This window comes from Mesoplodon bidens (genome assembly GCF_964165515.1).
Source record: "Mesoplodon bidens genome assembly, chromosome: 2".
Lineage (NCBI taxonomy): Eukaryota > Metazoa > Chordata > Mammalia > Artiodactyla > Ziphiidae > Mesoplodon > Mesoplodon bidens.
This window is the reverse complement of record NC_138177.1, coordinates 180332863-180404589: the sequence shown is the minus strand read 5'-3', so window position 1 is coordinate 180404589 and position 71727 is coordinate 180332863. Positions and strand designations below refer to the sequence as shown.

At 46.3% G+C, this 71727-nt stretch overlaps 2 protein-coding genes across 2 annotated transcripts in view; one reads left to right on the top strand and one right to left on the bottom strand.

Moving 5' to 3' along the window:
* The window catches only part of ENO1 (enolase 1), a 14296-nt gene extending 10380 nt beyond the window's left edge, over nucleotides 1–3916 (bottom strand). The window contains exons 1-2 of the mRNA XM_081224152.1: nucleotides 3773–3916; nucleotides 1272–1365 (exon numbers count right to left, since the gene is read on the bottom strand). Of these exons, the coding sequence (XP_081080278.1) occupies nucleotides 1272–1356 (85 nt within the window). The 5' untranslated portion in view covers nucleotides 1357–1365; nucleotides 3773–3916. The remainder of the gene's footprint in view (nucleotides 1–1271; nucleotides 1366–3772) is intronic.
* A 45813-nt stretch (nucleotides 3917–49729) lies between these two features.
* CA6 (carbonic anhydrase 6) lies at nucleotides 49730–71452 on the top strand (the record flags this gene model as incomplete). Its single annotated transcript, XM_081224967.1, has 8 exons — nucleotides 49730–49808; nucleotides 51985–52164; nucleotides 58432–58580; nucleotides 59229–59321; nucleotides 63536–63605; nucleotides 66850–67007; nucleotides 69967–70090; nucleotides 71146–71452. The coding sequence occupies 8 exons, from the start codon at nucleotides 49730–49732 to the stop codon at nucleotides 71262–71264; spliced, it is 972 nt and encodes a 323-aa protein (XP_081081093.1). The 3' UTR covers nucleotides 71265–71452.
* Between the last annotated feature and the right edge of the window lie 275 nt (nucleotides 71453–71727).

Below are 71727 nucleotides of genomic sequence, written 5' to 3'. Positions count from 1 at the left end.
GTAGGCAGGAATGCTCTGTGCCTTCCACTCAATTTTGCTGTGAACCCAAAACTGGTCTAAAAAATAAATTGTAAGAAAGAAAGAAGTGATGAAAGGTTCTTAACAAATTTATGACTTCCTGGTTTTTTTTTTTCTTTTCTTAAAAGGATTAAGACACATAAGAGAAAGTTCCATTCATTTAAATGTCATAAGACATGAAGTTTAGTCATTTTAAAGAGTTTCAAAGAAAATTCCCCCTCCCAACAATCTTCTAGTGTCTTGGGCCTTTTTTCGTTGTTCAAAGGCTATTAATTTCCAAGTGGAAAGTTCCACTCTGACTAAGTGTGCCAGTTTCATAAGCTGAAAGGAAATTCTCGCCATCTTCTGAGAACACACAGCATTTGCCACAAGGCACATGCCCAGAAGGAATCGTGTTCTGAGGGCACCCCAACAGTAACCAAAGGCAGACTCCTGCCCAGTGAATCTCGACTCGAGGGGCCTTCATTTTCTGGGCAAGGGAGGACAGGAAGGGAAGGGTTCCACAGCCAGGCCTGTGATTCAGACCATGACTCAGCTCTGACTGGCAGGTCTGTGCTCAGCACCTCTGGGTGATTCTGCCTGAAGCTCCTTTTCCAATTTCAACCATTTAGAAAACAGCTGAGACATTGCTGGAGGTAATGCAGGGCTAGGGAAGCACTAGATTTTCTTAAAGTAAAAGAAAAATGGGGGAGCTTTTAAGGGTTCCCATTCTATTCTTTTCTCATGTGGGCAAATTATTCCTAAGGGGACTTACAGCCAGGTAAAAATATGAGCCTCTGGAATGTTCCAACACCCCAAAGTAAAAACTGTCCCGGATCCTCTGTCTAAGAGTGATTTCTAGAAACGGAGATAAGAGCGCTATATATACCCTTGTAGTCCCCTAATCTCTTTCCTTTTCAAGGAAGAAAGATCCATCCTATCACACCGTATCTACGTATTTGTTCACAGCAAGCTGTGAAGCAAACTAGTGATAGGCCCTTTTAGGGACAAGGTTATCACATTACTTCCACCTCACTGACCTAGCAGCCAACCTGTGTTCTGCTCTACGTACCAAGAAGCACCAAGACAAGGACCTCTTGCCTTAAAACCCTCCCAACCTTCCCCCAGTGGGGAACCACAGCCTACCAGCATGTGCAGACCAGAAAGAAAGGCTTTTACCATAACAGATGTTTTCTTGCCTAAGGTTCTGTCATTTGAAGTTTTAAAAAATGGAGTGTGGTGCTAGGGACTTTAGAAAAAATGGTGGCCCATACCTTTTGAGGTGTAGAGATCAACCTCAACAGTGGGATTCCCACGAGAGTCGAAGATCTCTCTGGCGTGGATCTTGAGGATAGACATGGTGAATTTCTGTGGGGAAGCACAGTCCATAATTTCCATAAACCATAATGCAGCCTCAACTCATTATGCAAGGGGTCACTTCTGAGGATCCCTAGACTAGAAAGAGTCTGCATAAACTAAAAACTGCATGTAGGAAGGCTGACTGGAGTGGGAGAAAATGCCTGCTGGAGAGCACTGGGAATTGTTCCTAAAAAGTAGGTAGGGTTAGCTCTGCAAGGCCCTAGTAGTTCAGGTCTTGTCCTACAGGCAAAGAAAGCCCGGCGGCGCGTGCTGGCGGGCAAGGTTCACACGTTGATGGCGTGCAGAGTGCCTGAAGAGGAGAAAGTCTGAAACTGGCTGTAATTAATTACCAACAAGGGCAGGCACGGGGCCATGGGAAAGGGACCAAATCAGGGCCAAGGGGACATGAAGGCCACAGGCAAACCCATCTAGGATTAAAATAAAAAACCGGGGCGGGGGGTGGTGACCAGGAGGAAAATCGGGTTTGTAGTGGAACAGTGAATTAAAAGTTGGGAACACAGTTCATCAAGTAAAACCTGAGGTAGCAGGAGAATGCTCAACCGGTCGATGTTGGATAATCAGTTAGAAATTCTGAGTTTGGAGGCCAGGAATGAGCTCCTTGGTCTATGTGCTGTGATCTTTGCCAATTTCTGAGCCTTTCAAGCCTCACAGTATTTGGGTCTTTAGCAAGACAGGGCACACAAATAACATTATCTAGTCAGTGTTGTTTTCAATGGGCATTTCACCCTATTTAAAAAACTTAATTATGAAATGTCGTGATCTGTAACTAGAGAAAGGATTCTATCTTTGAGCACCAGGATACGCCAACGGAAGCGCTTTCCTTTGAAAACACCTTGAGAAAAAAGGGGAGGGGGGGTTTTGTAGCTACAGAGAACAAATATCAAGAGCTCAAAGAAAGCCCCTTTCTTGCTTTTTCCCCCCCCAGGCTCTCCAAGGAACAACAGAATTGAACAACTTGTAGGAGAGGAACCAAATCAGTGTTTGGAAGCCATTATCTAGCTGGGCTCCTCTCCATTATCTTCTCTGGAATGTTCTGAAGCAGCAAATGGCATCTTTTTAAGTTTCAAAATTAGATACTGAAGTCACTTCTGTGGCTTTGTTTTTTCTTTGTAACAATGGAGTTTTATTCATTAGCCAATAAAAAGGTATCTAGTTTTTATCTCAAAAAGGCAAATTTGTTTAAAATCTTTTAATTTTAAAATTTTAGTTAACTTTGAGTTTTGGTTAAATCATATACCCGTGTAACACTGACCACCCCAAAAAAGTCCCCAGAGGCCATTTCCAGTCCCTGCTCCCCCTGCATCCCCATGCCACCACCGATTTACTTCACAGATTTTAGATGCACTTTTAAGCACATGTTCATTACACTTCCTCATCATACAGTTGTAAGATTTCATTTCTGGTTTTATTTTAGTGATATAAGACAAGGCAGTCGACTGATTTCACGATGTGAAAATAAAATTCAACGTATCTTGAAATTACATAGAAAAACTTTTCTCCGAAAATGCAGGGAGCACAGGCAGGGCGGAAGATGGGTCTGACTAGGAGCCTGCACAGCCTTTTATGTGCCTGGACTCAAGCCCGGACCAGGGGCAGCACGAGCACACCGGGCAGCCGGGGCCTAGGTGTGCCCCGGAAGCAGGTCAACCGGCTGCCCACACCGGCCAGGGGGAAGACCACATTGCAGAGGAAGCAGCGAACAGGAAATTTCCTTAAAGTACATCCTTTTTATGTCAGATCAGGGGCCGATTGTTGGTGGCCAGCCCGGGGAGCAGGGAGCGCCTCGTGCCCGACTTGGGCGAGGTCGCCTGCAGGGCTTCCAATGACCCCACGACTCTGCTGCAGTCCCCTCCAGATCAAGTGCCTTCTGAAGGCAGATCAGTCCCTGCTCATTCCGGAGCAGCGACGAGCTGGACACTCAGGCGCCAGGCCGAGGGCCACCGGCGGGAGGCAGGGGCGCGGGGCCAGGGGTGGGGTGGGCTGCAGCTTCCCGGGCATCTCTCCTTTTCCGGCCCCCTTTCTCCATTCTCGGAAGGGCCTGGCTTTAATGAGCACGCGGGTTAGGCCTGGAGTGCTCGCCAAACCTTCCATCCTCACCGCCTGCTGTCCTGGTGACCGCGTGTTCTACCTCTAACCTCCCGGGACAGTGACGCGGCCCGGGGTTAACTAGTAATCACAGGCTGAGCTGCACCTTCTCCTCCGGAGAAACCGGGCGCCGCGCCCCCGCCTCGGGCCGCGACGCTGGCCCGGGGAGGCCGCTCGCGCGCGCCGACCCGCCCCTTCCCCGCCGAACCCCCGGGCACGCCGTCTGAGGGTCAGGAGCGCCCGCGGGCCCGGGGCACCCAAGCGCCGCCTGCCCGGGCGCTTGCTCGGCAGCCCTTCCTTGAGTCCTCACCCGGCCGCCTGAGGTCGCCGCACGAGAGAGAAGCAGAGGGTGCTGAGGACACCGAGGGAGAGCTTTAAGCCTCAAGGTCCGGACGTTCCAAGTACCGCGAGCTCGTCTCCGCTCCGTCGGCCTGGACTTCCTGCCCAGCTCGAGGGGACCCCGCCCACTTCCCGCCCCTCAAGCCCACCCCCTCCGCGCTGCCTCGCCATTGGCCCGGCGCGCCGTCACTCGGGCCCTCGCCTCCGAGGGAAGGGTGAGACTGCGGGCGTCGGGAACTGGAAGAGGGGGCGACGTCCCGGGGAGTTGGGGCGGGGTCGGGTTGGACGCCCCAACTCCCTCGCGGCTATGTGTGGATGCGGGCGAGCCCCCGTCCCCCTTCGCTCCCGCCCGCCGCTGGGACCCGCGGCTGAGCCGAGTCTGTGGCGCCGGGGGCCCCGGGGGAGGGGAGGGGCGGGGCGGCGCGGCCGGCATGAAGGCTCGGGGCTCCGTCACGTACTCCGAGTCCCGCACGCACGCCGCGTCGCCCCGGCGCCGCACGTCCGGCCCACGACCTTGGTGACGACCTTCGCGGCCCGCCCTTCCCGGCAGCCCCACCCGTCGCCCCGCAGCGCGGTGCCGGAGACCCCGGCGGCCTGGAGACGTTGGCGGCCGCGCGCCCGGACCCCGCTCCCGGGCCGCGGAGTCGCGAGCCCGGCCAAGTGTGCCCACCCGCCCCTGCGCCCTGTGCGCCCGGCAGCCCGCCAAGGTGACCCGGTCCCTTTGTCCTTGCGTCGGTCACACAGGAGTTATTAGGCCAAGAGCCGAAAGGATGTTCGTTTTCCCTTAATTACAGCTAATACTTTTTGGGCGCTTCCTACGTGCCAGGCACTCCACGTGCGTGCCCAGGGTTTGTTCATTCTTCGGCTCTTGTTTATGTTGGATCTTGAAAGTAAGCTTCTGTACCTCCCTTTCCCATACACGTGAACCATACTTGTACTGATTTGGGAATGGAATTTCACACAGACTCGGGGAATTTCTCAAAGTTCAGAACAGGTAATATTCCAGAGTAGTCTGACAAATGAAAAACAGGCAAGAGTGGGTGCAGTTATTTTCCCCTTCTGATGAAGAAAGAACTGATACCGTTTCAAATCAGTTCTGCTGCACATCTCCCCCCGACCCCGCAACACACACTCAAGGGAGGGCTTCGTTTTCTGATAGAGTTATTTTTGTATTTTCTTTTTTTTTTTTTTTCTTTTTGTGGTTCGCGGGCCTCTCACTGTTGTGGCCTCTCCCCTTGCGGAGCAAGGCTCCGGACGCACAGGCTCAGCGGCCATGGCTCACGGGCCCAGCCGCTCCGCGGCATGTGGGATCTTCCCGGACCGGGGCACGAACCCACGTCCCCTGCATCGGCAGGCGGACTCTCAACCACTGCGCCACCAGGGAATCCCTATTTTTGTATTTTCTTAGTGCTCCTCTTGGTCTGTAAGTCTGAGAGCTAAAACAATGTCGTTCATCTCCATACTTAACGCATTGCCTTGCACGGAGAGATTCGAGTGTATATTTGATTTTAATTATTATTTTTTCTGGTCAGCTGCAAAAACTGCTTTTATTCCTTAATTCCTAGCCTTGGGTAAAGCTGAAGGCCTATTGAGTCCACTGTATTTGTTTTCCATTGACTAAGAAGAAAGAACTTTAGGATTAAATTCAGCAAAAAATCAACAAGGAAATTGTAAAATGTTTCCTAAAGAATTATGTGAATTTTGCCAGCAGAGTTTGTGATTTCCCCAGCAATACACTGGTGTTTCAGACTGCTTAAGACCAAGATCCCAGCCCCATGACTCAGCAGCTAAATCAACAGCCACCATCTCCTAAACCTTAAGAACTCAACAGAAATCAGACACTTAGAGCTCTTATTTTCAGAGCAATTCTAAGGTGTGGCCCTGAAAGGGCTCCAGAACAATCTCTTTCATTTTATGTTAAAATGGTTAGAGAGATAAAGATAGAAAGACATGGCTCTTATAACGGGTTTCTGGCCACAACCAGTGATTCCTAGCAGGAAATCAGATGTAGAACATGATCTCAGACCGCTGCTGTTGCAAGATTCTTGGAGGCCACAGACAGTGTTCTGAGCCAGCACTTTGACCTCAAACTGTAGCTCAACCGTTAATGAGATGTGCCCTCAGATCCTTTCCAAAATCCACAAGCTGCCAAATGCCCTGCCTGTCTCCACAGCTCCTGAGGCTTTGCTAGCAGGCTGTGGGACTCGTGTGTGCCTTCAGTCCAGTGCAGGGGCATTTACCTTGTTACAGGCATTTAGTTGACAGTATGCTTATTGAACAGTTTTAGTGCAGTGGCACACCAAAGGCTGGTGGGCAGGGAGGGGAAACATGTGTGCAAGGCTATTATCAGAAGACCACACTGCGGGTAGTGCCTGCATGACCTTTGCAGGGGGACATCAGAATTGAGGGAAGATGAATCTTCAGCAGCCTGTGACCCACCTGGATTACTGATTGTATCTGTGGTCTGCGCACCCCTGGTTGAAAACTGCTGGTCGGTGGAAAAAGTGACATACCTCTTTTGGAAGGCAGGTCTTTAGACAGATAGGAAACTTATGGGTTGGAGAAGCAGCCCAAGGGAGATCAGATGAGTGAGGAAGGCCCTCAGGGGATCTAGATGGATCGCCCCTCCCCTTAACAGACTAGGAAGTTTTTGTGTTTGTTTACCACTGAGGACAAAGAATGTCGCCTGCCTTATCAGTAAACAAAGGATGTTACAGCCATCAAGTCATCAGCCACTGCAGCCACCTCCAGCACTTTGTGGGGATTCAGGATGGAGAAGAACAAGAGACTGGCCCTAGATAGTTAAGGTGCATCTCAAAGCAATAATTTCATTTAGCCCGGATTCTTGTATCTTCCCATACACAGAAAAGTACTAAATTCATTAATTTGAGATGTCCGGTTTTTCTGTACTTAGCAGTAATCTCTTGCTGTTCAACTACCTGGGTCTTTTTTTTGCAAAAACTTCTGTATATCCTGGTTCCTCCCATACCTCTTTGGAATAGTCCCTCAGAGCTATCTGAGAGGCTGTATCCTGTGCTTAAGCCCTCGGTAAGTCCACTGAATAAAACATAATCCTCAACTTTTAGATTGTGCATTTTTCCCCATTCTACACCACTAAGTATTTAACATATACCAAAGACTGCATAAAGTATATCTGATGTAAAAAAGAATAAACGGAAGTGTACCCAACTTGCCAGCTTAAGAAGTGGATACTGGCAGTGCCATTCACGTGCCCTGTGTATTCTTCCCTGGCCCCAGAGGTAACCACTGTCCTATATTTTGTGTTTATTTTCCCCTCACTTTTCTTTGTGGTTTTTAAATATTTTTTGAACTTTATATAAATGGCATCATACTGTTTCTAGCCTTTGCTACAATTTTTTTTTGCTCAGCTTGACATTTGTGAGCTGTAGATGGTTTGTTTCAGTGCTGAATAGTATTCCATTGTGTGACTATCACACGTTTTCCTGTCAATATACATTTGAGTTTCCCAGTTCTTTTTTTCTTGTTAATATCAACACTGCAGCTATGAGTTTTGTTGCAGATGTCTCCTGAGTGCAGGTACAAGAAAGAGTTTCTCTAGGGCAAATACCTAGGACACACATCTGGACATGGAATTCCTGGGTCATGGGTATAAGCATCTTCAACTCTGTTTTCCAGAGTATTCGTATCTTTATGTACTTCCACCAGCAGTGAATACGAGTTCTGACCTAGATGTAAAAAAGTAAAATTCAGCTCTTCCTTTGCAATTCTTTTCTAGAAATTTTATTGATTTTTTTTTCCGCACGACATGTAGGATCTCAGTTCCCGGACTGGGGATCGAACCTGTGCCCCCTGCAGTGGAAGCGCGGAGTCTTAATCACTGGACCGCCAGGGAAGTCCCTACTGATTTTCAATTTAACATCCTTTCCAAGTCCTTTGCTTAAGGAAACCCTCGTGCCCTCTGTGTAAGTTACAGTCAGCATTCTACCCTTATGATGGCTTTGAGGGCACCTCTTAGGGCTCCCTGCTGTCAACAGCCCCTCACAAAGTCAGCTGTAGAAGTAGGGACCGGGCAAGGCAGACGCTGGGGAGGCAGAAGGGAGAGCACAGTATGGTTTTTAAACAAAGTCATCGCTAAGAGGGCATTTATCAGGGGTGCCCACATGAGGGGAGTAAAGAGCAGAGGGATTAAAGAAAGAAACCCCAGGAGTCTCAGGGAAACCAGGGGCTTCCCGGAGGATCTAATGAAGAGGGGGCAAATGGGGACTGAGAGGGCTCTGCACCAGCAAGAGAAAATCTCAGGGAAGAGTTGCTGTCCTGCATCAAAAAGCTCTGCGTGGGGCTTCCCTGGTGGTGCAGTGGTTGAGAGTCCACCTGCTGATGCAGGGGACACAGGTTCGTGCCCCGGTCCGGGAAGATCTCACGTGCCGTGGAGTGGCTGGGCCCGTGAGCCATGGCCGCTGAGCCTGTGCGTCCGGAGCCTGTGCTCCACAACGGGAGAGGCCACGACAGTGAGAGGCCCACGTACCGCAAAAAAAAAAAAAAAAAAAAGCTCTGCGTGGATCCTCTGTGCCTCAGCTCCTTAATTTCTGAAATGGGTGTGAAAAGACCACCCTCAGGAGGCAGTTTTGAGCCGCAACAGGCTTCTTACCATCAGTTTGGAAATCATTGCTTACAGCTGGAATGGAGGCCTGCAAGGCACTGATATCTCTAAATAGCAGCTGCATTTGGCCCCCTTCCCCAGCAGTTTCCCTTTTCATCTCTATCTGTCCCCATCCTGTTTTTTTCACAGTTCTTAAGGTTGTCTCTTGAAGGGAGGCCCAGGGCAGCTGCAGCCCGGGGGCCAAGAAACCCCAATCTGCAGTCACCAGGCTGGCAGCCCTCCTAGAGGCTGGAGCACCAAACCCTCGGATGGCCCGCTCCAAAAATGCCAGTCGCTGTGAAGGAAAGAGAAGTCCTGTAATAGGGAAGACTCCATATTAGATCTGTTTCTTTTACTTTAACCCTTGTATTCTATTGCTTTTGCTTTGCGTTAAGAGTGTTGCCTACAGCGCATTCCCTGGCGGTCCAGTGGTTAGGACTCTGCGCTTGGCGCTTTCACTTCTGGGGCCCAGTTTCAATCCCTGGTCCGGGAACTAAGATTCTGCAAGCCTCGTGGTGTAGCAAAAAAAAAAAAAAAAGAAAAAAAAAGAAAAGAAAAAGAATGTTGCCTATAGCCTGAAATATACAGGATAGTTCATTTTCAAGGCTTTGACCTTTAAGGGTATAACACTTTCCCATTTATAGAGACATTAAAAGTTGCAAAACAGAGAATAACATTTATCTTGTTGGAGGTTTACAGGAACATCGTGACCTGACCTACGTGGACAGCTAGGAGAGCAAAGGAGTCTGACACCAAGAAGTCTGAAACAGCCAACCATGCCCCTCCCTCACCTGGCCTTTAAAAATGCTTTGCTGAAACCCTTTGGGAGTTCCGGGTTTTGGGGGCATGAGCCACCTGTCTCCTTGCATGACCCTGCAGTAGACCTTTCTCTGTTCCAAACTCTGACGTTTCGGTATTGCTTGGCCTCTGCGCTGGGCACACAAACTTGCTTTCCGTAAGAGTCTGAGGATGCAGTGTGTGAACTCCAGATGGAAAAACAGGAGCCAAGTTCTTCCTTCAGAAGTAAGTGGCCCCTTGTGATTCGCTGAGAGTAGGGTTTCCACGGAGGCTTTGCATGGCTGGCCTGATAATGAGAAATTCCTCCCTTCTCCTATCAGTGACTGATCAGTGACTGAGGCCATGTTATCTGCCAGGTGTAACTCATTCAATCGTGCTTCCTGTGGCCATCTCTGCTTTTCAAGGCACAGAGAGGTGAGCTGAGCTGCCCAAGCCTGAAGCTAGTGAATGGAGGCGTGGGGTTGGGGGTCGGGGGTGGGGAACCAACCCAAGCAGCCTGGCTCCCCAGGCCCCGCCCCCAACCATTCAGCATCCTGCTCTTCCGAGATGAAGTTCCTTTTGACCTTGGATTTGGATGAGATGCCACGACACGAAACTTAGCCCAAAGAGCCCTCCCTGAATTTGCACCTCTAAGCCGTGATTATAACCATACACGGAATTTATTTTTTTATTTTTATTTTTTGCGGTACGTGGGCCTCTCACTGTCGTGGCCTCTCCCGTTGCGGAGCACAGGCTCCGGACGTGCAGGCTCAGCAGCCATGGCTCACGGGCCTAGTTGCTCCGCGGCATGTGGGATCCTCCCGGACCGGGACACGAACCCGCGTCCCCTGCATCGGCAGGAGGACCCTCAACCGCTGCGCCACCAGGGAAGCCCCATACACGGAACTTAACTGTAGCAGCATCAGGTTTTGAGAAGCAGGACTCAGGAAGGTTTCATGTCTGCTGGATACTGTGTTCTCTCTCAAATAAATGTGCAGCTGGAAGACGACAGCAGCCCACAGAATGGGAGTGGCAGCTACATTGTGTGGCAATTCGAGTTCCAATTACAAAATGTCCCCAACCCCACACTCGTGGTGGCATTTGCTGGCATTTCCTAAACAAAAGGGGAGAAACTGATTTTCTACAATCGTTGACAGTTCCCTTGAAGCGAGATCCCTGGTCCTCCTACATTGGAATTCCCTGACTGATCTGGTGTTTCATTTGTTTATTTCCTGGTGGCCAGGAAAGTGAGGAGGAGAGAGTGGATTTCAGCATAGCATTTGTCAGAATCCATCAAGATATTCTTGTGGCCAGAAGAGCCATGCAGACTGCAGCGCGGGGGAGGGGTTTAGACCTGGCTGCATGGGTCTCTTAAGGGGCTGATCTCAGGCTAAAGGCTCGCCCCTGGACGAGTGTGGTGAGGACACTCAGCTGTAAATTCACAGATCAGCAGAGCTGGGCGGGACAGCTTCCCTAGTGAAGGGCTGACTCAGGATTCACAGCAGAAGGGCCAAGCAAGGTGCCAGGCCGATGAAGTGCCCCCTTTTCAGGAGCTTATGAGTGCCTGCCACTTTCACAAAGCCTTTGGAAGGATTTCACAGACTGGGCAGTCCTTGGCCACCTCCACACAACTGACTGGACTGAGGATTAGCACCACATCTCTCTCTTTTTACAAGCAAGTCACATTGGATTTAAAGCCCACCTTAATCTAATATGACCTCATCTTAATTTGATTACATGCGCAAGGACCCTATTTCCAAAGATGGTCACATTCACAGGTTCCGGGTGGACATGAAGTTTTGGGGGACACTATTCAACCCAGTCCAGCCTCCCATCTTGCAGGGTATCTCCCTGCAGCCCCTCATCATTCAGCAGTCTAGCCCAGGGTTGACAAACCATGGCCCATGGGCCGAATCTGTTTTTGTAAATAAAGTTTTATTGGAATACAGTCACTCCCCTTTGTTTCCATATTGTCTATGGCTGCTTTCAAGCTACAGTGGCAAGGTGAGTAGTTGCAACAGACCATAAGGCTTGCAAAGCCTAACCTAACTCTTTTTCTTTTTAAATTAATTTCTATTAGAATATAGTTGATTTACAATGTTATGTTAGTTTCTGCTGTACAGCAAAGTGTATCAGTTATACATATACATATATCCACTCTATTTTAGATTCTATTCACATGTAAGTCATTAGAGAGTGTTGAATAGAGTTCTGTGCTATGCAGTAGGTTCTTATCAGGTTTGGGGTTTTTTTGGCCATGCCACATGGCATGTGGGATCTTAGTTCCCAGACCAGGGATCAAACCCATGCCCCTTGCAGTGGACATGCGAAGTCTTAACCACTGGACTGCCAGGGAAACCCCTTAGTTATCTATTTTATATATAGTAGTTTGTATATGTCAATCCCAATCTACCAATTTATCCTCCCCCCTTCCCCCCTTGGTAACCATAAGTTTGTTTTCTACATCTGTGACTCTACTTCTGTTTTGTAAATACGTTCATTTGTACCATTTTTTTTGTGTGTGTGGTACGTGGGCCTCTCACTGTTGTGGCCTCTCCCGTTGCAGAGCACACGCTCCGGAAGCGCAGACTCAGCGGCCATGGCTCACGGGCCTAACCGCTCCGCAGCATGTGGGATCTTCCCAGACCAGGGCTCAAACCCGTGTCCCCTGCATCGGCAGGCGGACTCTCAACCACTGCGCCACCAGGGAAGCCCTGTACCATTTTTTTAGATTCCACATATAAGCCATATCATGTATTTGTCTAAACCTAATCCTTATAGAGAAATTTTGTCCATCCCTTGGCTTTGTCTGTCCCAGCTTCTCTCATGGCAGCGGTAGCCCAAGAAGCATCCATCCAAGAGGACAAGACTCAGTGTGCAAGAGGTGATGGAGACGCCTCTTGCTGATGTCCTATTGGCCAAAGCGGGTCACATGATCAAGCCTAGCATGAGTGTGGGAGGGGCTACCCATGTGGATACCAAAAGGTTGGCTCATTGGGGCCACCAAGACCAGTCTTCCACAGGGGCAGGGCTGGAAACAGGAGGCCTGTCTAGGGGAGAGACCATGGTGGCTCCGTAGGAGCCTAGGGTGGTAGCAGTGGAGGTGTGAGAAGTGACTGGATTCCAGATATAGTTGCAAACAGAGCTGATGTTTTTTGCAGGTGGGCTGGATGTGAGCAAAGCACAGAATTCTTTATTTCTACCCCACCTACTTTTTTTTTTTTTTTGCGGTACGCGGGCCTCTCACTGTTGCGGCCTCTCCCGTTGCGGAGCACAGGCTCCGGACACGCAGGCTCAGCGGCCATGGCTCACGGGCCTAGCCGCTCCGCGGCATGTGGGATCCTCCCGGACCGGGACACAAACCCTTGTCCCCTGCATCGGCAGGCGAACTCTCAACCACTGCACCACGAGGGAAGCCCCTACCCCCACCTACTTTTAAAAAAGATCTAGGATTCCTCGAAGGAAGTTTGCAATAAAATCAGTACATACTAAATCAAGACTGGAAAAATAAGCACCAAGTATCAAGGGAGAGAAGCAAACATGCATAGGTGGGGCAAAACCCATGGGAGCAGGGCTGCCCTTGGGCCAGAGTGCACCTGTGTGGGGATAAGAAAAAACCACCTCTTCCTCGAGACATTTTGCTTCCATCTTAGGAGTTTACAGTTATAATAAAAATATCAAAATGTCAAAATAAGAAAGATGGCCATGATGGAAATGATGCCTCTTTAGAGGCACCCTTGGGTGTTGCATTCTGAGGGCATGTATGTGATGACACTGCTTTCGGATTTAGTTCACTGTAAGCATTGAGGGAGGGGGTGTGTGATTGGTCATCATAATAGTGTACATATTATAGAAGATTTGGAAAAGACTATGATGAGATTGCTTCCATTAAAGCCAGGAACGTAAAATTATAATCAATCTTTTTTTTTTTTGGTATAAGTAAAATATTTAAACTTAAAATAATGTGAGTTTTAATACACCTACTTTTCAATTTTTAAATATTTTTTTCAACCATTTTAAAGTTCTGAAAAAAATCAACTATTAAAAAAATACATAGGGGCTTCCCTGGTGGCGCAGTGGTTGAGAGTCCGCCTGCCGATGCAGGGGACACAGGTTCGTGCCCCGGTCCGGGAAGACCCCACATGCCGCGGAGTGGCTGGGCCCGTGAGCCATGGCCGCTAAGCCTGTGCGTCCGGAGCCTGTGCTCCGCAACGGGAGAGGCCACAACAGTGAGAGGCCCACATACCGCAAAAAAAAAAAAAAAAAAAAAAAAAAAAAACATAAAAATATACTGGGGGGGGGCGCCATACAACTTTCCTCTTGCTTCAGGTTCTCATTTAAAATTTTGATATTTTTGCTTCTTGTGGAATTTTGGTGTAAATGTTGATGTTTTAAATATGATTTCTCTCAATTCCTGAGGTTTTCAGCACCCTCTTGAATTTTTTTGCCCAAGGCGAGTGCCTCACTTGCCTCACCCTAATTCCTGGCCCAGGGTGATGTGGCTGCTAATATTTAATATTTAATAGAAGATGCCCTTCCAGTGTGAAGGTCAAGCTCTGGAGAAGGGTGCTGAGTTCTGAGTAACAAGCCCACATAGGACCTCTCTAGGGAGGTAGGATTGGGGGGTAGGTATGGAGGACCATACCCCCCTGTGGAGGAGTACAGACTTGGGGGGTCTTGAGAAGCAAACAAGAATTATTGAAGGATTGTTAGGCAGTAAAGGGCAGAAATTTAATTTTTCTGGCTCCAGAAATGAGGATGAGGACTACAGGGGGGCGGAGAGCTACCCAATTTAAGAGAAAATAGAAAGAAGGAATCTTTTCCAAAACGACACACAGTCCCTGCCACTGGAAATTGTTCAGGGAGAAAGTCTGGGGTCTGCAGTTGCTCGTGGGGTATATATATATGGTGAATTAAAATTACTTTACTTTCATTCCTTTTGAGATTTTTAGAGTATGTGAAACTTACTTTGGGATTAAAAAAAAACAAAGACAAACAAAACCCGAAGGCTGATGGCAATTAAAAAAAAAAAAGGCACACATCATAAAAACCACAAGAAATAGTTGAAAAAACAAGAAAACCAAGGCTGAGAATTAACATTCCAGTATCCTGCCTCTTCTTCCATTAATTGCAGATAGAGTTTTGGATCCGGGAAAGACAAAGATGATTCAGCAAAGACAAAGATGCTTCTGTTACTTTTCAATTAAAGTCTGGCCCATTTGGACACTGTCCCAGGCCTCGCTAATGTGATGCCAGGGTCCCTCTCTTGGTCCCATCCTAATGGGGTCTTTGGGCTCACACTGGACAGAGCCTTTTTTTGGGGGGGGCGGGGAAGAGAGCTTTTACTCCTGCCAGATCCACAGATACCAGCTCCTCAGGCAGGAGCTTACGTCTTGGCAGTGCTTCTTATACTGTAAGTCTGATTGATTCTCATTCCTCAGAGGAGTCAATATACTAAGTCCCATTTACTGCAAAGCAGTTTCTTAATCTGGGCAGGAGTCCCATGAACAAGCTGTTAGAGGTCCAAAGAATGCCCCAAACTGTGTACAAATGTGGTGTGTCTGCACATTTTCTGTGGCTAAGCGTTCTGCTTTAAATTCCTAAAGGGGTCCATGGCCCCCAAAGATTAAGAACCACTGCTCTGGGACTTCCCTGGTGGTGCAATAGTTAAGAATCTGCCTGCCAGTGCAGGGGACACAGGTTCGAGCCCCGGTCCAGGAAGATCCCACATGCTGCGGAGTAACTAAGCCTGCAAACCACAACTACTGAAGCCCGCGTGCCTCAACCACTGAAGCCCGCGTGCCTAGAGCCCGTGCTCCACAATAAGAGAAGCCACTGCAGTGAGAAGCCCATGCACCACAACGAAGAGTAGCCACCACTCGCTGCAACTAGAGAAAGCCCGCGCACAGCAACAAAGACCCAACGCAGCCAAAAATAAATAAATAAATGAATAAATTTATTAAAAACAAACAAACAAAAGAACCACTGCTCCAGAGGCTGCCCTGATTAATTCTGTCTTTGCATATCTGTATCACTGGAACAAATGAATTAACTTTTCTATAAATTCTGTAAAATGTTGCTGTACTCTCTGACCTCAGATCATAGTTTTCCCCTTTAAGCTCAGGAACTGTGTTACATGAGCTGCAGAGCTCTCCACACTCTCTGAAGGAACTCATTCATCTTCTCTCCTCTTCTACCAGCTTCTCAGGAGATGTCCTTGGAAACAGGAGGTGAGAGGCCCCTCATGTGTGCTTTCCTGGCTCCCAGTCCTTTCCTGTGCCAGGCAAGTGCTTGCTTGCACCTGTGTTGTGTGTTGGGTATGTGTCGGTACTAGGGTACATCAAAGTCTTTGATTCTGGCATTTTACTCTCCAGAAAAATAGTCAGAAGCTTAGCTCAGCATCTTATGGATGGAGAATTACCCCCTGCCAATTTAATTTGGAGAATCTATGATCAATATGTCAGAAGAATATAACCAAAAAGAAAAGAAAAAAAAGGCATGAATTTTTACCAGACAAATTGGTAGTTTTTACCTTTCAAAGAGTGTTTTATACCTTTTTTGAATGTGGGGTTCTCGCCCAATAAAAAAGTACATTTGTGTGTAGAGTCACGCAGAGTTTTGGGCTGTTCTTAAATGTAAGTAGGGGAGAGGGCACCCCCTTCTTGCTTGCTTTACGCATGAGCTATTCAGAAAAGTTTCTCCCACAGAGATATTTATTAAATACCTGCCACCCACCAGCTCAGTGCTGGGGATTCCAAGATGAGTCAAATACAGTTCCTGCCTTCAAGACACCTGGGCTGGCTGAGTGGACAAAAGCATACACAGCTGTGATGCAAAATTAAATGTTGATGGGGTCCGGGATATGGCCCTGTGGCATGAGAATTATTTTGAGCTGAAGGCATTTGAGAACAGGATTTTTTTTCTTCTGAACTCCCTTATCTGCCCAAGAGCAGAACCTCCCCAAAGAACTCAATTTTTCATAAATTCCCTCTCTGGGATAAACCAGGGAAGATTGGCTCCTGTTTAAATTGTTTGTTTTGGGCCCCATGTTGCAGTTTGCGGGATGTCAATTCCCTGACCAGGGATTGAACCCAGGCCATGGCAGTGAAAGCTCCACATCCTAACCACTAGGCCACCAGGGAACTCCCTTGGCTCTTTTAAACAGACATTGTCACAAAACTGTCCTATGTCCCATCTATTCTCCTAAGGGCCCTTCCCTCCCTTCCCTTCCCCTAGTAAGATGGTATATAAGCCTCCAATTCTAATCACCCCTAGTTACATTTTTCTGTGAACTCCTCTATATATGTGAATAAAAATCTTTTTTTTCTTGCTAATCTGTCTTTTGTCAGTTTTAATTTGCAGGACCCCAATGACAGAACCCAAGAGAGTACAGGAAAAGTTTTTCCTCCCTGACAATGTCATAACTGGGGAAGCAACACCTTTAGTTTCTGATTTGTGATGAAATATGCAGGCTACATACTCTAAAGTTACCGTGCTCTTCCTCTGCTTGTCCATGCTCATTCAACAAATACTTATTGAGGGCCTGCTATCTACCAGGAACTGGAGATAGAACAGAGAACAAGGCAAATTTCTTGCCCTCATGGTGCTTATACTCTGGTGCAGAAAACAGACAATAAGCCAGTAAATATATAGATTCTCAGTTGGTGGTAGATGCTACAGAGATCATTAAAACAGTTCTCAGGGGGAAAGGGACAGCTGTGTGTATGAATAGTTTATGATCCATACGAAAATTCTCAATATAAAATTCTAGCAGTTTATATCTTTAAAGAGGCTCCCTTTTTAAAAAAATTATTTATTTATTTATTTATTTAGGCTGTGCTGGGTCTTAGTTGTGGCACGCGGGATCTTTTAGTGGCAGCGTGCGGGCTTATTAGCTGCAGCATGCAAACTCTTAGTCGCAGCATGCGGGATCTAGTTCCCCGACCAGGGATCAAACCTGGGCCCCCTGCATTGGAAGTGCAGAGTCTTACCCACTGGACCACCAGGGAAGTCCCTTTAAAAAAAAAAAAAAAAAAAAAAAAAAGGGCAGAAAAGAAGCAGTTGAGTTTCTTGCTACTTGCTTTATAAACTAAAAAAGTACTCTATGCTGGTTATAAAAAATGTCAAAACAGAAATATGCTCCTTCCGTTTCCTCTTTATTTTGCTTCCCACTGTTAACAGTCTGGTGTGTGACCCTCCAGGTTTTTTTCTATGCACGTTCCAAGAAACATATACATATTCACATAGAGATGGTTACATACTTAAAAAAAAAAAACTAAAATGGAATAATGGTATATACATTCTGCAATTTGCTGTCCTCCCCACACTGTTATATCATGTGTATCTTTCCAAGAACACCACTGCCATTTATCTGTCCTTGCTCTTCTAAAGGCTACCTTGGATGTCATCGTTTAAATATCACTCAGGATTTAATTAGTGTCCCGCTGATGGACATTTAGGTTGTTCCCAAATTTTCACTCTTATGTGTAGGGCTATGACAAACATCCTGAGTCTGCAAGTGTTTCTGTAGGACAGATTTCTGGAATTTGCACTGCTGGGTCAAACAGTACGAATATATAACATTTTCATAGATATTGCTCAAGTGACCATACAAATTTCCATGGCCCCACTGCCAGCAAAAGAGAGCTCATGGGGCTTCCCTGGTGGCGCAGTGGTTGGGAGTCTGCCTGCTAGTGCAGGGGACACGGGTTCGAGCCCTGGTCTGGGAGGGTCCCACATGCCGCGGAGCGGCTGGGCCCGTGGGCCATGGCCACTGAGCCTGCGCGTCCGGAGCCTGTGCTCCGCAATGGGAGAGGCAGCAGCAGTGAGAGACCCGTGTCCGCGATGAAGAGTGGCCCCCGCTCGCCGCAACAAGAGAAAGCCCTCGCACAGAAACGAAGACCCAACACAGCCAAAAATAAATATAAATAAATAAATTTAAGAAAAACATTTAAAAAATTAAAAAAAAAAGAGAGCTCATGTCTCCATGTCTTTCCCAATATTTGATAATACCAATATTTTAATTTTTGCTAGTCTGTGAGGTGGAGGGCATTATCTTGCTTTAATTTGCATTTATGAGTTTAGGCTAAATTGAGCTTCCTTTCATGTTTATTCTTTTTTAAAAAAATTTATTTTACTTATTTATTTTTGGCTGTGTTGGGTCTTTGTTGCTGCTTGCGGGCTTTCTCTAGTTGTGATAAGCGGGGGCTAGTCTTCGTTGAGGTACGCGGGCTTCTCATCGCGGTGGCTTCTCTTGTTACGGAGCACGGACTCTAGGCGCGTGGGCTTCAGTAGTTGTGGCATGCGGGCTCAGTAGTTGTGGCTCGCAGGCTCTAGAACTCAGGCTCAGTAGTTGTGGCTCACGGGCTAGTTGCTCCACAGCATGTGGGATCTTCCCAACCCAGGGCTCAAACCCGTGTTCCCTGAGTTGGCAGGCAGATTCTTAACCACTGCGCCACCAGAGAAGCCCCCATGTTTATTCTTTAGCCCCTGCAGTCCTCTAAGCAGAAGGAGTGAGAGAGGGAGTAACGATATTTGAAACTTGCTTATCTGCTGGCTTCACCCAAGACAGCAGTTCTGTCTGGGCAAAGCCTTCCCTTTCTTAGGCTGGGACATTCCTTGGCACCTCAGTTGAGATTAGCTCAAAATGTAAAAAACTCAGTAGGAAGTAGAGATCATCTACACTTAAAAGTAAAAAACAAACAAAAAACTCCCAAAAACAAAAAATAAGGGCCACCAAATCACTAGATTACCATCAGTTGACACTACTAAACCTGCATACTTTTCATTTATTATTATTATTTTTTAAATTTTTATTTATTTATTTTTGGCTGCATTGGGTCTTCGTTGCTGTGCGTGGGCTTTCTCTAGTTGTGGCGAGCAGGGGCTACTCTTCGTTGCAGTTCACAGGCTTCTCATTGCGGTGGCTTCTCTTGTTGCGGAGCATGGGCTCTAGGCGCATGGGCTTCAGTAGTCGTGGCACGTGGGCTCAGTAGTTGTGGCTCGCGGGCTCTAGAATGCAAGCTCAGTAGTTGTGGCACATGGGCTTAGTTGCTCCGCGGCATGTGGGATCTTCCCGGACCAGGGCTCGAACCCGTGTCCCCTGCATTGGCAGGCAGATTCTTAACCACTGTGCCACCAGGGAAGTCCCTGCATACTTTTTAGAATCAGCTAGAATAATGTTATGTAAATTTCATACTTAAAAGAAACACCATAAGCCATCTATTAAGCCCATCATTAAAACTTTAAGCTTGTTATCTGTAAAGTTAGCTACTGATGGAGGTAGAGGCCAGTGTCCCCAGTAAGCCTTAGGGCAAGTAGAATTAGTGACAAATAGAGTATATGGTAAGACCCAGTAAGACCTTAGTAAATATTTATTGACTGGTATTACATGAAAAAAAATTTTCTTGTTTTCTGAAAGCAGTCTGAAGGTTGTGAACCATGGTCAGAACAAAAGGAGCAAAGCAAAAATATTAATATGCATAGTCACTGTGAAATATAATCTTTTAAAAAATAGCCTTTTTCCTTTTAAAAAGTGGTCAGAAATTTAGAAAATACAGATGAGTGAAAAGAAGCAAATTACACCCACTCATCATCCCATAAACAGTCCTATTAACAATTTGCATGTTGGTTTTTTTTTTCCTTAACAGCTTTATTCCATTGAGATAGAATTCACATAATAGAGAATTCACCCATTTAAAGTATTTGATTCAGTTTTTTTTTTTTAGTTTGTTCAAAGGGGGTGCAGTCACTACCATAATATAATTTTGGAATATTTTTGTCCTCCCTAAAAGAAACCCTTACCCATTAGCAGATAATTCCCATTTTCCCCAGTCCTAAGCAACCACTAATCTATTTTCTATCTCTGACAAAATTTGCCTGTTATGGATGTTTCATACACATGGCATCATACAATATATGACATTTTGTGTCTGACTTCTTTCACTTAACCATAATTTTTTCAAAGTTCATCCATGTTGTAGTATATGTCAAAACTTCATTTCTTTCTAATTGCCAACTAATAATCTACTGCATGGATATACCACATTTTATTTATCTGTTTAACAGTTGGTAGACATTTGGGTTGTTTCCACTTTTTGGCTACTGTGAGTAATGCTTGTATGACCATTCACATTCATGTTTCTGTGTGGACACGTTTTCATTTCTCTTGGGTGTAAACCTAGAAGTGAAATTCTTATGTCATATTCATCTTTTTTCCTTTGCTTACATACTGATATAGGGGTTCCCTCCCCCTACAAATGGACTCATTTTGAACATACTGTTAAGTAGCTTGCTTTTATTTTTTTACATTTAAAAACATACTCTGAAACACCTTTTCATATCATTAAGTACGCCCAAACTCTAATCTCAAAAACAAATGCATGTTTTGGGCAAAATACAACCTGTGTCTAGAAAATAATATTTAGGAGGTGGCATTGTAAGCAGCTCCCCAGAGGCCCCCACCCCAACTTTTCTGGGGGTATTTTGATGATAAAGCCAAACAAAACACAAACTGTCTGTTTTCATGGAGTGATGCATAATTTTAAAATATCAATAAAGCTCTAATAGAGAATCATAAGAATTCCTTATTGTTGGGAGTTTGGGCCATGTATTTCCACTTGGGGTTCCTTCCCCAACAAAGGCCCTGCAGGAGGGAGGGAGGCCATTTCTTCCGCAGGGAGAGGCTTGCTGTGTGGCTAGCAGGGGCCGGGAGTCCCCAGGGGGTTTCACACTGTCCTCAGCTCCTTTGTGACCCGCTGACCCTCCAAGTGTTCAGAGAACTCTGAACTGACACGCTTCCTGAGAAGGATTTTAGGGATTTTTCAATTCAATTTTCAAACATTTTGGGTATAAAAAGGACTAACACCAAATACAGAAAATGTACCTAAAATGAAATTCTGGGATTAAAAATGATGAGGGCTTCCCTGGTGGTGCAGTGGTTGAGAATCTGCCTGCCCATGCAGGGGACACGGGTTCAAGCCCTGGTCTGGGAGGATCCCACATGCCGCGGAGCTACTAGGCCCGTGCGCCACAACTACTGAGCCTGCGCATCTGGAGCCTGTGCTCCGCAATGAGAGGCCGCGATGGTGAGAGGCCCGCACACGGCAATGAAGACTGGCCCCCCGCTCGCTGCAACTAGAGAAAGCCCTCGCACAGAAACGAAGACGCAACGCAGCCAAAAATAAAAATAAATAAATTAATTAATTTTAAAAAAAGATTAAAAGTTAAAACGGTCCATTGGGACGCAATACAGGACACAGGAGGCTCGTACTTGAAATCCAGCGTGTCTGGTCATGTCCCAGACGAGGAGACAGAGGTGAGGCATGAAAAGAAAGAGCAGGAGCAGGAGAAAGGAGTTTGCGATTCAGCGGCACAGGCTACCTCTCTTGTTTTTCATCGTTTTGAGTAAATTTTGGATTAGACACAAAGTGATATTTTATTTTATTTATTTTTGGCTGTGTTGGGTTTTCGTCGCTGTGCACGGGCTTTCTATAGTTGCGGCAAGCGGGGGCTACTCTTCTAGGTACGCAGGCTCAGTAGTTATGGCTCACGGGCTCTAGAGCACAGGCTCAGTAGTTGTGGAGCATGGGCTTAGTTGCTCCGTGGCATGTGGGATCTTCCCGGACCAGGGCTCAAACCAGTGTCCCCTGCACGGGCAGGCGGATTCTTAACCACTGTACCACCAGGGAAGCCCCACAAAATAATATATATATATATATATATATGTATTTTAAATTTATTTATTTAATTTTATTTTTGGCTGCATTGGGTCTTTGTTGCTGCACGCAGGCTTTCTCTAGTGGCGGTGAGCGAGTGGGGGCTACTCTTCATTGCGGTGCACGGGCTTCTCATTGTGGTGGCTTCTGTTGTTGTGGAGCATGGGCTCTAGGCTTCAGTAGTTGCAGCACACGGGCTCAGTAGTTGTGGTTCTCGGGCTGTAGAGTGCAGGCTCAGTAGTTATGGCACACGGGCTTAGGTGCTCCACGGCATGTGGGATCTTCCTGGACCAGGGCTCGAACCCATGTCCCCTGCATTGGCAGGGGGATTCTTAATCACTGTGCCACCAGGGAAGTACCAAAATGATATTTTAAAGGTCAGTTATGCTACAAACAATAAATGCTGGAGAGGGTGTGGAGAAAAGGGAACCCTCCTACTCTGTTGGTGGAAATGTAAATTGGTGCAGCCACCATGGAGAACAGTATGGAGGTTCCCTAAGAAACTAAAAATAGAACTACCATATGACCCAGCAATCCCACTGCTGGGCATATATCTGGAGAAAAACATGGTTTGAAAAGATAAATGACCCCAATGTTCATTGCAGTGCTGTTTACAACAGCCAAGACATGGAAGCAACCTAAATGTCCGTTGACAGAGGAATGGATAAAGAAGATGTGGTACACATATATAATGGAATGTTACTCAGCCATAAAAAGGATGAAATAATGCCATTTGCAATGACGTGGATGGACCTGGTGATTATTGTACTAAGTGAAGTAAGTCAGGGAATGACATATAGCATATGATATCGCTTATATGCAGACTCTAAAAAAAAGATACAAATGAACTTATTTACAAAACAGAAACAGACTCACAGACTTAGAGAATGAACTTATGGTTACCACAGGGGAAAGTGGGTCGGGGGGAGAGATAGATTGGGAGTTTGGGATTGACATGCACACACTGCTATATTTAAAACAGATAACCAACAAGGACCTACTGTATAGCACAGGGAACTCTGCTCAATACTCTGTAATAACCTAAATGGGAAAAGAATTTGAAAAAGAATAGTTACATGTGTAAGTATAACTGAAACACCTGAAACTAACACAACATTGTTAATCAACTATGCTCCAATATAAAATTAAAATTAAAAAAAAAATAAAGGTCAATTATGGATGACGGAGATACACTGAACACCGGGACCACCGCCCACTGGAGAAAAAGAACATGGGGCTCTCTGTGAAGACCCCTGGTCCTTCGATTCCACCCACTCCTTGCCCTCCTCGGGGGAGCCCATGGTCCTGGACTGTGTTTATGATTCCCTTGCATTTCTTTGAAGTTATATTACACGTGCTCGTATCCCTACATAATAGACTGTATCATTTACATATCTTTGAACTTCATAGAAATGGAATTATACTCTGTTTTCCTCTCACTCTGTCACCCCCTTCCTGTCCCCCCACCCCCACCCCTGGCTTCCAGTATTTCATACCTGAGATTACTGCATGTGGTTCTAACCCATTCATTTTCACAACACAATAGGGCCCTACTGTAGGAATAATCCAGCTTTGTGTTTCCAGTCTACTGGTGACGGATATTTGAATGCTCCTTTTTCTATTTTATTGTATTTTATTTTTGGCCGTGCTGCGTGGCTTGTGGGATCTTAGTTCCCCCACCAGGGGTTGAACCTGCACCCTCGGCAGTGAAAGAGCGGAGTCCTAACCACTGGACCACCAGGGAAGTCCTGGGTGCCTCCGTTTGAGGCAACAGAACTTGGATGAACATTGAACATTCTTGCTCTTGGGGCCATGTGTTTGTCCTCTGATTTCTCACGACGGCAACCCCTCCCATTCTCAGCCTCATCACCTAGTCCTGTCCACCTGTACCCAGTTGTTGCGCCAGAGTGCTGGGTGAACCCACCTGAGTGAGTTTTCCAACCACCTTTATTGTATGTCTGGTTTCTACAGAGCTCTGCCCAGGCCTTTCCTAACTGGGGTCTGTGGGCAGCTGGGTTCTGGCCCCTTTGAACCACCCTTGGCTTAGTGATGGTTTTCCTTCTGTGAACTAGCTGATGCTTGTTGTCAGGGGATGAACCCCTGAGCCTGGGGCTCTCTGGTCCTGCCCCTACTTGGGACATACCTTATGACTTTCAGTACCTCAGTTTCCCTCTCTGCTAAATGGGGGAAGAAATACCTGTCCTGCCTAACTCAGAAGGTTGTCACAAAAAGGAACTGTTGAAAACTGGCTCCAAAAAATATCACCAACACAATCTGCTGAGAAGACCAAGTTGAGTTTATTGCTTACCAGGTAAGGAGTAATCCCACTTGGCAAAGTTTCCCCAGGGCCTCTGAAGGGGCAAGGCAAGGTCAGAATTGATTGAGAGCTGGAAGTGTGGCTTCAGGCAAATCGTTCAATGAGGAGACTTGATTAGGTCTGGGTAAGAATCATGACACGATGGTCCAGGATTTGTGGGAACGGTTAAGACGAGGATTTTGAAATAAGCCAAGAATTCGAGGGATGCAGAGAATCTTAGGGTGCAAACTGTCTGTTGGTGCTTTCCACTGAAGAGTTGATGGGTCTTTCGGCAATTTCTTGTGATGATCAAACCATTTTCCTGGACAGGAGACTCTGGGCAGCACAAAGACTTGCTCCGGAAGACGGGGGAAGAGTGAAGTCACCTTAATGCAGACATTCGGGTCTGGTTCTCAGTTGAGTGTTGGCGAAGATGGTTTCTGTTTCCCAAACCCAAGCATGGACTGGAAAGAATAAAGCTCTGTACAAAGTCAATGAATTAGTGATATTAATAAATATGTCTTTATAGAGAACAGGCTTGTGGGTGCCAAGGGGGAGGAGCAGTGGGGAAGGGACGCAGTGGGAATTTGGGGTCAGCAGATACAAACTGGTGTGTATAGAATGGAGAAACAACAAGGTCCTACTGTAGAGCATGGGGAACTATAGTCAGTACCCTGCGATAAACCATAATGGAAAAGAATATAAAAAAGAATGTATGTATATGTATAATTGAATCACTTTGTTGTACAGCAGAAATTAACACAACATTGTAAGTTAACTGTACTTTGATTAAAAAAAATATCTCTAGCTTTCTGGAAAGCACTGATGTCCAGATGTGGAGTGAGATGACCTTAGTTTGTACAACCCAGAAATACAGTACCTGGGGAGGTAGAATTCCAGGTTCAGGGCCAGGGAGCCTGAGGCTCAAGGATAAGGAAGCATGATGTCCCAGCCCCTGTACTCTGGTCACCCCTTGTGCTGTTTGGTAGGGTCAGGGGACATGTGGGGAGGTCTGCAACAACCTGTGTTTCTGTTCGTGGGGTTTCTTCCACCTGGGGTACCGACACTCTTCCTCTTTGGCTGGGTGATAAAAATGGCAGAACACCAAAGCCTCTTATGTTGCTTTAAATAGAGCCCGTACGGAGGACTTGTAAACCAACTACCGCTTCTTCCATCTTCACACTGCTCCTGACCCCCCAGACTGTGAACTGGGTTCTCCCTCCTCTGGGCTCCTTGCACCTGTGTATCCCACATCTAACACCGCCTGCTCGCAAGGTTGTCTCCCCCATCAGACAGGGAAGACCAGGCTGGGACTCCTCCTATTCACCGTCATGTCCCCACGTCCAACCCAAAGCAGATGCTCAATGTGTTTTCTTTGGATGGATGAAGTGCTTCTCCGTAGGGGATGTAGGATGCCATTTTCTAGCTTCCTGAGAACCCCTCTCTGAGTCTCAGATTACTCTCATTGTCCTCTTATTGTCTCAATACTGAGATTTGCTGGTGACCTTCTTCAGGAATCTACCTGCACCCGTGAGCATCTGAAGGAGAATGGGATCCAGGCTTTGCAGGCATCCAGATCCCCTTTCCAGTGGGGACTGGCTGTGGGGATTGCAGGAGACCCCTCCATCTTCCCGTGGCTCCAGCAGGATCTCTCTGGACTCCAGCAGGTACATGGATTAGTGGACCAGCCACATCTCTCCCCAGCCTCCTGGACCAAGAGGATGAACCCAGTTAGCAACTCAGCTCATCAGGCTGCCCGAGGCAGCATTAGCCAGGCATCCATGACATGCTGGGTTTGGCACCGGTCTGCTGTTTGGATAATGTTTTTCTCCTGTAATCAGCAATTGACAAAGCACTCTGGCTCCAAACACCATGTCAAAGAGGGCGCGTGGAGCAGGCTGAGAAAACTTCAGCTCCAGGCCGGGCTCAGTACCTCTCTGAATGGAGGGAGGGGTACTGATTTCTCTGAAGCTTGTGGACTGACCTTAGCGGGGGCATCAATAGAGGGTCTTTAGCTTCCCTACAATCTCCACCAGCATCTCCTCCAAGTCATCTCCCCAAACACGATCTAGATAAAAGTGTGCACGAGTGCAGTTTTAAGGCAAATCTTTGAGTCTCTCTTCTGACCCGGATGCTGTATTACCCAGAAATTCTGGAGCTCCTGTTCAGCTTGTGTCAGTGTCCTCTAGGCTGAAGTTCTGTTTCCTGGCTAAGTTTATCCAGCCAAGTTAGCAAGGATTCCAAAGAGATTGTATGTGGTAACATTCCTGTGTGATGGTGAAAATAATTTTTTTCTAAAGAAAAAGGATCTCACATGACTTCATCACAAAACTACCCATTTCTTTTACTGCCTTTAATACCCATCTCAGATGTTTTCTCTCTTTTCATCTCCTGGGACACTTAGTGCTTCCACAGTGTTAGACCACCAGGCATTTTATTATATATATCATTCACAGCTTTTCCATTTTGTAGCGGATTGTGTCACATTACTCCTCTCTGGAGGAAGGTATCCCAACTTAGCCCTTGGGATTACACAGACTAAGTTCAACTAAATACAGGCTCATGATACATGATTTCCAAACACATAAGGAAACCAGGCATTGTGAGTGAGAATCAGCAGAAACTATGAACAACAGACTTAGCTTCCCTAAGATTTCAGATTGTGGAGCAGTCAGATACAAAACACTAAATAATGGTATGTGAAATTAAAAAAAAAAGAGTTTAAAAAATGAATAATCAGAAGAGACTTCCAAAAATGACCAGGTACAATTTTAAAAGAACCAAATAGAATTTTTAGAAATGAAAATGAATGGATTAAAAGGAGACAATTAGACACAACTGAAGATAGAATTGATCACCAGGAGGAATGAGTGTAAGAAGTTAGCCAGTATGCAGCACAAGGAGACAGAGACAAAAACCACAAGAGGTTAAGAAACACAGAGGACTGAATGATAAAGTTTAATGTAAGTTTCATTGGAGTTCCACAGCAAGAAGAGAGAACGGGGAGAGGCAATGTTTGAAAAGATAATGGCTGAGAGTAGTCCACGACATACATAGGTTACAGGAGAAAATCCATATGATGATCTCAATAGCCTGGAAAAATCATTTGAGAAAAGTCAACAGTCATTAAAGATAAGAAAGCTTAGCAAAACTAGGAATAGGAGGGAAATTCCTGAATCTGAGTGGATTAGTTTTCTAGGGCTGCCCTAACAAAGCACCACAGACAAGGGGACTCACAACAGAAAAACATTTTCTCACAGTTCTGGAGGCTGGAAGTCTGAGATCAAGGTGTCAGCAGGCAGTTCCTTCTAAGGGCTCTGAGGAAGAATCTTCTCCAGGCCTCTTTCCTTGTAGATGGCCGTCTTCTCTTGTGTCTCTTCAAACCGTCTTCCCTCTATGTGGCTAAGCTTCCCCTTTTAACAAGGACACCAGTCATATTGGATTACTCCTCCTGCCCCCACCCCAGCCAATGACCTCATTTTAACTTAGTTATCTCTGTAAAGATCCTATCTTCAAAACCAGTCACATTCTGAGGTACTGGGGGTTAGTACCTCAACATATGAATTTGGAAGGGGGGGTACAACTCAACCCATAACATGAACTAGAAAATTCCTTAATCCGAGAAACCATCCTTTTAAGTTGGGAACATAACAAGGATCCTCACCATTACAGTTCTATTTAATATGAAATAGGAGGTCTTAGCTAATGCAGTAAGACAAGAAAAATAGATGAAATGTAGAAGAATTAGAAAGAAACCAAACTGTCATCATTTGAAGATGACCTGACTGTTTATATCCATGCTATCCAATAGATATATAATGTGAGCCACATATATAATTAAAAATTTTTAGTAGCCACATTAAACAAAGTGAAAAGAAGCAGGTGAAATTAATTTTGATACTATATTTTATTCAACCCAGTATATTCAAAATGTCATTTCAATATGTAACTAATATAAAAACTTATTCACAAGATATTTTCACTTTTTCTTTGAAATACAGTGTACATCTTAAACATACAGCACATCTCACTTTATCCACATTTCTGGTGCTTGGTAACCGTGTGTGGCTCAGTGGACAGCCACACATACCTTCAGCAGTGAAGCAGCCGTGTTTCTGTGGGAGGGTCTGTGTAACGTTAGGCACTGTTGCAGCTCACACATGTTGATCATTACAGGTTCACCTTGTTGGTGTGAAGCCACAGGTGGTCCAAGGCAACTCCAGCTCCTGCCAGACCTCCTCCAGACAGGTTTGTGTGCAGCTCTGGAGGGAAAACCCTGACTTCTCCTGCAGGTCACCCACACCATTGAAGCTGGAGGCATTGAGGAGGTGATAGACCAACATGGGTCCAGCTCACCCCTGTGGGTTCCAGTTATCCTTACTTTCCCCATTTTATGTCCATCTTTCCTGTTCAACTGTCTGCCTGCACTGAAACACAGCTGTCCATAAACTATGTGACCAGCTCCCACATTCACCCAAGGTCAAAACCTCAAAATAGTACCTTCTTCTATAGTTCATTCTTAGTGGTTCTGGTCAAACCCTAATGGATATAGTAAGAATAGTAATGGAAATTCCCTGGTGGTCAATGGTTAGTTCATGGTGCTTTCACTGCCCGGGCCCGGGTTCAACCCCTGGTCAGGGAACTAAGATCTCACAAGCCAAGTGGCACTGCCAGAAAAAAAAAGGTGGGGGAAGAATAGTAGATGACTGTAGTGAGTTCTACCATAATAAATATATAAAAATCCACAAGTCAATAATAACCAAGAAAAAAATATGAAAAAGAAGCTTAAAAATATGTCCGTCTCATTTGTTACCACTGGAGACGACTATAATACAAACTCTTTTCTCTGGAAATTGGTAATTGAAGGAAAAGAATGAGAGCATTTATCCTGGTAGAAACTGTATTTCAAGGGCTTCCCTGGTGGCTCAGTGGTTGGGAGTCTGCCTGCCAATGCAGGGGACACGGGTTCAAACCCTGGTCCGGGAGGATCCCACATGCTGCAGAGCGGCTAAGCCCGTGCTCCACGCCTGCTGAAGCTGAGCATGTGCTCTGGAGCCTGTGAGCCACAACTACTGAGCCCACCCACCACAACTGCTGAGGCCCGCGCGCCTGGAGCTGGTGCTCCGCAACGGGAGAGGCCACCACGGTGAGAGGCCCGTGCACCGTGGCAAAGAGTAGTCCCCGCTTACCGCAACTGGAGAGAGCCCGCACGCGGCAATGAAGACCCAGTGCAGCCATAAATAAATAAATGCATTTATTTAAAAAAAAAGAAAGAAACTATTTCAGGGGAACCAAGTAACATCCATTGATAGGGGAAAGCTCTGCTTACAGAAGAATGCCAGATAATAAATGTAGACTGATAAAATTAGAAAATAAACATTGAGTGTCCTTGATGCAATAACAATTATCAATGGATGCTAAAGCAGTGAGGCAGAAGGTTGGTAGTGATATGTGTGGTTGCATGAAGCCCAAGTTCGCCTCTTTCATACCGCTTTCTGGCTCTGGGGGAGGCATGAGGCCTCTACTATATTTGCCCTGTGATCAATCCTCACATTACAGTACCAGGACCAGCAGACATGCTCTCATGACCTGATGTTATAGAAAATACTGAGGACCAACATCTGAAGGGTTCCTGCTTAAAAAAAAGGAAACTGGAGACAGAGGAACAGGCTAAATTACACCACAAGGAAGCAATCCACATACTCCACATGACAAATGACCCAGTTTCTCTAGCAAATCACAGCTGTAAAAAAAAGAAATAAGGGACTTCCCTGGTGGCGCAGTGGTTGAGAGTCCGCCTGCTGATGCAGGGGACATGGGTTCGTGCCCTGGTCCGGGAAGATCCCACATGCTGCGGAGCAGCTGGGCCCATGAGCCATGGCCGCTGAGCCTGCGCCTCCGGAGCCTGTGCTCCGCAACGGGAGAGGCCACAATAGTGAGAGGCCCGCGTACCGCAAAACAAACAAACAAACAAACAAAATCCCTGGCTGGGATTCAGATCAGGTACAGTAAGGGGTGGCCCTGACAAGAGGGGGTGACCTCATGTGTGCCCCTCCGGCAGATTGGAGAAAGGGAATGGCCAGGGGGAGGGGAAGTAGCCATGGCTAGTTTCAGTTGGGTTTTCATCTTCACTTCCTCGCCCCAATGGGGTTATGAGCTACAGGCTAGGTGGACCTCTTGGTGGGGCCCTGCAGGGTCCACTCTGGCCCTCGGCCTTTTCTTCTTTTCTGGGGAAGGGTTTGTCTGATGATGACTTTTCTTGCTATGCAGAGTTGGCCCTGGGTTCCAGAAGTAAATAAAAGTGATGCATTTTCTTCAGTCTCTTTTTGCTTTGTCTTCCCCAGTGGGGTGTTAAGGACCGGCCAGGGCATGTTTCCAAAAGTTCCTTGGATTATTTAGAAAAAGTCTTACATAATTTCACCAGAGGGACCCCAGGAATCAAATGCATAGTCAGCATGAGCTTGTGCTGAACAGAAAGTTCAAATTCAGTGACTAGGGCTGTTTTGCTTAATTAACCACCTGGGTCTCCCAGTAAGGGGTCTCCAAAGACTGTAATGTCTTTGCTGGTCCTGGAGGGCCCCCCAGATTAGCTTCTACATGAACACAGTGGTCTTGGGTGAGTCCATGCTCTGGGGATGGGCAACTGTATCAGGGGTGACTCCCAGGTGACCCTGACCTGCTATTGGCCAACTTGAGAATTTTGCTGCTGTAATCTCTGAGGTTGGGCTGACTGAAAGTGACACAAAGATTCAGGTGACAAAGACTTTGAGAAGATTCTTGCTATTTTTCAATGAACATTTTAAAGATACATTTTGTTACCGGTGGGGGGGGACTCCTCAGAAATCATCCCTATGTTATTCTTGTTGATTGCTCTGTGTGTGTGCTCTGAAAATGCAGATAACTTACCCCTTAGTTTATTTCCTTAATGAGTTCATATTGCTGAGCTTCTAGAGACCCAAGGGTCAGTAATGCAGGGCTCCATCCCCTCTTGGGAAAACCCCTTTCCACATGAGAAATGACTCCTCTGCTTGTTCCCTAACCTGGTAGGGAGACACAGTGTCGGGAAGACTGCCAAGGCTTAGCTCATAAGGAAGGAGAAGTTCCTAAGCAAGGGCTTTGGAGTCTGAGCTGGGTCCTGATGTCTTAGACGGGGTTCCTGTGAAACACTGCAGAGGTTGCCTGGGGAGTCTCTGGGGAGAGATGCCCAAGGCAGTGAGGAGGGCAGGACTGGGCACAGGGGGAAGGCAACCCTAGTAGCTGCAACTGAGGCCCATCCTGCAGGAAAGCTCTGGTTCCAAATTGAGGCAAGAGGGCTGGGCCTTTGTATGCCCGCATCACCAGGTGGAGGATGGTTACCTGTCATGAAGAGGGGATCTGGATGTGATTATATTATCCACTACACCTGGCTGCCGCTGGCTGGCCAGGCTGCCACTGCCACCTTTATATCACCTGAGAAAGTTACTGAATTCCTCCCAGCCTCCATTTGCTCATCTGTAAAATGGGTCCAAAGATACCCTAACTTTCAGGGTTGTCTTAAGGATTAGAGATATAAAATGCATATAAAGCTCCTAGCACAATGCTAGTATGGCTAGTAACATGCAAAATACACAATGGATTGTCAAGACTTAGTACATGAAAAATAATGCAAAATATCTCATAAATATTTTTCTTATAAATTACTTGTTAAAATGATAATATTTTGGATATGCTGGATTAAATAAATTTTATTATTATTATTTTTGCGGTACGCAGGCCTCTCACTGTTGTGGCCTCTCCCGTTGCAGAGCACAGGGTCTGGACGCACAGGCTCAGCAGCCATGGCTCACGGGCCCAGCCACTCCGCGGCATGTGGGATCTTCCCAGACCGGGGCACAAACCCGTGTCCCCTGCATCGGCAGGCGGACTCTCAACCACTGCGCCACCAGGGAAGCCCAAAATTTATTATTTAAATTAATTTCACCGTTTCTTTTTACTTTTTGAAAAGGTGGCTATTAGAGAATTAAAATTACGTGTGTGGGGGGGCTCACTAGAGTCACCCCCTGCTCATACACAGGTAGGAATGTCTAGAGTCTAGATCCTAGACAATATCCTTGGCAATTCCATCATTTCATCAATGAAAAATTATTCTTAGCACCCACTGTGCTAGTTAACAAACCATCTGGCATTGATTGACGATAAAGAGAGCCAACGTGAGCTTTTGATGAGTCTTTTATTTTATTTTATTATTGTTTGTAATGAATTAATCCTATTTATTTATTTGTTTTTTCTTTTGTTTTGTTTTTTTTTTGGCCACGAGGCTTGTGGCTTGCAGGATTTTAGTTCCCAGACCGGGGACTGAACCCAGGCCCCGGCAGTGAAAGCACCAAGTCCTAACCACCAGACTACCAGGGAATTCCCAAATTAATCCTATTTAATTACATTAATTTTAAGGAAAAAATTATACCAACACATTGGTCTTTCACAGTAATGAATAATAACATTATGTTACTGGAAAACTGGGTTCACCTCTTGGTGGGCGTTGAGCCAAAAGATACAACCAAGCCAAATATTGGGAGAAGAGGGCTTCCCTGATGGCGCAGTGCTTGAGAGTCCACCTGCCAATGCAGGAGACACGGGTTCAAGCCCCAGTCCGGGAGGATCCCACATGCTGCGGAGCGGCTGGGCCCGTGAGCCATGGCCACTGAGCCTGCGCTTCCGGAGCCTGTGCTCCGCAACGGGAGAGGCCACAACAGTGAGAGGCCCGCATACCGCAAAAAAAAAAAAAAAAAAAAAAAGTTGGGAGAAGGGAGGACTTATTATTTGCAGAAAGTAAACAGAACACAGAGGATCTTTCCCAAAGCAGTGTCTCTGATGAGTCTTTTAAATGTAGCCTCTAACTACCTTTGGATTTTTGTATTTCCAGCTTAGCTGAGCAGGCTGCCCCTAGGAAGTAGATTGAAACTAATTCACATGTACAGATAGATCCTGCTGAAGGATTTTAAAGTAGATTGCAGGGACTGCCCTTGTGGCATAGTGGATAAGACTCTGCGCTCCCAGTGCTGGGGGCCCGGGTTCGATCCCTGGACAGAGAAGTAGATCCCACATGCATACCACAACTAAGGGTTCGCCTGCCACTACTAAGGAGCCCACCTGCTGCAAGTAAGACCTGGCACAACCAAAAAAATAAATATATAAACATTAAAAAAATAGATTGCAGGCACTATCCCTACTTTCCAAGCTTCGCTGTTGAGAAGACCACTGTGTTGTAGCTCAAACTGGGTCTAATGTGTTTATAATCACTTTCAGAAAGTTCTGTTTAAGAAAACAGGAAATCAAACGCTCAGTTTTAGGAAGCATTTCATCCAAAATGTTTAACGTATTTATCATGGGGGCTTAAAGGGAACTTTTGTTTATGCCAAGCAGCTCCTTCTCCATTGATGCTAAAATCAAGAATATTTTTCTGTAGAGGGCACCCTATACACCCCCTCACTGTTTTCTCCTTTTAAAGAACACATGACAAATTAGTGACCTGGAAGCTTTGTATAAAAAACACATCAGGGAAATCATTGTTTTGAGAGTTCTTTTCAGCTTAATTAATTCATTTTGGCTGTCCAAATTCATTCTGGGTCTGCAGGCAATTTTCAAACAAAATGTTATGACAGAGTTCATACTGAAGATTGGGGGCAAGACCTTCTGTTGGCTGAGCCGTCATCTCAAGCTAAACAAATGCCAACAGAGAATCCTTAGGCAATTAACTTTCCCCTGAATGGGTTCTTTCATGTCACCCATCTGCATTCATTCCGGTGGGTACTTTCAGATAGGGCTAGCAAGTTAGATAAACGGGTCATTTGGGAAAATTTGATCCTGGTCTAAATGAAATTCTTCCTCTATCCATTTCAAAGAATCTAAAAATCTATTTCAATTTTCTCTCTCAATTTCAAGGAGCCTAAAATTTTTTTTTCTTCAAAAAGTTAAATGGGGGGAGAGTGATAAATTGGGGATTGGGACTCACACATACACACTACTATGTACAAAATAGGTAACTAATAAGGACCTACTGTATAGAACAGGGAGCTCTACTCAATACTGTGTAATGGCCTATATGGGAAAAGAATCTAAAAGAGTGGATAGGGACAGGGGCTTCCCTGGTGGCGCAGTGGTTGAGAGTCCGCCTGCCGATGCAGGGGACACGGGTTTGTGCCCCGGTTTGGGAAGATCCCACATGCCGCAGAGCGGCTGGGCCCGTGAGCCATGGCCGCTGAGCCTGCGCGTCCGGAGCCTGTGCTCAGCAACGAGAGAGGCCACAGCAGTGAGAGGCCCGCGTACCACACACAAAAATAAATAAATAAAAAAAAAATAAATAAAAATAAAAATAAAAGAGTAGATAGGGACTTCCTTGGTGGTCCAGTGGGTAAGCCTCCATGCTCCCAATGCAGGGGGCCCAGGGTTCGATCCATGGTTGGGGAACTATATCCTGCAACTTTAGGGGCAACTAAAGAGTCTGCATGCTGCAACGAAGATCCTGAGTGCTGCAACTAAGACCCCGGTGCAACCAAAATAAATAAATAAATAAATATTAAAAATAAAATTAAAAAGAGTGGATATATGTATTTGTATAACAGATTCATTTTGCTGTACACCTGAAACTAATACAACATTGTAAATCAATTATACCCCAATAAAAATTAAAATAAAAAGTTAAATAGAATTACCACATGACTTAGCAATTCCACTCCTAGGTTATACCTAAAAGAATTGAAATCAGGTACTCAAGCAATGACTTGCACACAAATGTTCACAGCAGCACCATTAATAACACGCGAAAGGTAGAAAGAACGGAAATGTCCATTAACAGCTAAACGGATAAACAAAGAAATGGAATACAATGTTGCAAATGGATGAACCTCAAAAAAATGCTAAGTGGGGCTTCCCTGGTGGCGCAGTGGTTGAGAGTCCGCCTGCCGATGCAGGGGACACGGGTTCGTGTCCCGGTCTGGGAAGATCCCACATGCCGCGGAGCGGCTGGGCCCGTGAGCCATGGCCGCTGAGCCTGCGCATCCGGAGCCTGTGCTCCACAACGGGAGAGGCCACGGCAGTGAGAGGCCCGCGTACCACAAAAAAAAAAAAAAGCTAAGTGAAAGAAGCCAGACATAAAAGTCACATATAGTATGACTCCATTTATATGAAATATCCAGAACAGGTAAATCCACAGCAACAGAAAGCAGATTGGTGGTTGCCAGGGGCTGGAGGAAGGAGGGAATGGAGAGTGATGGGCACAGGAGTTTCATGGGGGTGATGAAAATATTTTGGAGCTAGATAAAATGGAGATTGTGTAGCATTGTGAATAAACTAAATGACACTGAACTGTACTCTTTAAAAAGGTTAATTTTATGTTTTGGAAATTTCACCTCAATTTTAAAAATTCTATCACTTTCTCTATAACCACATATTTGATGGTTTGGGAAATGGGATTTGCTGAAAATCCAAACCACCTTTTTTTTTTTTGGCCACACCCTGTGGCTTGCGGGATCTTAGTTCCCCAACCAGGGATTGAACCCACACTCCCTGCAGTGGAGGTGCGAAGTCTTAACCACTGGATTGGCAGGGAAGACCTTAAACCACCTTTCTTGAGCAAGGACCCTAAACCACCTTTTCTTTTCTTTTTTTTTTTTGGAGTTGGGCACAATGGATGTTTATTAGGGATGAACACCTATGGAAGGAAAGGGCAGAGAACAGGAGTGGGCAGGGGGGAAGTTCTGACAGATCTCAGCCCACCCTGGGGAGCTCTCGAGCCTATATTGTCCCCCAAAGTCACCCCTGGAGGGCTGAGATGACTGGGCCTTTACACCCACCATGTGGTCCGTTGCAGGGGTGGGCTGGGCTGGAAGAGGTGATCATTATAGGCAAGATGCCATCCTGCAGCTGAGGTAGTTCCTGAAGGAACCATAGCTGGAGGCTTCAATTGGGGCAACAAGTCCTTCTTTGAAGGGGGACCTGGGTGGTGCAGCTCCTTGTTCACCCCAAAAGAAGAGGTGAAAATATGCCGACGTCGATATGTGACTGGCCAGTTTCACAGGGGGATTTCCCACTGCGCGTACCAGGAATTGGGTTGTACAGCATTGTAGATCCTGCAGGAGAGCAGGGTGTTTCTAATCCTGCTCCCCTCACAGAGAGACACATAACACCCCCTACATGAGGGGGTGCTGACCGCAGCACTTCCTATGACTAAGGTCTATGCTTTTCTGGAAGCTTGTGTCGTTATAGCGAAGGGTTAGTTAGAAGAGGCGGAGGCAGGGTTACTCACTGCCCAAGGACAAGTGGACAGCAGCAGTGGCTACAGACAAGGAATGAAAAGACAGCTCATCCACGAGTGTTCTGGGAATAGCTAAGCCACCTTTTCTGAGCATCCGTCAAATAAGTTTCTTGGTCCAGCCTGGATTCTCCTTGACATCTCAGCAGCGAGATACCAAACTCATCCCTCTTTCACTGTGGATCCTTTATCCCTCTACAGACCAGCTGTTTGCAGTTACCCTGGCTCTTGTATAAAACTTTAAAAAATTCTGCATGGTATTATTCTGACCACTTGGCTGTCATGAGCGCACAGCATATGCCTCCTCTAGAAGAACAGCATGTGTAGGGGAACACGGCTTCATCCACTCCGGCAACGCTCCTCTGCATGACCGCGTGGAGGGTGCCTGGCAAGTAATCAAGTAATGAGCCCTTGAAAAGTTTGTTTCTGCAAGCATGACTGAGAAGCAAACAAAATGCGGGTGATTGAAGATAAGCAAAAATACAGCACTGGCTTCTTCTTTGTGTTTTCCAGGATATTTCAATGGATCACCCGTTAAGGGAAGAAAATCAAAATCTAACATAAGGTATTCTTAGGGCCACTTCTCAAGTGTTTTGACCAAGGAAGGTGAGTGACCTGGGACTCTTTGACCTCAGAGAGTACAGGACTCTGCTCAACCAGAAAATTAAAATGAGGACGAGTAGATGCCAGTTGTCACTATCTTGTTTCCCACTGACTGGTCTTTTAATTTCACTAGAGAGTAACTTCCTTGTAAATCATCCCGAGTACAGTTCATCCCATTTCATAATTGTATGATTATGGAAGTTTTGGCTGTGCCCAGTTTTGGCACCAGTACTTCCTCACTGATAAATGTACTCTTGGTTTCCTCTCCAAGCTGGGGTAACCGAGAAAGCCCTGAATGTGCAAACCAACCCCTTTAATTATTCCTCTTGGCTACGGGAAATCGCCTGTGTTGATAACATTTTTTTAATGAGGACGGAAGGTCAGTGAACAAAGTAGGAAGTAAATTGGGGCTCTTGAGAGGTTAAATCTAATACTTCCAAGGACACCACGGAAGGTGGGTCATTTATCCACGGTGGGTCTGTCTGCAAGTTATAAGGATTTTAATGGTTTGTTAAAAGCCTATTCATGTTCATGAAGGTGGAACTGTCGAAATCTGGGCTTAGGGAAATTGGAGCCAGGGGGCTGGAAAAAAAAAGAAAATATCCACAAATTTGCATAAGACTTCTAAAAAATATACTTTTATTTCTATGAGGCATTCAACAATAGATGATTTAAAGCAGCAGCCCAACAACGGAGCAAACCGAGGAGTGAAGAGAGGGATGCTTTGACTTTGAGAATTCACCCCAATTCTCCCCGTCCTTAACGCTAAGGACTTCCAGCACAGAAAAAAGATCAGACTCAGAACTTAAAAAGAAGATTTGGCCGGTCTTCACAACTATAGCACAGGAATAAATACGAAGGACCCAGAGTGACAGGTGGGTGTTTTGGGATGGGTGGTCAGAGAAAGCTTCTCTTAAGAGATGGCCCTTGAGCAGTAATCTGAATGGGATGAAGGAGGAGCCATGTGTTATCTGGGGGAAGAGCATTCCAGGCAGGGGGAACAGCAGGTGCAAAGGCCCTGTGGTGAGAGCGTATTTGGTAGGTTTAAGGAACAGCAGAAGAGGAGGGCCGAGTGGTAGGAAATGGTGTTGCAGAAAGAGCAGGGCAGATGGTGTAGGTCCTGGAAGTCATGGTGAGGACTCTGTTACCCTGAGTGAGATCGGAGCCATTGGATGGCTTTGAGCAAGGATTGCCCCGAGCTGGCTCATGTTTTAGAAGGATCTCTGTGGCCACTTGGAGAATAGACTTCAGGGACCAGGGTAGAAGTGGGAGACCGGGTGGAGGTCACTGCAGGTGTCCAAGCAAGGGAGCTAGTGGCTTAGATCAGGCTGACGATGGATCAGGGGATTAATGGATTGTGTGTGGGTGACCTTCACACTTACCGAGTTTCTTCCCACCTTTGGGTGGCCATTCTGGTGGGTCTCCTTTGCCATTTCCATTTTTCGTTTCTTTCCCTGAAAGCTGTGTGCAGGTAATTCCATGTGCCATTGTTGAAAAAAAACAAACTACTTTTTAGATTGGTGTTGGTGTAAGTGGCCACTTTCCTCTTAGGTGTGTATTTTAAAAGTTTTTTTGTTTGTTTGTTTTTTAATTAATGCCAAAAAGAAAAAGTATTATAATTTGTAAACTTAATTATATGTCTTGTATCTTATTAGCTTAGCAGTTGGAACCACTTAGTCTTTAGCTGCGAGACTGTTGCTATAGTACCAAGAAAAAAATGTTGTATGGGTTATGAGACTATACACTTAAAAAAATAGCAATATAGGGCTTCCCTGGTGGTGCAGTGGTTGGGGGTCCGCCTGCCGATGCAGGGGACGCGGGTTCGTGCCCCGGTCTGGGAGGATCCCACATGCTGCGGAGCGGCTGGGCCCGTGAGCCATGGCTGCTGAGCCTGCGCGTCCGGAGCCTGTGCTCCGCAACGGGAGAGGCCACAACAGGGAGAGGCCCGCGTACCGCAAAAAAAAAAAAAAAAAAAAAAAAAGCAATATGCAATAAAGAGATGAATTTAAAAAAACTGTTCTTTGCCAGGAATACTCTTCCCCTCAGATCTTCACTTTGCTCCTTCTCAGTCAGGCCTCAGCTCAAATGTCACCTCAGAGAGGCCTTCCCCGACCCCCCTGCCTTCCTCCTCCCACCTTCCCCTCATCCTCTATCTCATTATCCTGGTTTACCTTCTTACTGTATTTATCATTATTTGAAAAACCTTATCTACTTTTAATATTTCTTTCCTCCAACCAGAATGTAAGCTCTGTGAAAGCATAGCTTAGAAAAGTGACAGAAATATTGTATATTTGTGGATGTATCACATGCTTTTATATGCAGTTGACAGCCCCCCTCTCCCAACTACCAGAGACTCATTAAAAAAGGTATTTTTCTTGGGTAACAAGAAGTCTAGAGGCAGTTGTTAACACTGCTTCAGCTGCTCTATGAAACCATTGAGGACCCAAATTTCCTTTCATTCTGCTTTGCCATCATTAGCACCCTGACTTTTTATCTTCATGGTCACAAGATAGTTGCCTCAGCTCCAGGCATCACACCTGATTTTAGTGCCAAAAAAGGGGGAAGAAACAATGTTGGCAAGTTCTCCTCTTGCCTGTTTTTATAAGAAAGCAAAAGATTTCCCAGAAATGTCCCCAGCTGACTACCATTTATGTCTCAGTGAGAGACATGACTACTATTAGCTACAAGAGGGGCTGGGAAGTGGGCAAGGAAAAGGGGATGCTTAGCCAGAAATGGTGCCTTCCAGGGTTGAGTAAATGAATTGGAAGGGATTGATCAATAAAAAGATGACACTCATCTAAGGGACCCAAAAAGCCCAGTGAATATAGGCTGAAAACTAGGAAAGTCTCAGGAAGATGGGACTTCCCTTGTGGTCCAGTGGTTAAGAATCTGCCTTCCAATACAGGGGATGCAGGTTCGATCCCTGGTTGGGGAACTAAGATCCCACATGCCGTGGGGCAACTAAGTCCATGTGCTCTAGAGCCCGTGCTCCACAACTAGAGAGCCTGTGTGCAGCAATACTGAGCCCATATGCCCCAACGATGATCCCCTGTGCCGCAACTAAGGCCTGACGCAGCCAAATAAATAAATAAATATTTTTTTAAAAGTTGCAGGAAGACTTTCATTCATTCATTCATTCATTCCTGTCTTGTTTAGGTTTTTTCTGTCCAAGTTCACAAGTGACATTGGCTTATAATTTTTCTTTTTCATGCTATCCTTGTTAGATTTTGGTGCCAAAGCTATACTTGCCTTATAAAATGAGTTGGAGAGAGTTCTCTATTTTTGGCATGTTTTTTTCTGTAAACGGCCAGATAGTAAACATTAGAGAGTAAATATTAGGCTTTGCAGATTCTATGATGTCTGTCCTAACTACTCAGCACAGCCATTATGGTGTGAAAAAACCACAGACAATACGTAAAAGAATTGTCCTGGCCAAGTTTGGCCCACAAGCTGTGGTTTACCTATCCCTGTTCTAGGCTATGTTTTATGTACATTTGGAATTATTTGTTTTTTAAATGTTTGGGAAAACTCTCCAGTAATACCTTATGGACCTGTTTTTGACTTGTGAAAATATTTTCAAACAGTTGATTCAATTTCTTTAACAATTATAGGACTGTTCTGATTGTCTCTTCCTAAGAGACATTACGTTACATTGTGTTTTTGTAGAAATGTGTCCATTTGATCTATGTTTTCAAATTAACAAAGAATTTTTTATTATTAACTCTTTCTTTTATTGTGGTAAAATACATATAAAGATATTCATTCTAACCATAAAACTTAAGAATTAAAAAAAATTGTGGTAAAATATACATAGCATAAAATTTACCACCTTAACCATTTTTAAGAGTATAGTTCAGGGAATTCCCTGGTGGTCCCTGCAGTGGGGTCCTGGTGGTTAGGACTCCATGCTCCCACTGCAGGGGACCTGGGTTCAGTCTCTGGTTGGGAAATAAGATCCCACAAGCCAAGTGGTGAGGCCAAAAAAAAAAAAAAAAGTATGGTCCAGTAGTGTTAAGTACATTCACACTGCTGTACAACCCATTTTCAGAACTCTTTTTACCTTGCAACATTGAACATTTTAGCCATTTTTAAGTGTATAATTTGGTGGCATGAGCACATTCACAATGTTGTAGAACTGTCACCACCATCCATCTCCAGAACTTTTTCATCATTCCAGTTAGAAACTGTACCCATTAAACAAAACCTCCCCATGCCCCTCTCCTCCCCAGGCCCTGGTAACCTCTATTCTACTTTCAGTCTCTATGAAGTTGCCTATTCCAGGTACCACATTTAAGTGGAGTCGTACAATATTTGTCCTTTTGTGTTTTCATTTAGCACAGTCTTTTCAAGGTTCATCCTCGTTGTAGCATGTATCAGAATTTCATTCCTAGCTAATGCTATGGTGGCAATCATTTTGCAATATTAACAAATTAACATGTTGTACACCTTAAACTTACACTATATGTCAACTATATCCCGATAAAGCTGGGAAAAAATTTTTTTAAAAAAGAATCTCATTCCTTTTTAAGGTTGAATAATATTCCATTGTATGGGTCTACCATTAAAAAAAAAATTATTTAATTTATTTATTTTTGGCTGTGTTGGGTCTTCGTTGCAGTGTGCGGGCTCCCCACAGCGGCGGCCTCTCGTGTTGCAGAGCACCGGCTCCAGGCACAAGGGCTTCAGTAGTTGAGGCTCATGGGCTCAGTAGTTGTGGCTCACGACTTAGTTTCTCCACGGCACGTGGGATCTTCCTGGACCAGGGCTCGAACCCCTGTCCCCTGCATTAGCAGGCGGATTCTTAACCACTGCGCAACCAGGGAAGCCCTGGGTCTACCATACTTTTTTCACCCACTCATCTGTCGTTGGGCATTTGTTTGCACTGTTTGGCGATTGTGAATAACGCTGCTGTGAACATGGGTGTGCATGTACTTGAGTCCCTGCTTTCAATTCTTTTGTGTCTACACTGAGAAGAGGAATTGTTGGCTCATATGGTAATTTTATGTTTAACTTTTTGAGGAATTACCAAACTGTTTTCCTTCATGATTGAAGTTTTACATATTGAAAATTGCACAAATCAGAAATGTATACTTCACTAAATCACCTCAAATCAACATCCCTGTGTAAACTGTCACCAGTTCAAAATCATGACCAGCTCTCCAGAATACCCCTTATGTCCCCTTCCATTCATTTCTAACACCATTGATTAGTTTTGTCCATTTTGGAACTTCATAAATATAAAATCATATTTTATTTATTCTTTTGTGATTGACTTCATTCAACATATTTTGAGGTTCATCCATGTTGTTCCCTGGAGCAGTAGCTAATTCATTCGGTTGTACAAATATACCACCATTTACTTATCCATTCTTCTGTTAATGGGTATTTGGGTAGTTTCCAGTTTGGGGCTATAATGAATAGGGGCTATAACAAATATTCGTGTGCCTGTCTGTACACAAATATATGGATTCCTGTTGGGCTACACCTTTGCAAAGAATTGTTAGGTCATAGAGTTTGTTTATATTCAACTTCAGTAGATACTGACAGTTTTCCAAAGTGGCTGAATCAATTTCATGCGCTCCCACTAGAAATGGACGGGAGTTCAGATTGTTTTGCAATCTTGATGGCTTTAAAGTGTTTGCCATCAGGGTAAGGATGACTGTGTAGTGCTACCTCACTGTGGTTTTAATTTTTATTTCTTTTGTCACTAAAGAGTTTTAACTTTTTCTTTCTTTTTTTTTTTTTTTTTTTTTTTGCGGTACGCAGACCTCTCACTGTTGTGGCCTCTCCCGTTGCGGAGCACAGGCTAATACTTTTTTCCTAGACCCTACTTGATGCTGACGATGTCTTTATTGTACAGGCAAGAAGCAAGCTTTCCCAGCTGCACGAAAGCCACCAGGAAGCCCAGAGGAGTCTGGAGCAGTATGATGAGGTGCTCGACGGGGCCCACGGTGCCAGCTTGACCAACTTAGCAGAGCTGAGTGAGGGTGTCTCCCTGACAGAGAGGGGCGGTTTTGGAGCCATGGTAAAGGTTGAATAAATGTAAATGTAAAGGTCCCGGAATCAGGCCCCACATTGGGATCAGAGAAGGCCCTGTCCGCTTGATCCAGCACTTGCCAGCCTTGATTCTGTTCAAGTGCAGGGTGTTTCTTGTTTTCGCTGCTGCTTTGCGTGTCCCCACCAGCCCTGCAGCCTGGCGTCCGGGCCCACACTCCATCCTGGTGTCTGGGACAAAGCCAAGGATAGGCCTGAATCCTTTCTAAGACCAGTTTGTAAAGACCTCCATCTCTGTGAGCTGATCACCCAAATTTGGACGCACAGGCTCAGCGGCCATGGCTCACGGGCCCAGCCGCTCCGCGGCATGTGGGATCTTCCTGGACCAGGGCACGAACCCATGTCCCCTGCATCAGCAGGCGGACTCTCAACCACTGTGCCACCAGGGAAGCCCTTTCCTCAGTTTTTTAAAAAAAATTATAAGTGGATTTTGATTTTCTCTTCTGGATGATGAATTTTATCAATTGATTTTTCTCCATATGTTGACATGCTTTTGGTATCTTTTTCTCCTTTATTTTTGTTACGTTAATTTTCAAATGTTAAACCAACCTTGCATTCCTGGGACGAACCCAACCTCTGGTGATATATTATCCCATTTATATAACTCTGCCTTGATGATCTCTGATGCTATTAGAGAGATTAAAAAAAAAAAGTAATTTGTCCCACATTTGAAGTAGTGGGATAACCTTCGCTGAAGATTTTTAATTTCAGTGTACTGTTCTGTCCTCTAGAGGGTAGTGTGGGCACAGAGCAAAGGATTCTGTATCTGATGCAGAGGCACCCCGTGCGTGACTCAGGCCAAAGACTGACCATTGTTGTTCTTCTTTCACGACACATTCAAAGGGTGTTGGTCCCACCCACACCTGGCAGATTGGCTACATTGGGTCTTTGACCCCTTCTCCTCCGTGCTATTGACACTTTTTCAGGCTACTGGGTTGCTGTTCCAGTCCAACCAGCTGACTCTGGTCATACCATTATGGCCATTGAGCGCTCAGTGAAGTGCCTGGCGATTGTGTGTTCTCCCAGCAGATCAGCTCTTGTCCATCTTGTTCTCCCACAGCCCCTCCTTTCCTGGTGTATTTCATGACATGGTGGATCTGTTCCTCTGTTCTTTAAAGTCTAAATCGCATTTTCAGCTACTCGTGGCTTCATTTAGCTTGGTAGTCCCCTGAACCCTTGTGGTAGGCTGAGTAATGGCCCCGCAAAGATGTCCACATCCTAATTCCCAGAACCTGTGAATGTTATAAAAGAGACTTGCAGGTGTGATTAAGTTAAGGATTCTGAGATGGGGGAGATGATCCTGGGTTACCTGGGTGAACCCTAGATCTGATCACAAGGATCCTTGTAAGAGGGAGACAAGAAGGTCAAAGGAGGAAGTAGGAGATGTGATGCGTGAAGCAAGAGATTGGTGTGATTCAAGGAAGGGGTCGTGAGCCAAGGAGTGCAGGTGGCCTCAGGAGCTGAAAAGAACGAGGGATGGATTGTCCCTTGGAGCCTCCAGAAGGAACCAGCCCTGCGATGCTGGACTTCAGCCCAGTGAAACTGATTTTGGATTTCTGACCGCTGAATCTATAAGAGAATAACATTGTCTTGTTTTAAGCACTGAGTTTGTGGCAATTTGTTACAGTCTTCTACTTGTGTAACCAGTCCCTTGGGGGTAAGGGGAGAATTAGGACTCAGTATAGATTTGGAATTGCATATTGAACAGTTAAGGGTGGAGGTGAAGGCACACAAACCTGTCCTACAGAAATAAACTAGGGGAGGAGTACATAAAAGGGACTAAAGCAAGACCTGGCCCAAGAGTCTTCCAAGAAGCCAAAGGGACACCCCAGCAGGAGAGGCAAATGGGACTTCCAACTCCAACAGCAGGTCCTACGGTGAGTTTGCACAAACAAGGGGCACAGAATGTGGATGGCAGGCTGAGCTGTAAATATTTTTAGGTATTTGGATCCTATTTTGCTTATCCCTATATTAATAATGGAGAATTGCCACCAGGGTTTTGGTCTGGATGTTTTCTGATGTGGGCTACTGGTACCAAGTAAGGAAGAAGGATAGATATAATGGAGGAAAATGCCTGCTGGTCGACTAAATGGTAGGTGCCGAGTTCTAGGAGGACAGATGAGACTGGAAATACCCTATAAGACGGGGGAATTCATCCGCTAAGAGGCTGGTGAGAGAAAACATGGGCCCCACTGAATTGGGGCTGGATATGTTTGCATATTCTGCAAGTAGGTTATTTAACTTGACAATTCAGTAACGCTTCACTTATATGGGTATAACCAAAAGTCAGAAAGGAAATAAAAATTTTGTGAGTGGTCAAAACGAATATTTCAGTGTTTGTGTTCTTTGGTTTTAGAACAGCCTCTGGACTCTCAGTTCAGCTCTATCCATTCTTCCTGTGCATATAATTCTAAGAAGTGCAGTCATCTGACCACTGGCCAAATAGGTCAAAAACAGCAAGTAAGAAGTCAGGAGAGGAGGGCAGGCAAACGGACAACTAAGAGGTAACAGCTGGCAGCCTATGTTGCAATACGAACTATTAAAAAGTGAACATACACACCCTGGTACCTCCAGGGCCCCAGCCGCCCAGCTTTTCCCCAGGATCTCCCAATCTCTTTATAATCCATCAACTAAAGGGTTAACTCCTGGCACAGCAGGGGCTTGTGGACCCTGCCTTAGCACAAAGCCTCATTTCTGTTCTGATGGGTCCTGCCCTGGCCTTATGCATGTTAATCATTTGGTTCTCACCCATGAACATAGGTGTACATTGCTTTAATATTTGAGCAGTTGAATCCCCCCCTCAATATCTAAAATAAGAAATCCAAAAGTATAACAGTTAGGGTTGTTTCACATAGGGAGAAGGATCTATAATTATAGGCCCAGCGGGCGTCAATATATTACAATGCAGGATAACAACTGATATTTATATTAGTGGGTCTCAGTCATTAAGAAAAGTTTAACTAGGACTTCCCTGGCGGTCCAGTGGTTAAGACTCCACGCTTCCACTGCAGGGGGCGCAGGTTCAATCCTGCTCGGGGAACCAAGATCCCGTGTGCCTCGTGGTGCGACTAAAAAAATAGATACATATTTTTAAAAAAAGTTTAATTGCATTCAGCTTAATCTATTTAAGAAAGCAGGCAAGAGCATAGTATACTTTATTTTTTAAATATTAAAACAATTTTAAGTTTTATATTGGAGTATAGTTGATTAACAATGTTGTGTTAGTTTCAGGTGTACAGCAAAGTGATTCAGTTTATACATATACATGTATCTATTCTCTTTCAAATTCTTTTCCCATTTAGGTTATTACAGAATATTGAGCAGAGTTCCCTGGGTCCACTTTAGAAGTTTTAATCCGAAGTGGACTAAACGTCTTGGCGCTTAAATAGAACTGAGCCTTTACTCATCTAGACAACTAACTTGTCCAGAGTGACTCAGTCTTCAGGATGCCAGAGCTGGAACTCCTGAATGAAACAGAACAATGGCCTGTCTGTATTACTTAGAGTCAAAATGTGCATATTCTCGTGTAGCCAGATTCTTTTTTTAAAAAATTATTTATTTATTGTTTGGCTGCATTGGGTCTTCGTTGCTGTGTGCAGTCTTTCTCTAGTCGAGGTGAGCGGGGGCTACTCTTCGTTGCGGTGCGTAGGCTTCTCATTGCGGTGGCTTCTCTTGTTGCGGAGCACGGGCTCGAGGTGCGTGGGCTTCAGTAGTTGTGTCTCGCGGGCCCTAGAGAGCAGGCTCAGCAGTTGTGGTGCACAGGCTTAGTTGCTTCCTGGACCAGGGATAGAACCATGTCCCCTGCATTGGCAGGTGGATTGTTAACCACTGTGCCACAAGGGAAGTCCCCCAGATTCATTTTCCACGCCAGCCCTGTGCAAACCTGAGCATTGGCTCACCTGGGCTGACGGTGCCGCCATGCTCCCCTGGGCTTACGGTACTGCCATGCTCCCCTGGGCTTACGGTACTTCCCTGTTTGTGTGGGCTGACCACACCTCTCTGCCCTCCCTTTTTCTTGGCCTCAGCGGGCCTCCATCACAGAGCTATGGTGGCACCAAGGAAGAACAAATCTCCTTCCTCATTTCTGACATTGCGTTGTGATTAAAAATGACATACTTGTCAACTCGTCTCAGACAGCCACTCAAATCATAGGCTCCAGAAAAACAAGAGTTGAGCATAAGATACATCCTTGATGAGCTGGAGATGTGGTTGGATGAAGGCAGAAAAAGCAAGTTCAGAGTCGAATGTGGCACACAAGAGAAACAGAATCAAAGCAAACAATGTGCTTTGCAAATTGCAAGGCGGAAACTCATGTGCAAAGTTAATGGAAAATGTTAGGGTTGAAGAACACAGTGAGTTAGAAAGTAGGCAACAAAAGTGCCTGATTTGGTGTGGATGAGATCCCTGGAGTATGCTACCTAGGAGAGGGAGGGGACCCCCATCCCTCTCTAGCAACGTGCCTCGTTAGCAGATGGGTCTTGACTAGTCTGATTGCTTTATTAACTTAATTACTCACTCTAACCACTTATTCTCAGCATTAGCTGCATAGATTACCAGCCAGCCCTGGCTCTTCCTGAGCCAAAGATACGGAGAAACCAGGGCAAAACTGCAGGTGTGGTAGGGCTCCGTGGGAGGGTTGCTAAAATTACAGATGCACAAAAGTAACCCTGCACTCCCTGCGAGGATTCTGTGGGGCAATAAAAGCACCAGGGTTCTCCTGGGCATCCCAAAGCGTTGACCTCAGGACCACACTTCCCGTGAGAGCCCAGGAACCACTGGAAGTGGCTGTGTGGGTCCAGGAGCCCTGCTTTCTTCGAGCATCTGTTCCCGTCTCCTCTCACTCCCCACGGCCCCTTCTGGCCTCCCTCTCTCTGCAGTTTCCCCTGCCTCACGGCTCGGGCTTACTCAGAGCTCCTTCTCACCCCAGCAAGCCTCCCTGGCTTCCCCACATCGTGATCCTCCTCTGCAGTTCCCTAATTCTTTGTATGATTCTCAAGAAAAAAATTCAGATGTCTCAGTTTCTGTTTTCTGAGCAGGATGTCGGGGCTCCCTGGTGCATCTAAAAGGTCCTAAAGGTTGATGCCCATCTTGCTGTCCTCAGCAGAGCTGGCGTCCCACAAGGTGGCCCTTTCAGCTAGACCGGGGCCCAGCGGGCAGGGATCTGACTTTCTTAGCAAAGGCTGGAGCGTGGGTTTCCTATTTCTGATATCACGGGAAGCAGTTCCATGAGTTGGAGATCGAGTCCTTCATTCTCACCTCTAGTTCCCTTACAAACAGGCTGGGCGACCATGATGTCATTTCCTTTCCCCATAAAAGGAGAAAGGAAATGATACACACCAGGTGCTACTTACACACAGATTTGTTATTGAATCCTCAGGAGGAGGTACTATCATTAAATCCTATTAAACTGGGGAAACGGAGGCACAGAGCAGTTGAGTAACTTGCCCAAGGTCACACAGCTAGTAGGTGTCAGAGCAGGGATCTGAACCCTGTGGGTCTGGCTGCAGAGTCCTTGCTCTTTACCATGGTTAATTCATGCTACCGTATTGCCCTTCCATCATCCCTCAGACTCCAGCAAAAAGTGGGCCATGAGATAAAAGGGGCTGCAGAGGGCGTTAGTTCTGTTCTGCAGAACAAGATGGTCCTTTGTTTCTGGCCAGGCACGCTGCTGCCCGTCACCTGTGCCCTCTCTGAAGGACATGGGAAGAGCAGGCCTGTCAGCAAGTACAAACTCAAAAGTTCCTCCCTCCGCTGATTTCAAGGACTGTTTACCTAAGTGACCGCAGGAGGATTAGGCAATCCACTGATCCGAGGTGCCGGGTGGGTTTGGGTGTGACCAAGCGCACTGCGGCTGTCAGGACAAATCCATCCCACGGAGAAACTCGGACGCCTATAGCAGCTCGGACGGCCCAGGACACGTGTTGGGATGTGACTCGTGAGCTGGGGCTAGGGGTCCACCAGCGATTTAAGAGTTAGGATGAGAACAGGACTGCTGCCAGTTGGATTCTCCATTTTATGCCCAATACGTGGGACCCAGGCCACCTCTCTCGCCGCCTGGCTGAGGGCAGCCCTGAGTCTGCATGAGTGGCAGGTGTCGATTGCTGAGACAGGCAGGAAATACCACTCGGCATCCGGCTGGCGTTTTCAGGCACCCATGATGCCCCTCACCAGCTCCCTGGGCCCCCCTTGCCAGGAGCAGGGGCACAGGAAATGCCATTGTTCTGGGAAAGCCTCTCTATCCTGCTTCTCTCTGCCTTGGGCCATTCCCTGGCCTGTAGTCGCTCGTCCACAAAGGCTGCACTGTGGGACCCTGTGAGTGAGTTTTCGTAAATCAGACAGTGAACAACCAAACCCTTGGGCTAAGTGGACACATCACGGCTGACGCCAGAGGTGATGAGACAGGTACACACCACCTGGCTGAGGGAAGCCGGTGAGAAGGCCGTGCTGTTTTTCAGTGGGCGCAGCAAAGGGTGGATGAGCTGACCAGACTTGGTAAATTGTTATTTACAGTTTCTGAGCTTTTAAAAGAAGAGCTTCCCCAGAATCGGCCCTGATTCCAGACCCACAGCGTCATGATGGCTCTGGTCACCCTGTTGTCCCTGCTCCTGCTGGGAGCCCAGGCCCAGCACGGGGCCGAGTGGACCTACTCAGGTAAGGCCCACCCCAAGGGCTGCACGCCCCCTTTCTGCCATCACATCAAGGAAGGGGGCACCCCCTTCCTGAGGACGAAGCCTGGCCTTTCGGGGCGACCACGCACGATGATTGTGTACGGTGCTTGCTGGGGTCTCAAGGTCTCGGGCTGGGGCGAGAGCGTACTGAACTTAGACCTCGGCTAAGGAGGGGAGGGCAGAGCTCTCCCCCTTCCCGGATCCCTGAGTCACCCACAGGGTTTCTGCTTTGCTGCCCCAGAAGCTGGCTTGAGAGCCCACTTAGTGCTTACGAGGGCAAAGCCATTTGCTCTCTTGGTCTGTGTAGACAGAAAATAAAGCAGTTGCAGGGGGCTCCCTGAAGCCCCACCGAGGGTGTGCGGGGTTTGCAAGAGCTTTCTTCCAGGAAATTTCACGATACACGGTTTATCCAGAGCGTCTCGACGTGCCGAGGACCCAGTGACCATTGCATGGCCTCCAGGCTGGCCTCTCTTGGTCGCCGTGGCCCTTCTGAGACCCCAGTCTCACATCCAGAACCCCACTTATAGGACGTGAAGTGGAAAACCCTGGCATTTAGCACAGGTCCCGGCCCACATGTGGACCAAAGAGAGGAAGACAGTGGGGTTCAGACACTAAACACCCCTTCCGTGTGGCAGGGGAGAGAGCGCCTGCCTGGTCCTCCTCTTTTCTGTCCTGGATGGAGGCGTGGGGCCGGAGAGGATGCTCGTGGCTGCTGGCTGATGCAGGATCCAGGAGCAAGCAGGGTTTTGAGCCTGCTCTCTGCACAGTCTGACCTGGCCGCAGACACAGGGTGAAGCGTCCTCCCAGGGTGGATGTGTCCTCTAAGTCCTCTAAGTCAAGGGCAGCAGAGTTCGGAGCATTGTGGCGAGGCTCAGGAAGTCCAGCTTCAGAGGGCGGGACAGCTGACTCTGACCAACCGCTCTGTCTGGACCAGAGGATTCCCCTACCCGGCCCAGTGCCACGAGACCCCGGGGCTTCTGCTTGGTCAGGCCCATTGGTACTGGGTGTGGTTTGAGGGTAAGGAAGAGGGAGGATTCCGACAGTGGAGTGTCCTCCCCAGCTCAACACAGCCTCTGAGACGGGGCCCAGGAGAACTCGGGCAGCTGCTGCGAATGCCTGTCGGGGATACTTGAGAAACACCAATGCTGGTAAAAAACCTTTTGATCCATGAAGGGGCTGTGTTCAGGACGTCTGGCCTTGCTCCTGGCACCTGCCCCTAGGAAAGAATTGTCTACAAATTGGTTTGTATTATTAAACAGTGAAGAGAGGTACAGAGAAAAAAAGAATTGACTTTTTATTGAACCGAGAAGCTGTGAGAGGCCTAAGTACAAATATCTTCCTCAAAACAAGCTATGGATGACGCTGTCCCCTAAGGGGGAAAGAGAGCTGGATTCCCTATTGCAAATGGAGGAGACCAGGACCCACAGTTGTTTGGAGGCCGAGTCACCCATTATAATGACTTGCTTTTATCACCCTCTCTCCTCTCTTCTGTGATTAGTAACTACCTTAAAAAATATAAATTTCCTTATTTTGATATTTTTTCAACGAATCATTCTAGGTCATCCTTGAACCCGATGCTTCCTTTCTTGTCCTGAATCCACAAGTGTAGGCACCCAGGTGGTCTTTACCATACTGGGAACCAGTTAAAGGGGAGGGGTCAAGCAAGGAGGTGGGGAGGTCCTGCCATAGGGCGTAGGGCGTGGAGTGGGCCGTGGTATTGTTGGGGGCTGGAAAAGAGAAACTGCCATTCAGAGGAAGTGAGGAAAAGGCCCTGAAAGTAACACAGGGGTGCCAAGCCCTCGAGTACATTTATCAGCCGACAGTCATGCAAACGAAAAACCAAAGCTATGTATTAAAGACATCCATTGCTTTCAAAACACGAAGGCATGTTCTCAGGGCCAGTGGGTGCAACAGGAAAGTTACAAACCAGCCCCAAAGCCCCCCAGACACCAGGGTCCGTGGAGCTGATTTAGAGGCCCCTCCCACCTCCTTCTGGAGGCCTGGCCCTGCTTTCTAGAAGACAGGCCTCTGGTCTTGACTGTGGCCTCTGCAGGCCTCCTGTTGGGCAGGCCCAGCTGTGAGCTGCAGACTCTGGCCCTGAGTGAGTGCCCACAGGGAGCCCCTTGCACTGTGACCCCCTGGACTCTCTCCTGTGTCAGAGGGGGTGCTGGATGAAGCACACTGGCCGAGGGAGTACCCCGACTGCGGGGGGAAGAGACAGTCGCCCATCGACCTGCAGAGGAAGAAAGTGTGGTACAACCCTTCCCTGAAGGCTCTGAACCTGTCGGGCTACGAGGTCCAGCGTGGGGCCTTCCCTATGATCAACAATGGCCACACAGGTAAGGGTGGGCGACAGGCTCCCGTCCCCGGGTGGGCATCGGGGGGAGGCAGGCAGGCAGGGCTGCCAGGAGCTGTATGCACAGAGATCCAGAGTGTGGCCTGGGGGCTACAGGCCTCAGACTCGGGGTTGACCGGTGTCAAGTCCTGGCACTTCGTCCCTGGTTGGGCAGCATCCGTCTGTAGACTTGGTTCCCCACTGGCCCCTTCATCCTGCACTGACCTCTCTCTGAGCTCACTCTGACCCAACCAGCAGGAAATTCAGCGGACAGAGAGGCAAGCCACATGACCCACTGTCTGTTCTGTTGATCTGTGCCCAGGTCTGATCTGCCATATTTTCTGTGTGGGAAGGTCAGACAGGAAAAGCTGGTTTTGGGGGCCTCCATTCCAGAAGCCTAGAGTGCTCAACGTTTGCAGACATCCTTCTGATTTTTTTCAAGTGGGCTCGTCTCCTCTGAGCCTCATGACAAGCCCAGAGGGGGGCATTTTTTAAGCTGAAACCAGAGGCTTTGGGAGGCCGAGGGACTTATGGTCATGCAGTCTATAGTGGCCAAGCTGGATCCAGGCCCCGGATGTCTGATTCCTCGGTCATGTCCTCCTTGGAAACTTCCCTCTCCATTCCCATGGAATGTCCATTCGCATGGGTGTATGGCGGGGTAGGGGGGGAGTCATAGGACTCAGATTTCCTTTTTGCACTATTAAGAAAATAAAACCAATTGCCCTTGATGGGGCTGGTGAAGGTAGTAGATCTCAGATAGCTGTGATTTGGATTACTGAACTCCACACGTAGTTCGTGAAAGCCTCGTTTTATCATCCATATCAAGTTCCTGTTTCCAAAGTTACTCTCTGAAGCTACCAGCAGGTTGGCAGAAGTGTATGGCTTCTTTCACTCAGTAATATGCATTTATGGCTCCTCCGTGGCTTTTCATGGCTTGATAGCTCATTTCTTTTTAGCATTGGATAATAGTCCATTGTCTGGATGCACCACAGTTCATTTATTCATTCACTTACTGAAGGGCATTGTGGCTGCTTCCAAGGTTCAGCAATTATGAATAAAGCTGCTATAAACATCAATGAACACCAGTGTGTAGATTTTGGTGTGGACATAAGTTTTCTACTCATTTGGGTAAACACCAAGGGGTGCGATTGCTGGATCATATGGTAAGAGTCTGTTTAGTTTTGTAAGAAACTGCCCAACTCTCTTCCAAAGTGCCTGCACCATTTTGCATTCCCACCAGCAATGAATGAGAGTTCCTGTTCCTCCACAACCTTGCCAGCAGCATCTGGTGCTGTCAGTGTTCTGGATCTTGGCCATTCTATTAGGTGTGTGGTAGCACCTCATTGTTGGTTTAATTTGTATTTCCCTGATGAACTATGCTGTGGAGCATCTTTTCATATTTGCCATCTGTATATCTTCTTTGGAGAGGTGTCTGTTATGGTCTCTGGGTTATTTGTTTTCTTATTGTTGAATTTTAAGGATTCATTGTATATTTTGAATAGCAGTTCTTTATCAGATGTGTCTTATACAAATATTTTTTCCCAGTCTGTGGCTTGTTTTCTAATTCTTTTTTTTTTTTTCTTTTTTTGCGGTACGCGGGCCTCTCACTGCTGTGGCCCCTCCCGTTGAGGAGCACAGGCTCCGGACGCGCAGGCTCAGCGGTCATGGCTCACGGGCCCAGCCGCTCCGCGGCATGTGGGACCCTCCCAGACCGGGGCACGAACCCGTATACCCTGCATCAGCAGGTGGACTCTCAACCACTGTGCCACCAGGGAAGCCCTCTAATTCTTTTGATATTCTTTTTTGCAGAACAGAAGCTTTAAATTTTAATTAAGTCCAGCTTATCAATTCTTTCTTTCATGGATTGTATCTAAAAAGGCATCACTGTACCCAAAGTGGTCTAGGTTTTCTCCTATGTTATCTTCGAGGAATTTTATACTTTTGCACTTTACATTTAGGTCTGTGAGCCACTTTGAGTTAATTTTGGTGAAGGGTATAAGGTCTGTGCCTAGGTTCATTTTTTTGCACGTGGATGTCCAGTTGTTCCAGCACCATTTGTTGAGGAGACTCTCTTTGCTCCATTGATAATCTTTGCTCTTTTGTCAAAGATCAGTTGAATATATTTATGGGGGTCTCTTTCTGGGCTTTCTATTCTGTTCCACTGATCTATTTGTGTATTCTCCCACCAAGACCACACTGCCTTGATTGCTGTAGCTTTTTTTTTTTTGGTGACACCATGTGGCTTGCGGGATCTTAGTTCCTGATGGAACCCGTGCCCCCTGCAGTGGAAGCGCGGAGTCCCAATCACTGGACCGCCAGGGAAGTCCCTACTGTAGCTTTATAGTAAGTCTTGAAGTTGGGTAGCATCAGTCCTCCAACTTTGTTACCCTCCTTAAACACTGTGTCAGCTATTTTGGGTCTTTCGCTTCTCCATGTAAACTTTAGAGTTAGTTTGTTGATATCCACAAAATAACCTGCTGGGATTTTGATTGGGATCACATTGAATCTCTAGGTCAAATTGAGAAGAACTGACGTCTTAGCAATAGTGAGTCTGCCTATCAAGGAATATGGAATATCTCTCCATTTATTTATTCTGTGATTTCTTTCATCAGAGTTTTTCAGTTTTCCTCATATAGATCTTATATGTAATGTGTTAGATTTATACCTAATTATTTAATTTTGGGGGGGAGGTACATAATGTAAATGGTACTGTGCTTTTAATTTCAAATTCTACTTTTTTTTAATTAATTTTTTTTTTTGGCTGCATTGGGTCTTCGTTGCTGTGCGCGGGCTTGAGGTGAGTGGGGGTTACTCTTCTTTGCGGTGTGTAGGCTTCTCATTGCGGTGACTTCTCTTGTTGCAGAGCACAGGCTCTAAGTGTGCGGGCTTCAGTAGTTGTGGCTCACAGGTTCTAGAGCGCAGGCTCATTAGTTTTGGTGCACGGGCTTAGTTGCTCTGTGGCATGTGGGATCTTCCTGGACCAGGGCTCGAACCCCTGTCCCCTGCAGGGATTCTTAACCACTGTGCCACCAGGGAAGTCCTAAAGCTTATTTTCAATTTCTCTATTTTGTTGTAAACAAGGGACAGTTAGTGGACCAGTACTGATTGATTGATTTTTGTTTTTTTAATTCCCCGAAACACATATGCATAGGCTCCAGAAAAGCTTAAAGGCTGAAGTACTGGGCCTGTAGTGTTCAAGGGGAAGGGCAACACTGCTCTCTTAATAGGTACTATCAGCCACTCCATTTATTGGGCTCATTGAAAGGAGGGATGATCTCTCATTCATCCTTCTATCCTGGTACCTGGCACAGAGCCTGACATAGATTAATGTATTTGAGGTGAAAAGACTTGTGCATGAAAGGATAAATCCCCAAATAGGCTCCATGAGCGATGCAGGATTCTGAGTAGGTTGTTGTTGTTGTTGTTTTTTTTTTTTTGGCTGCGTCTGGTCTTAGTTACGGCATGCAGGCTCTTCGTTGAGGCACCCGGGCTTCTCTCTAGTTGTGGCTTGCGGGCTCCAGAGCGCACAGGCTCAGTAGTTGTGGCATGCAGGCTTAGTTGCTCTGCAGCATGTAGGATCTTAGTTCCCTGACCAGGGATCAGACCCACATCCCCTGCACTGGAAGGCAGATTCTTAACCACTGGGCCACCAGGGAAGTCCCCTGAGCAGGTTTTGATCTTTGAAAGCTGCAGGAGCAAGACTGGTTCTGTCTTTGTTTTTTTGTTTTTTGGGGTTTTTTTTTGTGGTACGTGGGCCTCTCATTGCTGTGGCCTCTCCCGTTGCGGAGCACAGGCTCCGGACGCGCAGGCTCAGCGGCCATGGCTCACAGGCCCAGCTGCTCCGCTGCATGTGGGATCTTCCCGGACTGGGGCACGAACCCGTGTCCCCTGCATCGGCAGGCGGACTCTCAACCGCTGCGCCACCAGGGAAGCCCCCGTCTTTGATTTTTTTTTAACTTTTATTTTGAAATAGTTTTAGGTTGGAAAAATTGCAGAAATAGTAGAGAGTTCCCAAGTACCCTTCTCCCACTTCCCCTAATTTTAATATCTTATAGCTAGACTGTGTTGATACCACATGATGAACTACACTCTAGACCTCTTTTGAATCTCATCACTTGCCCATAATGTCCTTATCCTTGTGCAGCATCTAATCCAGGACCACACATTGCATTTTGTCATCATATCACCTTAGTCTTCTCCAATCGCGGTCAGTTCCTCAGTCTTTTGTAACCTTGACACTTTGCCGTTGTTTCTGGAGCACAGAAAATGCTCAGATCATGTGTTTTTTCTCTGGTCTGATAAGAACTTGGTTAAATTAGTTTCAAACAAAGGGGAGTAAGTTCTGCAAGTTAAATTAATTTTTTTTTCAGAATCTGGAAGGTTCAGCAAATTGATTTTTGGGAGGACAGATATTTGTCCTCACCTTTTCAAAAGCACAGTGATAAGCCCAGAATTGCTGCCATTTTTCAATCTGGCCTGTGCGATTCTATTGATACAGCTTGAGAATTGAGACATTCTTTCTGCAGGGAATTGTGTTTCAAGGGAAACATGCTTGTCTGGATCTCTGTTATTGCCCCTAACAATAACACTATCTCTCCTCCGCTCTCCAGTCTCTGGGGACAGATGACTGCATATCTCCTTTGAAAACCTCTTCCATTTTTCTCATGTGAGCAGTGATTTTTGAGGCCGGCTACAGTTTAAGCACTAAATGCAAAGCACCTGTTCTGCCAAAGGGCGTGTGAAAATCTTTGAGGCTAGATTTCTGCCTTCTGGCATATTACATTATGAATTTCATCACAGCTTCCTGCTGCTTTAGATAATTTGGGAGGGAAGAAGGGGTCATTTGACAGATATCAAATACCTACTATTTGCTCTTTAAGAAAGTTTACTTGTTTATAACCATCTTTAATGACTTTAAATAGAAAAACCTTGTTATCAGGAGAGATGCTGACTGTCCCTTTTCAAGTCCTAAATTATACCCTCATAGATATTTTTCTTGGTCATTTTCTGGGGTCACTCTCCATGTCTCCCTTTTGCCTGGGTCATTCCAAAATATAGAGATTTCTCTAAGACCTAAGCCAGTGGAATGAGCAAGGCAGCTGTCTCACCAAAGTAACCTCCCTGTAGAAAGTCTGTGGGGCACAAGGCAAAAGGAAGCTGGAAGAGTGATCCATTTTCTCATCGGCAAGAACCTAACGTTTGGGGCTTCCCCGGTGGCGCAGTGGTTGAGAGTCCGCCTGCCGATGCAGGGGACACGGGTTCGTGCCCCGGTCCGGAAAGATCCCATATGCCGTGGAGCGGCTGGGCCCGTGAGCCATGGCCGCTGAGCCTGCACGTCCGGAGCCTGTGCTCCGCAACGGGAGAGGCCACAACAATGAGAGGCCCACGTACCGCAAAAAAAAAAAAAAAGAACCTAACGTTTGAAAGCATCTGTTGATGATCACATCAAATTCAATCCCAAGCTAAGAGTCTGTGTGCTCCCTGACTTGCCACAGCATGTGGTCGTTTGTCTTCTGAAGACAAGCTGAAGCCTATAATGGTGATGTCCTGTCCAGGCCCAGTTCTGGCCCAGCTCTGCCCTGACCAATGAACTGAGTGACTCTGCCAATCTTCCTACCAAGGTTGGCTTCCTTGTCCATAAAATAAAAGTACTGAAGCCCCGCAGGGATGCTACTTTCTACGAAGTGGGATGGGTTGTTAGTTGGTCTAGTTCTAGAAGTCGATATGGGATGAAGATTTTAACCACATCATAGAGAAGATAATGACCTCAACTTGACCTTACAGAGTACTCACGCTGGGTAGTAAAGTAATCAAAAATGTCCCAAGAGGCCCCACTTCCTATTCCTACCCTGTGGGCAAATTCCAAAATTGGCCAGAGGTGGAGAGTGGAATTCTGATTTCCACACTCATTAGCCCTGTTTTTTCAGGGCTCCCCCCTTCGTTAGGGCTAACGAGCTGGACCTGCCACTTGGTGGTCCTGCCCCTGACCTTCTGGTCCTGGGTGGGAAGGTGCGTGCCCTGGGACAAGTGCCTGTCCAGCCCAGCTTACTCAGTGCCTGGTCCCCATCCTTCCCCATGTGCCAGGTGCCCATCCTTCCCCATGTGCCAGGTGCCCCCTCTCTGTTGGTCACCCTGCTCATGGCAGTCTAGGCCTGTCTATAGTACCAGCTTGCCCCAGGAGTGGACAGGTGACCGGGAAAGCTGCCTCACCTGTAGGCCTGGCCCATCCACGCCCATCTGCACACTCCCTGCCCCTCGTCTTCTCTTCCAGTACAGATCAGCCTGCCCCCCACCATGCGCGTGAGGGCTGCCGATGGCACCCAGTACATAGCCCAGCAGATGCACTTCCACTGGGGTGGCGCCTCCTTGGAGATCAGCGGTTCCGAGCACACCATTGATGGGATCAGATATGTGATTGAGGTACCCTGAGGATCCTCTTTCTTTCAAACTCCATAGTCACTTTTCTTATTAAAACAGCCAAAAAGACTTTGTGCAGTGGTGAGTCAAGTCACCTGACGTTGAGTTTATTTTTCATTCATTTACAACAATTTACTGATCACTGCTATGTGCTGGGGGTTTGGGCAGGGTCCCTGCCCTCACAGAAGTCACCCCAACACAGGAGTTTACAGCCCACAGAGTGGGGCAAGCCCTCTTTAGTTTCAACTGGATTTCTATGTGGTAGATTTGCTGGTTTACCCTCTTGCTTAGGATGACCACAGGTTTACAGTGGCCTCCTGGGGTAAGGGGGCACATGCCCACTCTAGGGAGACCTCAGGAGAACCCAGTGGCCTCCTATGATCCCTTGGACTCTGCCAGCTTGTCTGCTTGGGAGAAGGTGAATTGCCATCTCCCCAGAATCCCACTCATACTCTTTGCATTCTTGGAGAACTTTCTGGTCTTGATAGATCTTGTAGCCCAGAGGGAGGGAGATGGTGGTCAGAGGTGTTTATGTGGGTCAGCTGAGGTGTGGGATGGAGCATCTTTTTTTATTTTCCCCCTTCCCTGAAAACCTGAAGCACTTAAGGTTTACAGGAACTGCCCTTGACTTACACTTTCTTGCTTCCACAGATTCACGTCGTTCATTACAATTCTAAATACAAGAGCTACGCTAAGGCTCAGAAAGCACCGGATGGTTTGGCTGTGCTGGCAGCCCTCGTTGAGGTAGGCTGAAACTACACATGCAAAGTTATAAATTGGTGTCAAAACAAGGTGTAAAGTGTAGACGAAGGGTCTTCCTACTTGTCCCTCCTCATTTGTTCCTGAGCTCACAATTCTTGGAAACACTCACCCAGTGAAAGACCTACCCTTTTTCCAGTCCTTGCTCACAGTTGCTGTGTTCCTTCTGTGTCACCAACCTCAAGGACATTGCATAACTTGGACGAGCTGACTTAAAAGAGCTGGGATCACAGAAGGGTTCACTTGACATAAACTGCTCTGAGGGCAAGAGGAAGCCTGCAACCCCCTAGACAAAGCCAACGTCTCTGCATTTCTCAGAAACTCTGGAGGGTGGGATTTATGTCTAGGTAGCAAGAAGTGGTTAGTGAGGGCTTCCCTGGTGGCGCAGTGGTTGAGAGTCCACCTGCCGATCCAGGGGACATGGGTTCATGCCCCGGTCCGGGAAGATCCCACATGCCGCGGAGTGGCTGGGCCCGTGAGCCATGGCTGCTGAGCCTGCGTGTCCAGAGCCTGTGCTCCGCAACGGGAGAGGCCACAACAGTGAGAGGCCCGCGTACCACAAAAAAACAAACAAACAGGGCTTCCCTGGTGGCGCAGTGGTTGAGAGTCTGCCTGCTGATGCAGGGGACATGGGTTCGTGACCAAGACCGGACCAGGAGGATCCCACATGCCGCGGAGCGGCTGGGCCCGTGAGCCATGGCCTCTGAGCCTGCGCGTCCGGAGCCTGTGCTCCGCAACGGGAGAGGCCACAACAGTGAGAGGCCCGTGTACTGCAAAAACAAACAAACAAACAAACAAAACCCAACCATATCAGTGCTCTGGAAATGGACCAAAGACAAATAACAAGGTGAGGTATTTATTTATGATAAATGGCTAGAATTTTGAGTAAGAACAATGGGAGTTTGTGGACATCTTGCCTGGGGCTGTTCCCATCCCCTTCCCCTAACTTGGTCAGCAAGGTAGTTTTATCAGGGCAGCATGGACAGGAAAACCAGCAGCTTCACTGGCTGGTACAGGGACTAATTTGATTTGGAGTAGAAGTTGAAAACCCATGCCCAGGGGGCACTGCTGGTAAAAGTAGCAAACAACCGAAATGACAGAAAACAGGGAAAACTTGCAGGTTTGATAGTCTGAGATTGCAGTTCTAGTTGAGGTGAGTGGCAAGTGGCAGACCAATCAGAAATTTAACTGGGAGACGAGCCACAGAAAGGCTGTATAAACTTCCCAAGAAACCCTGATGGAAAGTAAAGGCTGAGACTGACTTGGTAACTGGCTGATCTTTGAATGGCTGATCTTCTCAACCCACATACAGATCCATCAGCAGAGGGTGCAAATCTTGGGCTCACGGGGTTTGAGCACAACCTCTGCAAAAATCATTGGCCACAAGACCATGTGGACCCTAGATGGCCCCAGGCTAAAAAATAAAAATAAGACTTAAGACCTAAGCAGGCTCATCAGCTGCTATATACTGTTGTGAGACATATCCTGCAGAAGAAGTCCAGGCAAGTCACTAAACAGTCACATGAACAACAACAAAAACCTCTCAGGACAATTTTTAAAAATCAGAATTCAGATTTTCTGCCACGTATTATCTAAAATGTCCAGTTATCAAAGAAAAAGTTGGGCATGCAAGGAAATAGGAAAATGTGATCCATATTTAGGAGAAAAAAAAGCAGTCAATATAAACTGACTCTGAGTAGACCAAGAGTGATTTAGCAGACAGTACGTTCTTTATTATTATTATTATTATTTTATTTTTTGGCTGCTCCACGTGGCTTGTGGGATCTTAGTTCCCTGACCAGGGATCAAACCCTGGCCCTCAGCAGTGAAAGCATGGAGTCCTAACCACTGGACCACCAGGGATTTCCCTAGCAGACAGTACTTTCAACAACTATCATAAATATGTTCAAAGCATGAAAAGAAAAAATGTTCAAAGAATTAAAGGAAAAATATGATGACAATGATTCAAAAAGGATCTCAGTAAAGAAACAGAAACTATAAAAATGCACCAAACGGAAAGTCTAGAGTTGAAAAGTATCATAAAAAGATGAAAAATTCACTACATGGGCTCAAAGCAGATTTGAGGCAGCTGAAGAAACAACCAATGCATTTGAAGACAGGTTAAATAAATTATTGAATCTGAAGAACAAAGGAAAAAGCTAGAAGAAAAATGAACAGAGCCTTAGAGACTCATGGGGACAAGTTCATGCATCCCAACATATATGTAATGGGGGTCCCAGAAGGAGAGCAAAGAGAGAAAGTGACAGAAAAAAATGTTGAGGAAACAATGGCCAAATTTCCCCAAATTTGATGAAAAAACAATAATTTACCAATCCAAGAAACTCAACAAACTCCAAATCTGATAAACACCTAGACACATCAAAATCAAGTGGTTGGGCTTCCCTGGTGGCGCAGTGGTTGAGAGTCCGCCTGCCGATTTTATTTAAATAAAAATAAAAATCAATGGTCAAAATTGACAAGAGAAAAAGGGTTCATTATATAGAGGGGACTGACAGTGCCTTAATGGCTGACTTCTCATTAGAAGCAAGGCATCAGAAGGCAGTGCAATGACTGACAATCAGGATTCCTATGTCCAATCAACCAATTTTCAGAAAGGGGGCAAAATAAAGACATTCCCAGTTAAACTAAAACTGAGATAATTGTTAATAGATCTGTCATACAAGAAAAATTAAAGGAAATCCTTCTGGCTGAAAGGACATCACACCAGACAGCAACTCAAATCCACAGAAAGAGATGAAGACTGCCAGAAGTGGTAAATATGTTGGTAAATATAGAAGACTATATTCACACATACATATATACACACACACACACACACACACATATACATACACATATATCTATATATACATATATACATATTCTTGTCTTCTTTTAATTTCTTTTTTTAAAAAACCCATAAGATTGTTTAAAACAATAATTATACCTCTGTAGTATTAGCTTTACAATGTATGACAAAAATAGAAGAAAAAATGAGGAAGAAATAGAGCTATATTGGAACAAAGTTGCTATATTTTACCAGAATTAAGTTAGTATTTACCTGATATAGGTTGTGATAAGTTGTATGTGGTAGTCACTAGAGCAACCACTAATAACTTAACATGGTTAAATGGTACACTAAAAGTATTTGTTTAACACAAAAGGTAGAACAGAGGAACAAAAAAAGATGAGACATTTAGAAAACAAATAAATGGCAGTCAGAAATCCAAGAAAGTCTGAATTTATACCCAGTGGAAAAATGGATCAGCATCACTGACTGAAAAGAACCATTGTCCATAGACCTTTTTCACGAAAAGCAACTATTCTGACTTCTAAAAAGTCAACACTCATACAATAAATAAAGGATGGCGGTGGTCAGAATTGGAGCAGTTTTGCCTTGGACATCTGGCTTTCCTTCACTCAGTCAAAAGTCCTGAGGATGAAGAAGGGAGCACTTAAGAGCAAGCCCCCGCATCACCATGAATCTGGGGACTTCCCTGGCAGTCCAGTGGTTAAGACTCCATGCTTCCAATACAGGGGGCATGGGTTCGATCCCTGGTCAGGGAACTAAGATCCTGCATGCCGCATGGCCAAAAAACCAAAACCAAACAAACAAATGAAAAAACACAGTGAATCTGACTGTGGCTGATATTACCCAAAACAGGGTCACTGGAGATATCTTTTTTTTTTTGTGGTACGCGGGCCTCTCACTGTTGTGGCCTCTCCCGTTGCGGAGCACAGGCTCTGGACGCGCAGGCTCAGTGGCCATGGCTCACGGGCCCGGCCGCTCCGCGGCATGTGGGATTTTCCCGGACCGGGGCATGAACCTATGTCCCCTGGATCGGCAGGCGGACTCTCAACCACTGCGCCACCAGGGAAGCCCACTGGGGATATCTTGACAGTGACTTTTGCCCATTCCTTCAGGACATCACCAGTCACCACCAAGAAGCTCTTTTCCCTGGAAGCTGCCAAAATGCTTCAGATCTTGTCTTTCTGGAAGAGACTGGTGAGCCCAGGCACTTGGTGGCAAAGAACAGCCAGATGGTCTCCCCCAGCACAAGTGGGGCATGGGTGGGCTGCCTCCTTGCCCTTGCGGCTCTGCTCAATCAGCCAGTGTACAAAATAGCTGGATTAGCGGGGATAGTACTGGATGGACGGCCCTTCTCCATTAGGTGACCTGCTCTGTGTTTCTCCTGCAGGTCAAGGATAATGCTGAAAATGCTTACTACAGCAACTTCATTTCTCGCTTGAAGAGCATCAGGTATCCAGGTAAGGGAAACCAACAGCGGCTGCACGAGGGCAGAGGAATGAGTGTGAGTGTGATGGGGGGCAGGGGAGCAGGGAGGAGTGTTGCTGGTAGAGAGGATGGCAGATAAGCCTGCCAGGGGACGCTCCCCTCCCTGTGTAAGGTCTCTGGTTCCAGCAATTCCCAAGGTTGGCTCAGGCTGTGCACACCTCTGAGAAACCCGTTCATAAACTCTACCTGTCAATTGCCACGGTTGGAACTTCTGGATGGCCAGAGTTCCACTAATGAGGGATACCTTCATTTAAGTGACTCTCACCTCTGGCCCCAGCTGGTAGTGATGATCCTGGTCCCTAGAGAGAGATGGCCTCCTTGGCTTCAAGCTGAGAAGGATCTCAAGAGTGAAGCCTCTTGTCACGGTGCCTGTACACACAGACACAGGGCTGGTCTCCCTTATCTCTGCCGCCAGAAGGCAGGGTTCTTGTCAGAGTGTCTGCCTACTCCCATGGTCAACCCTTGACCTTGAGCAGTAACCAGGTCTGTTGCAGCCTTGGTTGTGTGCATCCCACTTTGGCCACATCTCCCAGACTCCAGGTCCCTGACCTCAGTCCTCACCCCCTCCAGCAATCTGCTGACCTCCAAGCCATGGACCTCCACGTTCTCACCACTAGTCACGCCTCATGCCTCTCATCTCTCTTCACCTAGCTTGGATTCCATGGACCATACTTCTGAGACGCCCACTCAAATGCCCTCCATCCTTCCACAAGCTCACCTGGCAAAGCCCCAGACTAACTCCCACTTACTCTCAGACTGTAGCCAAATGGCTGAATGTAGCTAGAGAGAAGCACACAGACTTCTAGCTTCATTCACAGCGACAAATATATACAAGTACTAACACTGCTCAGAAATCCTGAAATACTACTCTGGGCATTTGCTTTTCCCCTCTCCAAAATTACTGCATCATATTTTCTCCTCTCTCCCAAAGCCCCTCCTCTCTGGCCCCAGCTTCTCCCTTGGAGGTGATGCTTGGCTTCCCACTCCATGGAGAAGGTAGTCAGAAACTCACTCATCTTAACCTGCCTGCACCTGACCGAACTTCATGTCCCCTCCTCTGTTACACTGGATGAGAGGTCCCTGCTCTGGTCCAGGACCCACCTTCCATGTGGGCACCGACCCCCCCATTCTCAGGGCCTTTTCTCCTGCCCATCTCCCCTCTCTCCTGCATCTCACCCTTCACCTGATCACTCCACTCAACGCACAGCACAGTGCACTCATTTCTTCCATTTCAAAACACAAACCCCCTCTCTTGACCCCATCATTCCCTCAGCTTCCACCCCATTCTCATCTCCCCTTGAAAGAGTTGTCTACTGTCCTGTTCTCTTTTCTCACTCACCCTAAGCCTTCAAGGGCATCCCGGTTGTCAGATCTCCTGGGCACTTTTCTCCTCTTCTCTTACTCCACCTCCAAACAGTGATGCGTTACACGTGGCTTGCATTCTGGCCAAACCCCACCCCACCCCCAGCACTACTCTCTTGCTCTCTCTTCCTGGCTCCTGCCTTAATGTCAGAGGGTGCCAGGACTCTGACTTCTCTTGGTGACCTCATGTTTAGTCCCATGGCCTGAATTGTCATCTTCAGGCTGTGGACTCCAAAAATCTCTGGTCCTCCAGGCAACCACAGCATCAGGCAGCACAGGTGAGGCAAAGTAGAGGCGAGAACTGTCTAGTTAATCTACTGACCATGAACAAAGCCAGCAGGAGACACCACAGGCCTGTGGTATAACCGAGGAGTTTCCTTGAATTCACTGACCTCAGATATTCTATTTCTACTAACGGATCCTGATATATTTCCTTCTCCAATTCAATAAATTCCACTGCTGATCAATACTTCCCACAACACTGGCCTCTCTCTGAACTCTGGATTCCTTCACCCAACTGTTTAGTTGATGTTGCCATATGGATCTAGAACTTAACATGGCCAAAGCCTAACTTATTCCCGTCCCTTTCCAGGCTTGTCTCTAAACTGACTTTCTCATTTCAGCAAAGAGCATCCTCATCCATCCCCTTGTTTAAGCCAAAAATCCCCAAAATTTTCTGGACTTTCCTCTTTTCATTCCGCACCCTGCCCTGCCACACCCAAACCATCAGTGGGCACTGTTGTTTTTACCTCCCTGCTTCCAATTCTTTGGGGTATATTCCCAGAAGTGGAATTTCTGGATCATGTGGTAATTCTATGTTTAATTTTTTAAGGAACCACCATTTATTTTCCACAGTGGCTCCACCATGGAATTCTTCACTCACTTGAACGTATTGGAGTTATGAAACAAAATCTATGCAGTAGAGTCCTTTAGAAGGTTATATCTTGAAATCCATCCAATAAAAACAAAACTTAGAAATCTTTTACTTATTCATGGGATTATGCACTACTACATTTCACAGCCTTGATTAAAGAAACCTGTTTATGTATATATCAAAGTGATATCCTCTTTGCCATTAAAAAATGCAAAAGTGCTCAGGGAAGGTGAAGCAAAAGTCAACTCGACTCCGTGTTGCTTTGATAGTCTCTTGCTGAGTTCAGGGACTCAGCATCACTGACATGAACAAAAGAGGAATTCTATAGATGCAGTGATAAATGTGGGTGCTGTGGAGGCTTCAGATGCCTTGTGGATGTCCCCCTCTCTACACCTCACCTGTGGCTGAGCTTGGTTCCCAATGGGCATGGCAGGAAGCGCTCATGACCTAATGCCTGCACCTGGACTCCTGCTTAGTTCTGATTCTGCCTTTCTAATCTCTATCCCTCCCCTTCATTTATAAATGACCACAACTCAAGGAATTTTGTTCTTTCTTTGAGAACACTTACCCAAAAGCCGTAGGAGTCATAATTTCTTTCATTTATCATAAAATGTATCCTCTGCCTAACAATGATGATGGTGATGGCTACACTCATGAGCACTTTCCTATGTGCTGGTCCAATGCCAGCACTTTATAAACACATTCCCCTTTACCCTCACAGCAATGCTTCTGGGTGTCCCCTTTTTACAGACCCAGCCAGGGCCACTCAGCCAGGAGGAGGTATTTGAGTGGGTTTCTGCCCAAAGTCTTTGCTCTTAACCCTCCCCTGGAAGCAGAACACTGGGGGATGTTTCCCAATGACCAGGTTCTATGTCCCCCTGCTTAAATCAGGAGATTTAAAGATGGTGAGATCTGAGCCAGAGCTGTCCTTGCAAGGGGCAGCAGTGGTCCCTAACATTCTTTTTTGTCCCCTCTTTTAGGACAAAGCACAGTTCTGAGGGGCCTTGACATTCAGGACATGCTACCTGGGAACCTCCACTACTACTACAGCTACTGGGGGTCACTCACCACTCCTCCCTGTACTGAGAACGTCCACTGGTTTGTGCTGGCAGATACTGTCAAGCTCTCCAGGACACAGGTAGTGTGTAGAATCACTTTATCAAAGTCTCTCCTTTCAACAGCCTGGTTAACAAGAGTGCTCCCCAAATCTCACCTAATGCTGATACCTGGGTTCCTACAGTGTTTTCCATGTACAGGGCTGCAGTGCCTCACCTCTATTGCTATGGGTGATCTTATTAGTGTTGTGGCAGAAATGGGCAAACAGGCATCAGGGAATCCAAGAAACCTATAGGTGATGCAACACAAAAACTGGGACGTGGTCCAAGTCATAGGACAAGAGTTGCAGAGTGAAGGCAGATATTTACTGAGTGCTGCTCTCGCCAGGCACTGTTCTATATGAAGTAATACATTACTTCATAAATGACTTCATGCAAGAAGGATAGCTTCATATTTAGCCTTTTACCACATAAAATGCCTGTAGCCCTTTGAGGGGAAGAGCTGTATCAGTTGTCTTTTGTCCTTCAGCATAGCATGGGTACATAATAAATATTTGTTGAGTTAAATAAAGGACAAATGTTACTGAGGTTTCAAAACAAAGCTGACATTTCCTTCTGGGTGATGTTCTTCCTCAGAAACAAATATTTCTTTTTTTAAACTTTCCATTTCCCTATTCCAGGAAAAGGTGGAAAGACCCCTATTCTTATAACCACACAAAAAACATTGCCAACCAGGTTGGAAGTGCCCCTAGATACCTAACAAAAGCCAATGTCAACTATCTCAGGAAAAATGCACCTTAAATCCAGATCTATAAGAATTTACATGGGGCTTCCCTGGTGGCGCAGTGGTTGAGAGTCCGCCTGCTGATGCAGGGGACATGGATTTGTGCCCCGGTGTGGGAAGATCCCACATGCCGAGGAGCGGCTAGGCCCGTGAGCCAGGGCTGCTGAGCCTGCGCTCCGCGACGGGAGAGGCCACAACAGTGAGAGGCCCACTTACTGTAAAAAAAATAATAATAATAAAAAGAATTTACATGAATAAAGTTACCTGAAATGAGCTCAATTTTTAAAAAATCACAAAGTATCAGGAAAAAGGCACTATGAATGAGTGTCAGCAGAAATAGAACTACAAAGATTTCAGATATAGTAATTATCAATTAATACAAAATATGTTTAATATGCATAAAGAATGCATAATATGTAAAATTAAACATATTTCGTATGTTTAATATGTATAGAAGTTTTAAATATGAGGAAAGAACAAAGTATAAAAATGACCAAGTAAACCTGAAGAAGAAAAAAAAACAAATGGGTTGTTAATTTCTAGAAATGAAAAGATAGTAATGGAATTAACAACCCAACAAATGGGTTTAATAGCATGTTAGACACAGTTCAAGAAAGAATTAGTAAACTGAAAGACAGAGCTGACAAAATTATGTAAAATGCAGCACAAAGAGAAAAAGTGATGGAAATATGAAAAAGAAGTAAAGAGATATAGAGAATATACTAGAAAGGTCCAACAAATGTCTGGTTGAAATTTAGAGGGAGACGAGAGGTAGCATAGAGAAGAGGGATAATTTGAGAAATGTTGGCTGACAATTTTCCAGAGAATTGAAAGACACCATGTCATATATGAAGGAAGCCCAACGAGTCAATGAAAACAAAAAGAAGCCCACACTAAACCATCACAGTGAAACCACAAAATATCAAAGACAAAGAGAAGATTTAAAAATCAACCAGAGAGGGCCTCCCTGGTGGTGCAGTGGTTGAGAGTCCGCCTGCCGATGCAGGGGACACGGGTTCGTGCCCCGGTCCGGGAGGATCCCACATGCCGCGGAGCGGCTGGGCCCGTGAGCCATGGCCGCTGAGCCTGCATGTCCAGAGCCTGTGCTCCGCAACGGGAGAGGCCACAACAGTGAGAGGCCCGCGTACTGCAAAAAAAAAAAAAAAAAAAAAAAAATCAACCAGAGAGAAAAGACAGATTTTCATGAAAGAAATACTATAGACCAAGAGTAGATTCAACACAGCAACAATGAAAGTCAGAAAGCAGTGGAACCATATTTTCAAAGAACTGAGAGAAATGAATAGTTAACCTAGAGTTGTACAGGCAGCAAAAATGTCTCTCAAGAATATAGACAAGGGACTTCCCTGCTGGTGCAGTGGATAAGATTCTGCACTCCCAATGCAGGGGGCCCAGGTTCGATCCCTGGTCAGGGAACTAGATCCCACATGCATGCTGTAACTGAGAGTTCACGTGCTGCAACTAAGGAGCCAGCGAGCCACAACTAAGGAGACCGCGAGCCACAACTAAGGAGCTGATGAGCCGCACCTAAGGAGCTGGCGTAACGCAACTAAGGAGCCAGCGAGCTGCAACTAAGGAGCCCACCTGCTGCAACTAAGGAGCGCACATGCTGCAACTAAGGAGCCAGTGAGCTGCAACCAAGGAGCCTGCAAAGTGCAACTAAGGAGCCCTCTTGCTGCGACTAAGGAGCACGCATGCTGCAACTAAGTAGCTGGTGAACTGCAACTAAGAAGCTGGCGAGCCACAAGTAAGGGGTCCACATGCTGCAAGTAAGGAGCCTGCCTGCTGCAACTAAGGATTGCATGTGCTGCAACTAAGGAGCCGGCAAGCCACAACTAAGGAGTGAGTGAGCCACAACTAAGGAGCCTGCCTGCCTCAACTAAGACCCAGAGCAACCAAATAAATAAATGTTAAACAAAAAAGAATGTAGACAAAATACAGACATTTTCAGAAAAAACAAAAATTGAGCTTGCTTCCTGGTATGTCTCTGTTTACTTCTTTCTCTCCTTTCTACTATTGACTAAATACTCATAGAAATAGATTAAAAGAGATTGTTGGAGGAATGAATGGGTGGATTAATGGCCTGGCACATAGCACCCAGAACCACTTCTGGAATTGAGATCTTCTCACAACCGCTTTGTCAGGGTTATATAAGTCCAAGCTCTAGTTCAGTTGTTAGCTAAATTTAAAAACTCACCCAGTGCCTCTCCTCTCCATAATTCCCTTCATGTTGCCTGCAGGTTTGGAAGCTGGAGAATTCCTTATTGAATCACCAGAACAAGACCATCCACAATGATTATCGTGAGACCCAGCCCCTGAACAACAGAGTGGTAGAAGCCAACTTCATGTCTCAACTTAATCAGCGTGAGTGAGATCAACTCTTGTTTGTTCTTTGCAATTTGCAATTATAATTTCCTGTTTCCCTCCTTCTCTGGGTGGACCATCTCTTCTGGCAATAGTAAGGGAATGAAAAGGGACTTCCCTGGTTGTCCAGTGGTTAAGACTCCATGCTCTCAATGCAGGAGGCATGGGTTTGATCCCTGGTCGGGGAACAAAGATCTCTCATGCCACACGGCATGGCCTAAAAAAATAAAAAATAAAGGAAGGAGAGTTATCTAAACAGCAGAAGGCTCAGGGCTGTACAGCGCTTTGGCAAAGGGGATGACTCATTTTCCCAGTCCAGGCAGTGGTACCCGTGAGTAGAACAGAGGGGACGATGAGTATGAGCAGCTACATGATTTATTACCCACCTAGTTTTGGCCAGAGACAGTAGGAGAAGCAAGATATTAAGCAACATCCAGATACTACCATAAGAGTTTCAGCTCAAGTTAATCTTTTTTTTAAAAATTAATTTTATTTATTTATTTTTGGCTGCGTTTGGTCTTCATTGCTGTGCGCGGGCTTTCTCTAGTTGTGGCAAGCAGGGGCTGCTCTTTGTTGCAGTGCACAGGCTTCTTATTGCAGTGGCTTCTCTTGTTGCAGAGCACAGGCTCTAGGCGTGTGGGTTTCAGTAGTTGCAGCACATGGGCTCAGTAGTTGTGGCTCACGGGCTCTAGAGCACAGGCTCAGTAGTTGTGGCACAGGGTCTTAGTTGCTCCGCGGCATGTGGGATCTTCCCAGACCAGGGTTCGAACCCGTGTCCCCTGCCTTGGCAGGTGGATTCTTAACCACTGCACCACCAGGGAAGCCCCTCAAGTTAATCTTATCAAATCCAACTCAGATATTTCACACTTCTATCTTGGTCTCTATTACAAACCCATCCACACCTCCTCCTATAAATTCCCTCAAGGTGGGGTTAACTAGACCACAGTTGTCTACTACCTTTTCTTGGGGATCAAGCTGCAGACACCAGGGTGCTGGAAGTAGGCATGAGGACTTCCAAAGTTCTGAACTTTTCCTATTAACTCTTCTTTTTATAGGCTCTGAGCTCCAGTTTTATCTAAACAATATTGACAGTAACCTGGAGTACTTGAGAAGGTTTATTGAACAGAAGAAAAAACAAAGAGAAAAAGACAAGGGTAGTGACCTTGAAGAGTGAGCCCTGCCTTGTCTCCAAGAAGCTCTGTATGTCTGGATCACACCATTTCCACTGAGGCACCTGTTTAATTTATGATTAAAACAGGAGAAACCATCATCCATGAAAGGAAGTGAGATGGCTTAAATATATGAGAAGGGATTTGAGTTAGACAACACCAATGGGAAGTGATTGGAATAGAAATTTAAAGGAGATGGAGACCTAACCATCCTCCTCTCGAATCACGCACATGGATGTGTCTAAATTACAAATCAGCCCAAACATCCCTACAGCATGTAGATGAAATAAAATAACTTTGGAAATTTGTTACTTAAAGTTTTCTTTTTTCTGTGCCTTTGTACCACTTCAAATATCCCTTCTTTGGTCTATCCTGAGGGACCCCGGTGATGGGGTAAAAATCAAGGTGGGAGGGATTTCCAGGACGAAGATTAAGAAAAAGGAAAGAGACCTGGGAATTCCCTGGCGG